The sequence below is a fragment of the Pseudorca crassidens genome, chromosome 19, assembly GCF_039906515.1.
Source record: "Pseudorca crassidens isolate mPseCra1 chromosome 19, mPseCra1.hap1, whole genome shotgun sequence".
Classification (NCBI taxonomy): domain Eukaryota; kingdom Metazoa; phylum Chordata; class Mammalia; order Artiodactyla; family Delphinidae; genus Pseudorca; species Pseudorca crassidens.
Window position 1 is genome coordinate 5,761,055 of NC_090314.1, and position 71,392 is coordinate 5,832,446.

Below are 71,392 nucleotides of genomic sequence, written 5' to 3' on the forward strand. Positions count from 1 at the left end.
CCATCTTCCCCCCTTCAGTTGCAGCTGGAATTTTGTGGCATGCCAGAGACAAATCTTCTGTGCATACGTAAGCCCTTAAATGTATATTCATCCCCCTTCTTCCCTTTAGTTCTTCACAAGGGCAGCCTTCTGAAAATATTTTTAATCAAATGTGAAAACAAAAACAAGGCTCAGAACCACATGGTTTTGTTTCCGTTTTCACTTTTATTACAGGATTTTCTCAAAGGTACACTTCAGTGAGAGAGGCAAGTACAGGGACCCCTCACGTACCCATCACCCAGCTTCAGCGATTATCCACTTTTGCCCACCTTTTTCATTTTTAACCTACTTTCTTTGGTTTCCCTTAGGGTGATAGTATTTGCCATTTTTACTTAAATACTTACTGTGATCATTGTATATATAGATTTGCCTCATTCATTTAAATAGAGACATAGAATTTCCATTATGGGGATGTTCCATATTTTAATCCACGCCCCCTCAATCAGCATTTAGGTTGTTTCCAGACTCTTGACATTATGAACAATGTTCCCAGATGCATTGTTGTGGGCCATTATGCTACTATTTGAGGTACTTGTTCTCCTGCCTGGGCTGTTAGTAGAATTAGTATTTCCCACCAATAGCTGCAAGTTCTGTCTGTGTCTGTTAGAAGCTCATATAATTCATTTCTATGTGTCTTGATATGTTAAAATGTTGTGTGCTTGTCTTTAATTTAGAAAATGTTTATCAAGCACCTACTGTACACCCATGTGGGCTCTGGAGACGTGAGCATGACAGGGACACAAACCCTGAATTCAAGGAGCACATAGTTCAGTGAACTATCACATGGCATTTTTGCCTTTTTCCCCCACTTGAGATGTGTCATATCAGCTAGGATCAGGTTCAACTGTGAGTGGCAGAAAATCCCAATAGTGGCTTAAACCAGATAGTAGTTCATTTCAGTCTCATGTAAAAACCTGGGTGTAGGAAGTCCAGCGTGGGAGTGGCCCTCCACAGTGTCAAGAACTTGAGCTCTTTATCTTGTTCTTTTGTATGTGGCTTCTGTTCCCAAAGTCATCATATGGTATAAAATGGTTGCTCTAGCTCCAGCCATCAGGACTGCATTCCAGGCAGCAGGAAGGAGGAAAAAAAAGGATAAAGGTACAGTCCCTCTCTTTAGGGACCTCTCTGGAATGTCGCACATACCACTTCCACTTACATTTTTCGGGCCAGAACGTAGTGTTATGGCCATCTAGTTGCAAAAGCGGTTGGGAAATGTAGTCTTTATTTGTGGTGGATGTGAACTCAGATACAGATTAGATATAAATATCGCACTGGTTTGTGAACAGGGTGCTTGAGGGCTAACAGTATGCCTGAAGGGAGATCAAGGAAGTCTTCCTAGAGGAGGTGACAATGGAGCTGGCCCAAGATAGGCAATGTTTTCTTTCTATGAGATTTAAGAGAAAAAAGCTGGGACTTAAAGGGGAAAGTCAATTTAAAAAATTGAAACGGTTTCCGAACCTTTTTCATTTTCTCAGAAATTCTGTATAAAGTCCTTAGCAAGAGTTATTGGCCTCACTCAGAGATTATTTGTTGGATGGATGCGTGAACGAGTCAATGGAACGTGTGTGTGATTCCTAGGGTTGTGAAGTAGTTACTCTGGCAGACTTTATTTTCTGAAGACGGTCACAATAATACCCCTACCTCACGTGCTCTTCTGCAACTTGTTCTTGTCACTCCATCAGAAGATGTGGTTTGTTTTGCCCCCCCGCCCCGCTGAGTCTGGCTAAGTGCTGTGACCCCTTTGACCAATAGCATCTGGAAGAAATGGTGCCTTGCTGGTTCCAGTAGCAGCCCTTAACTGGCCTTGAGGTTTCCACTTCTTTCCTCCACGTGAGAGGTGTGGCCACCCCGAGGCCGCCCTGCTGCTGAGGGGCCCAGACCACATGGAGAGGCCTGGAGGATGGGGCACCATGGTGGGGAGAGAGAGAGAGACCAAGGAGCATCAGATGCCAGCGTGTAATAAAGAAGTTGTGTTGGAAATGGATCCTCCAGTCCCGCTGCCCTGGCTGATGCCACGTGGATCAGAGATGGACTGACCAGCCAAGTCCTTCCCGAATTCCAGACCCATAAGAGCTTAAGTGAAATAAGCATGGTTTTGAGCACAGCACTGGATCTCTGTAAATCTACCTTGGGGTACTATCTTATGGGGTCTGCAGGCTGTCCCTGGGCGGGGCTTTGCGGGAAGGTCCTGCATAGAACATTTGGAGGGGTGAGGACAGGTGCACAAACAGCAGTGGGAGTGAGTCTCCATGCAGCCTCTGACAACCGACCCCACCAGAGGAAGAGGGCTCCTTAGGGAAATTGCTTATCTCATGTTGTAGATGAGCCTGGGGCAGCTTGTTGTCAAAATAGCAAGGAAGCTATCAAAGACCTCGAGGGTCATGTCAAAAGGACTCAGGAACCAGCGTGAAAAGGTTCTGACTGGCTGGAGGAGGGATACTTGAACATCCCTAAGAATAAGAGCTGTAATGGATTGAAACAATTCAAATATATTTAAGCCCATGAATTCATTGCAAAACCCCATAACCCTAGTCACTTTTGGGTCATGCAAAGCACCCAGGTTATTATTTTGAAAACTGATAGGGACTTCCCTGGCAGTCCCAGTGGTTAGGACTCGGTGCTTTCATTGCAGGGGGCACGGGTTCGATCCCTGGTCAGGGAACTAAGGTCCCACAAGCCTCGTGGCACGGCCAAAAAAGAAAAGAAAAGAAAACTGATAAGGGGAAACAATCCAGGATTTGTCCTGCTTTTCCCATGAACTGCGTCTCAGTAGCCAACGAGTCGGCGAGAAGTGTCTCCTTATAGAAGATCTCTGGATGAAAAAGGAAGAAGAAATGCTAGAATTAGAATATTACCCGTTGAAACTGCCCGTGAAGTAACTCTTCTAGTCATGGATCATCCACAGCTGCTAACATCACAAAAGGAGACACGGCAGAGTAGACGACACGCCTGCTGATGCTTACAACACCGATTCTGGAAAAGCAAAACTGGACCTGGTCAAGGCTCTCGATCTTACAGCCAGTTCATAGGGGACAGAGGAACACATAGTTCAAGGACACCATGGGGATGTAATCAGCACAGTCCAGACCGTGGGAGTCTCAGTTCCTTCTACACACAAGGAACCAAAGTTTTTATTGTACAAGCCTGTACAATCAAAGAGACTTAAGAGGTGGATGGACCGATTGCAGCCCCCAGGCCTTGTCTGGGTTTGCCGTGACCCCTCAATGGCCTTGTGCTCCTCAGGACATCCTTCCAGCTGGGCTCCAGCTGTCGGTCCCAGGCCTTTCTTTCCCTTCTCTTGGCGTTCCCGAGACAACTGGGTTGGCCCAGGTCCTCTCTTTGTTCCAGGCCAGGCCACAGGTCAGAGGCCAGGCAGTGGACCGCCTGCTGGGATCGTCTGTCCATCTTTGACTTACTCAAGTGGAGGTGCAGGGCCACGGGGGACCCTCGTAGGGAGGGGTGACTTGTGCTGGTGTTTAGCACCTGGAAGGCAACTTGAGGACCCAGAGAGAGGTTTGATCAACTTCTGACCCAAAGCACTGATTTTCTTCTCATTTTTCTTAGAAAGTCTGGGTGCCAAAGAGACATGTCTGAGTCTGTGTAGCCAGTGATTTGGGAAGGGGGAGGGAAAGAGGAAGGCCTGCAGGAGAGGTGGGAGCTAGGGGTCCGGGCAGTGCCCCCCATGGATTTCGAGTGGGACCTCACGATGAGTTGACGCAGATAGTCGCCTGGGCTTCCCCTTCTCGGTGGCGTATGTTCTGGAGTCTGTTCTCATACTTACAGAGCGTGTGTCCACGGAAAACTCACTCACTGTCTCTGTGCCTCAGTGCCTTCACTTGTCAAATTAAAGTAGCGGAACCTACCTGTCAGGCCATGGAGGAGACTTTGAACATCAGATCGGTGAATGTGTGGGAAGTTGAGGACAGTCCCTGGCACGGGGGGTTGTGCACGGGGGACCCGGAGCCAGCTCCTGACCCCCGGGTGCCCTAAGTCATTGTGCCCTCGGTGAAGGGAAGGGCTGGGCTCAGCACCTGCAGAGGCTGGTCGGGTTCACCAGGGACCCTGGAAGCCCTGGGGCGTCTGGGCTGGTTGGCACCGGGAGGCCCAGGGCTCGCCCAGCACCCTGCCTTGGCTGGCTGGTCCCTCGGAGGTGACAGCAGCTGGGGGAGAAGCCCAGAGGCACAGCGTGCTGACTCTCGGGGAATTTGCTGCCCACAGAGGAGAGAAAAACGCACCTCTGCAAAGCCGACAATCAAAGGCCCGGCAGGCCTGTAGGGGGAAAGTAACTCGGGCCGCGGGTTCTCTTTGTGAGATTTGGAGCCTCGCCATGAACGACGCAGACGCGGGTGTGGTTAGCATCATGGCCTCCCCTGTGTGCTGGCAGGTGGCGGGGCTGATGTCACTCTCCGAAGGCTCTTTAACTGGCTCCCAGCTGGGCCCTGGGCCCTGTCACCTGCAGCGCTAGGCCTGTGAAGAGCTCAGAGAGCCACTTCAAGCTGTGGAAGGCTTTATGGGCTGTGTCTTTGGAGGTTCTTGTGAAACCGTGGTCACCTGCCACCCCCAACACTGCACACCTACCGCTGCCCCTGGCCTTTGCACACGAAGGTGTCCACAGTCTCCGTAGACCCGCCGGGAGAGAGGGTGGAGCTTCTCAGAGCTCATCTCCTTCCTTGCCCGTGCAGACCCTGCAGTGTGCCCTCACAGCCAGGCCCTGCAGGCTCCATCTCTTATTAATGCCCTTCATGGTGCCCGCGGAGAGGTGACAGGCAGGCCCCAGTGACTCGGGGTCCTAGCAGGGGGAAGGATGCCCAGGGAGAGGGATGGGATGTGAAGAACTAGAATCTGGAGAGAGGATGGATAGAGGAAGGCTTTTGGAGAAGGACAGCAACCAGGCTTTGGCTCGTGGGCAGGAGGAAACGTGGGTCTGTGCCGCAGAACACTTGGGTGTGCGTTTTCCTGCCACTAAGTGATGATGCTGTGACACAGAGAGACACGTCTGCCTCCTTCCTGGTCCTGGGCTTTCCCCAGCACGTGCCAGAGAACCCTGGAGACAACAGGACGTTGCTGACCATCGTGAGGGAGATGAAGCGCTTGATTGGGTGCAGAGAGGCCAGAGGACACTGGATTCCTGGCTGGGCAGGTTGCAGGCAGGGACAGAGCCGTGGGGGGATGGAGAAGAGTGGATACTGGGAGAGGCATTTGGGAGGGGCTACCTGGGGCGTGATGACTCTGCAGCAGAGAAGTCCAGCCTGGCTCTCAGATGGGTCCCAAGCTGACACCCACAATTACACTGCTCTGTGCCGGGTCCTCCTGGAATCGTGGGGAATTTTCCAGAGTTGGGGTCTCAGGTGAGGTGGGAATTTACACGTTGAACATTCCTTAGAGAAACATGGACATGTCACTGGAGTGGAGGAGACGGGCTGATTCCCATCAGCTTCTGGTGACAGCAATTCTCTGCTGTTCATCCAAAGAGCATCTTATTTCCAAAGAAATAGGCTTATTTCTGCTGAAAGGAGCTTGTTGGAGAGGTGAATTCTTGGGCCTCACCCCAGATCTACTGAATCAGAAACTCTGGGGTGGGACCCGGCAAGCCGAGTCTCAACAGACCTTCCAGGTGACCACACGGAGGCAGGTGACAACTGCTCTCCAGCTGGCTGGGTCTGGCGCAGAGTAAGGTTTTGTATTTGCTCCTCTGGGGGCAGAGACCCAAGTGAGGTCGTGCACACGGTACCTGGGCTAACCCTGGAGCTGGCTGAGCTCCCTGGGGAAGAAGAGAAGAGGACAGAACACTCCAGGGGAGGGAGCACGGCAAGTGCTGATGTCACAACGCCCCATTTACTCTGATTCCAGGCTCCTGGACCACCTGGGGGCAGCAGAGAGAGGATGGCTGGCGGCAGCAAATAGAGGACCGAGGGGGGAGGGGGGGATCCAGGACCGGGGGACGTTTGCGGGGGAGAAATAAGCCCTGGGCAGGAGAACTACCAGGATCCTGAAGGAAGTGTGGGGAACCGCAGGAGCCTCTCAGGTAACAGCCGGGTGTGTGTGTGGGTCCTATCTCACACCTTGGGACGCCAGGTGTCCCAGAGAGGAGAGTCAGGGATGAAGGTGAAAAAAGCACAGACCCAACTGGCCCGAGGCCGAGCCCTCCACAGCAGGAGCCTTCCTGGAGCCTCCGCGTTCCTTGCCGGTTCCCGATTGGTCTGGTCGCGCTCCGCCCGCCACACCCGGACTCTTGTAACCCTCCTGAGGTCCGGAGTCTGATTAACTTTGCAGACGACTCGGGCATGTTTTTAAAAACGGTCAGGTGACTCCACAGTGCAGTCAAGGCGACAAGTCTACTTGAGCAGCAAAGCAAACCCAAACAAACACACAAAACATACCCACGTTTCCTCGCTGGAGGTGTGGGGCGGGGCTCCTATCACGTTCGCTCCGGAGCTCAGGACCCAGGAGATGCTCGGCCGGGACTGGGAAAGCATCTCCTTAACTCTCACGGTTAAGAGCCTGTAGGAACCCATAGGGGAGAAGGTTGTTACAGCCACCCGGACAGTAGGTTTTTTAAAAACTGGTGATGAATATTCCAGTTGCTTATTTAAAAATAATTAAGAACAGGAGGAAAAAGGGTCAGTAAATAAACACAACAATCTGTAAACCTTGAGATCAGTGAGGCCACAGTGTAGACGGGCGAGGGGAAGGGGAGCAAGGACTCCTTTCCACGGGAGAGGGGGGCCTGGGCCCACAACCCAGACCCCCACAGAGGCCACCCTCTCTATGCCGGCAGCTCTGGTTCTGCTCTTGTTGAGCTGCGTGGAGTTGGTGAGAGAGAAGCAGAAAGGTGAGGGGCAAGAACGCAGGGGGCCAGAGCCCGGGGTTCAGTTCAGATTCTGCCCCGTGTCTGGGAGATGGTCACTGACCAGCCTGGGGTCAGGGAGCTGGTCCTGCACGCCTGACCCTCTGGGTCCCAAGGTCACAGTCTTCCTCCAGGCCTCCACTAGCACTTTGCTCCCTCCTTTTCAGCGGACATTATTTCAGGGGTGTCTTCTGAGCGCTCACAGCTGGGACTTGTGCAGGGTATAAAGATGCTTCCTCCCCGGTTGTGGACGGTCAGGCCCCTATGGCCTGGGTCTGCCCCAGGGCAGTGATTCCAGCGGCCTCTCTTTGCGCTTTTGGTGCTTCCATGAGGGGTCTGGAGCTGTCAGGCTGAGCAAGAGATGGCCCCGGGGGTCCCTCCTCCTCTCTCTGGTCAGAGTGCGGGCCCTCGGCTGTCGTATTGGAATGGATTAGTGTGTGTGTGTCTTTGTGTCTGGTGTGTGTGACTGTGAGTATATGTGTCTGTGCCTGTGTGTTTACGTGTTTGTGTTTCTTTGTGTGTCTTTGTGCCTGGGTATATGTATTTGTATCTGTGTGTGTATTTCTGTGTGCCTCTATGCGCTTGTGTGTCTCTGTGTGTGTATGTGTGTCTCTGTGAATGTATATGCGTGTTTGTGTGTGTACGTCTGTATTTCTGTGTGCGTGCCTATGTGTACATGTTTGTGTGCATCTTTGTGTGTGTGTGTGTCTGTGTGTGCATGTGTATGTGTGTGTGCCTGTGTGTGCATCCCTGTATGGGTGTGTGCCCACCCTCCCACTTTCGAGCCCCTCCGAGGCTGTGCGTTCTGTCCTTCCCGCCCGGAGGCTGTCAGTGGGCGCCAGGCCTTGGGGAGTGCTGGGCCTTGGGGAGTGAGGAAGGAGTGGCAGCTGGTACAGGCTGCTCCCTGGGGAGTTTTGGCAGAGAAAAGGAGGAAAATAGAAGTCAGGGAAGCTTGGGGTCAAGAGAAGAATTTTCTAGGGGAGGGGAGACTTGGGGATGTTTGAAAGCAGAAAGGGAGGGACATTTGGAAAATGCTGGTGATGAGAGCAGGGAGTAGGGCCAATGGGCGGGGCGTGCGGAGGGGACGGAACGTGGAAAGTGGACGTCAGCACAGCTGCTCTCCGTCCTGGGCTGGTCACCAAGCACCCAGATTGCTCACACACCCAGCTGCTGTGCTGGTGCTGTTGGGAATGAGCCCTGACCAGCAAAAGGGGCAGGTAGAAGGTGCCAAACACCAAGCCCAGGCCAGGAGCTGCTCTCTGCCTTTAACAGGCTCAGCATCTCATGCGACAAAGATGTATCAGCCTCTCACACCTGAAGGCTTGCCTGGCATGTGGATCTTCACCCCATCCCCATCCCCTCCCCCTCCCCCTCCCCACCTCCACCCCCACCCTCCCCTCCCCCTCCCCCTCCCCTCCCCCTCCCCCTCCCCTCCCCACCTCCACCCCCACTCCTCCCCTCCCCCTCCCCTCCCCACCTCCATCCCCTCCCCTCCCCTCCCCACCTCCATCCCCACCCCTCCCCACCTCCACCCCACCCCCTCCACTCCCCCTCCCCACCTCCATCCCCACCCCTCCCCCTCCCTCTCCCCACCCATCCCCCTCCATCCCCACCCCCATCCCCATCCCCATGCCCATCCACATCCTCACTTCACTAGAGAAAAATGAGGCCAAGAGAGGTTGGTAACTTGCCCAAAGTTACACAGCTGGTAAATGACAGAACCAGGACTGGAGCCCAGCGCCATCTGACTCCAGTGTTCAAGCTCTGGACGCCTCTGTAGCATTGGGTTCCTGGTCTCTGGTCCCCCTCTGACCTCTGGCTCTGTTGCCTGCTTGATCTTCTAATATTGCTTTGCCTGCTCTTGAGTTGGCCCTTCACTGTTGAAACCTCAGCCAGCCTGTGTGCCAGTTCAGATTTTCCCACCAGCTACTGGCCCCTGTTTCTTCCCCAGGACCTCAGGCGACGTCCCCAGTCCCTGTTTTCCTCAGGACACCACATTTCTGGTGACGGGACAGACAGACATGCGGGAAGACAGGAGGGTGCTGGTGACAAGGCATTTCCAGTTGGATCGGGCCAGTGTCATGCCTCGTGGCCCCTGGTAAATGTGTGGTGGGGAGTGGGCTGCAGAGAGAGAAAATGGGGAGCCGAACCCAGAGCTCACAGGGCTTGGCGCTGTGGGGAATGTGCTGGGAAATCAAGGAGAAAGGAAGGACGGGTTGCCAACTGGCGGGGAGCACGTGGTTGAAACCAGACATCAGGAATGTGGAGCAGGTCAGGCCGGCTGCCTGGCAAATACTTGGCCCACTTTGATTTTCAACTTTCATTGTTTATTTCTAGCATAAATGTTTATTCCACCTTTGTAATTCTCAAGGTTTTTAGGAACATGGGAAAGAATGACTTTGTCCTGGTTTTTGACACTTAGTTTTGGCTATGGAGAGACAAGACCCAATTAGCTAATTACAGCCTAAAAGTCACTGGCTGGTGGCCAGGGCTTCTCTGAGGGGGAGGCTGCCTACAGGATGTCTCCAGGCTCTGCGTTCTTCTCCAGCCACCCCGGCTCACCGAGACCCTGACCCTCCCTGACCCTCCCCGACCCCATGGCCCTCTGGTTTTTCCACCACACCTGATCCTTTTTTTCTTCATCCCACACCCTTCTTCCCAAGTCTCCTCTCTGATGCTAAAGAGACTCCCTCCCCCACATCCAGACCCACCCCAGACTGGTGGCCTTACCACCAGTGGCGGGGTTGTGGGTGACACCCAGTTAGTCTCCACAATCCTCCGTTTCCCCTTTCCCTTTCAGCTTTTGCTCCAGTCCTGCCCACCCTCCCTACTCCTTTTTCTAGCCCTGCCATCCTTATATCTTTAAAGCATTTTTTAAAAATTGAGATGTATCAATACATCAAGTGCACTGAGGCATACATTTTATATCTTTGTGATGTTTCAAAAGTGGATGCCTGGCAACGACCGTCCACATCAGGAAGTAGGACAGTGCCACCCCCAGGAGCTCCCCTCCAGCCCCCTCCCATCACTTCCGTCTTCTTTAATCCTTAGAGGTAACTGCTCTCTCGAATTTATGGTAATCAATTATACCCGTGCTTTACGCTGAGGAAGTGTATTCCTAAACACTATTTTGCCGCTTTTTTTTTTTAATTGCAGTATAGTTCATTTACAATGTTGTGTTAATTTCTGCTGTACAGCAAAGTGATTCAGTTATACACATATAGACATTCTTTTTCATATTCTTTTTTTTTTTTTGCATGTACAAAGCTGTTGGTTTATTCAGCAGGGAAGCTGAAGAAAGGCTTCCTTTGGGAATGAACAGCAAAAATGTGTTCATGAACAAGGCACTTTTACACACACACACACAAAGGAACATATTATGGTTACATAAGCATCAACATATTTTAATTTTTAGACCCTGCTACCTCTTCCCACCTTCCCCTAAAAGAAAGAAAGAAAGAAAGAAAGAAAGAAAGAAAGAAAGAAAGAAAGAAAGAAAGAAAGAGGTTTTTGTAACATTTTAAAAACCAACTTCATAGGACATCTACAAAGGAACAGTTACTGATACATTCAGTTACACTAACATTAGATGGTTTCAGTTCAGTAACAATTTTCCATTAACAAATATTTTTTTCTATCCACTACAATTCTCTCCTTTTTCCTCAAGAGGAGACCACTAAGGTTCAGCAGAAACTACTCATTAGGTTATAAACATTCTTCTCTCTCCTTAAAGTTGCTATACATTTATAGAATTTGTGATTCCATTAATGCTTCAGTTTTTTTTTTTTTTTTTTTTTTTGTGGTACGCAGGCCTCTCACTGTTGTGGCCTCTCCCGTTGTGGAGCACAGGCTCCGGACGCGCAGACTCAGCGGCCATGGCTCACGGGCCCAGCCGCTCCGCGGCACGCGGGATCCTCCCGGATCGGGGCACGGACCCGTATCCCCTGCATCGGCAGGCGGACTCGCAACCACTGCGCCACCAGGGAAGCCCCAATGCTTCAAGTTTTTGATGCCACAGTGTATACAGCACTTAATTATGGAGAATAGGAAAAAGCAAAACTAAAATAAGGAAGGATATGTGATATATCTTTAACAATCTGTTTTCTGATTCCCTTTAGAGGCCCAGTTAACCAGGATCACACAAAGGTTTCACTCTTTATTGCAGGTGTGTGAAAAGACTTACTGGTCTCATGCATTTTATGTATGTTGATCTCTATGTTTTGACTCATCCAAATAAACACAGCAAGACTCATTTACAAGGATACATATGCTTTCTATTCAGCCAGAAAAGAAAAATCTACAGCTAGATGTAGAAAAGCAATGATGCTAAAAAACCTCTTCAACTTCAGACTGTATTAGGCTGAGATTTTCTGTAGTAAGTTTCTTTAAAGTTAGAAGTGTTCCTGAAAAGTTTGCAATGGATGTGGAAAGTACATGAAGTACTGCTCCAGGAAGCATCATACAGATGAAATACTTTAATCCACTAGCATAAATGCTCTCTTAGTTTTTTCCCATTGGTCTTTGGAATGGGTTTTATTTGCTCTTGACTAAGGTCTGGATGCCAAGATGCAGGAAAGATATTCCCTACAGAACAGGTGTCTGTTTAATCCCCAGGTATGATCTTATAAGCCAGGTTAGCTAGAGACAGACTGGTGGGAGCCTATAAAATGTTTATGCTATAAATGCAGGTCCCATAATAGGTCTGGGGTAGTGTAGGCTACTACTGCACTCCCTCCCCCCAAAATAGGAACTCCTAAAAGGTGCCTGCCATAGGTAGGTCTACCAATATAAAAACTGGGAGATAGATCCATATTCCCACCATTTTTTAAATCTGGTTATTCAATTTAATTCAACTACCTCCCTAGAAATGAATATCAGAGAAAAGTATGCTCAGAAAGGTATTACTGGGAGTAGCTAACTCATCACTTTCCACAATGGCTGTTCTGAAGGTTGGGTAACAAATAGGGTAGTGGCCTCCTTTTCCTTCCCATTAATAATTAGGTATCTAGTTAAGTCCATTAGATAGGCAGAGTAAATTGTGGGGAGCACTGAGTGTGGAGAATAGTCAACTTATCTCATATAATAAGGTCCCTTTTGACTAATTCTCTACTGAAGTTCACATTTTAGGTCTTCCAAAGGGAATGCTCACAGCGAACATCTTCTGTAGTTGAGTTACAGGACCCTTGGGTATTATATTCAGTACTTGATCGTATTTTGACATATCAGGACAGGGCATAGTTTGGTCGGGAAGACGTTAGTTTCTCGACGGCAGGCTGTGGAACTGCCTTCCTTTCTCAACTGGCAACGCAAGAGATAGGAGAAGGAACGGTGCATCTTTATTGTGATGCAGTTAGGAGTCTGTTAACTGCCTTTTGGAACTCAGCGTAGGAGTAGTGTGGATGGGTTCAGGGCGGGTTGTGTCCTTAACTGTTTTAGTTAACCAGCCACAGCAACAACCAGAAACACACGAGTTAGGAATTTGTTTTAGGGACTCAGGTATGGGAGTGGCTGTACTCAATGTTAGGCTTAACTGTTCGGTGGCAAAGCACGGTACTCCATTGAGAGTGGCACGATCTCTAGAAAGCCGGCTGGGACTCATAAGGGGCTTTTGCAAAGGTGGGACTCCACAAGAGCCTGGAGGAGGCCACTCAGGAATTGGTTCCAGTTTGGGTCTCTCGAGGTATATGGACTGGTGTGCTAGCATCCAAGAGTTTAGCATGATACAACCAGGAATTAGGATTTAAAGGTTCCCAAGTTGTAGGATATTTTAAAAGGCACTTAACCTGCCAGGCAAGACTCTCAAGAGGTGTTAGGTTGGGCACCACAGGGTCCTCTTCTTCAGAGGAATCCCAGTCTTCCCCAGAACTCTCATTTAGGTAGTTAGCGTGTGTTCAGCGTTCTCTTAGCGTTTTCTTTTTCCTCACTTTCTGATTCTGATAAGGGGTACGGAGAGGGATTTCTAGGACCCATTAGAACAGAACAATGGGATAGAAAAAAAGGTACCAGAAAAAGGTACCAGTATAAGCCAGTAAAACACTAACACTGGCAAACAGAAGCAGAAGATGAGAAATCCTTTCAATAGGATTCATTTGTCTGTTTCTCAGTCTGTTACACACACACAGTATGCCTCTGGCTCTCACCACTGTGCAGTTCTTCAAGATTATGCTGTATGTTCTTCACTTACAAAGAAGACAGCTCACTTCTCAGGACCAGTTCAGTGTGTAAAAGTTAGTCACTTATCAGTGGCACAGGTCAGAGTCTCTCCTTCAAATCCTGGCTACCCAAGAAGAGAAGGGGTCCTCATCTAGGCAAGCTGATTTTCTTAGCATGGTCTCAACTGGTTATGAAATTATGAAGAGACACTTTGTGTACTCTTTTTTGTTGGCAGGGATATTATATCTATTTGGTAATGAAAAGAAACTCAGTGGTCGCCTTCCTTGTCTGCTGGTGCAGCAACTTTTGTGCAGGGGGATGGTGGGACGAGTTGTCAAGGATCTGTCTGGTGTGCACAGATCCAATGTTTTCCATAGGTAGTGCAAATGCCCTTGGAAACTGGTGACTTAATTGTTGCACTATCTGGAAAGATAGGCTTAACCTGTGAATGAGAAGACCAAGGAGGATCCTTTCTTCTTCCTTGCCTCACTCCCAGCTGCAAGACCTGACTAAGCCTAGCGCCACCAGCTGTTCCAACAGTCGCTCCTCCGCAAGGCTCGCATTCCCCATAGTCTTTTCCATTGTGGTTTATCACAGGATATTGAATATAGTTCCCTGTGCTATACAGTAGGACCTCGTTGTTTATCCATTCTATATATAATAGTTTGCATCTGCTAATCCCATACTCCCAATCCATCCCTCCCCACCCCGTCCTCCCCCTTGGCAACCACAGGTCTGTTCTCTATGTCTGTGAGTCTGTTTCTGTTCTGTAGATAAGTTCATTTGTGTCATATTTGAGATTCCACATATAAGTGATATCATATGGTATTTGCCTTTCTCTTTCTTACTTACTTCGCTTTGTATGATGACCTGGCTCCATCCATGTTGCTGCAAAGGACATTATTTCATTCTTTTTTTATGGCTGAGTAGTATTCCATTATATATATATATATACCACATAGTGTTTATCCATTCTTCTGTCGATGCACATTTAGGTTGCTTCCGTGTCTTGGCTGTTGTAAATAGTGCTGCAGTAAACATTGGGGTGTATGTATCTTTTTGAATTAGAGTCTTCTCCAGGTTTATGCCCAGGAGTGGGATTGCTGGATCATGTGTATTTTGCCTGCTTTTTGAACTTGATGTAAATGGACTTATACTACATATACTCATGGGTGCCTGGCTTTCAGTATTTTGTTTGTGAGATTCTGGCGTGTGGTTGCACACAGGTGTAGCTTGTTTATTTCCATTGCTACGCAGTGTTCCATTGAATGAATGCACTGCTGTGTATTTTATCCATCTCGCCCTAGATGGATATTTGGTTTATTTCCAGTTTTGGGGTGTATTATAAGTCATGCAGTTATAAATCTTCTTGACTGTGTGTTTTCATGTTACACGGTTCTGAACCTGGGTGTGGAGTTGCCGGGTCAAAGAGTGGGTGTATGTTTGTGTTCAGTAGATGAGGTCCAACTGTTTTCAGATTCATTCCCACTGGCAGTTATGAGCTTCCTCATTGCGCTACGTCTTCTTTCTACTTGTCAGCTGAAAAAGTTTTAGCCATTCATGTGGTGGGGTATAGTGCTATCTCCTGGTGGTTTTAATGTGAATTTACCAGAGGTTGAGTACCTTTTCCTTTGTTTATTTTGCCATTTGGAATATCATCTTTTGTGATATACCTAAAATCTCTTGACCAATTTTCTATTTTTTTGTCTTTTTTTTTTTGGTTAATTATAGGGATTTTTTTTAATTTTAAAATATACTCTGTGTATAAACCCTCTTCTGTCATATGGACTACAAAAGTCTGCTTCCACACCGAGGTTTGACTTTTTATTTTCTTAATGGCATCTTTCAGTGAACAGAAATTCTTAACTTTAAGAAATCTTTTCCTACATTGAGGGCATGAAGATAGTTTCCCATTTTACCTTCTAGAAGTTTTATTGTCTTACTTCTAACATACAGAAGGACAACCCACCTGGAACTGATTTTTGGGTACTGTGAGAGGGTAGGAGTTAAATGTAATGATTTTTCCACATGATTATTCAAGTGATCTAGCAGCAGTTTTGAAAATAATGTTCTTCACTCGCTGCGCTGCAGAGCCATAGAGAAGTGGGTGTTTTCTGAGCTTTCTATTCTATGCCATTTGTCTACTTATCAATTGTGTACCAGTTCTACACTGTCCTAATTATTCTGGCTTTATAAGTTTTGAAACTCAAGCATAATGCATTCTTCAGGTTTGTCCACCTTTGAGATTACCTTCTCTATTCTTAGCTTGCCCTATGTCCATATATTCAGCACATTTTAGAATCAGCTTGTGAGTTTCTGCAGACACTCTTCGATGGGTCGAGATGACATCAAATCTACAACCCAATTTAGGAGAACTGTCATTTTTACAGTGAACATGGCATATCCCTCCATTTATTTAGATTTCTAAACATGTTTTCTCAATAATGTCTACTTTTCTACAGAGAGGACTTGCACATCTTTTGTTGGATTTATCCCTGGATTTGGCATTTCTGAGGCAATTGTAAACAGTATCTTTTTAGTCATTTGTTTCTGGCTGGTATATGGAAATGCAGATGATTTTGGTATGTTGTCCTTGCCTCGAACAAGCTTGCTAAACTCACTAATTCTAATAGTTTATTTGTAGATTCACCTGGGTTTCTACACGTGCAGTCAGTCTTCCCTCTGTGTGTGCAGGGGATTTTTCTAGGACCCCTTGTGGTTATCAAAATCCATGATGCTCCAGTTCCTTACGGTTGGCCCGGTATCTGCGAGTTCGGTGTCCGTGGATAGCGGGTGGGAGGCAACTGTACACTAGTTGAGAGCACTGGCTTTAGAATCAGATTGAATCCGAACCTCTTGACAAAGGTAGGGCTTTGAGAGGGTTGCTTGGTGTTTCTGAGGCTCATTTCTCCCCCTACAGAACAGGGACGCTATGTCATAGGTGTACAGCGACGAGGAATGAATGACATGGAGCATGTCCCTCTGGTGGCAGTGCTGGCACTCACGGGCCTCCCTTTACACTTGTTACCCCGGTCCTTGTCCCCATGCCCACCTTTCCCATGAGCTCCACAGCTCCCCAAATTCTGGCTTTCACCCTGTCCTCTTATGGAGTTGCCCTCAAACTTGCTCCTAGGGTCAACGTCAACAGGCTTATTTGGTCCTTGAGTTTCTTGACGTTTCTGTGGCCTCGACATGTCCATCTCTGTGACGTCTTTTTTCTGACACCAAGTGTGTGAGGTTTTGCACACCAAACAGTTCTTCCATCCTCCACCCCCAGCTGGGTGTCCTACAAATGAATTCAATTCAGATGCTGTCTACCTGGAGAGCATCACATCCCACAGACTGAGGGCTCAGCCCCACAAGACTGCTCCCACTTCAGTTCAAGGGGCTGCCTCTACTTCTGACTAACTGGCTATAAATTTGGGGGTTCCCATCACCTCTTCCTTAGGTTTGCTCACAGAACTCAGGAAATGCTTTACTGATGTTCACCAGTTTATTGTAAAGCAGAGGTCCCCAACCCCTGGGCTGTGGACCGGTACTCGTTGGTGCCTTGTTAGCAACTGGCCCACACATCAGGAGGTGAGCGGTGGGCGAGCGAGCGAAGCTTCATCTGCCACTCCCCACCGCTCCCTACCACTCCCCGTCGCTCCCCACCACTCCCCGTTGCTCCCCACTGCTCCCCACCGCTCACCACCACTCCCCACCGCTCCCCGTCGCTTCCCACAGCTCCCCGTCACTCCCAACCACTCCCCACCGTGCCCCACCGCTCCCCATTGCTCCCCACCGCTCCCCATCACTTACCATCGCTCACATTACTGCCTGAACCTTCCCCCACCCCGCCTCCAGTGGAAAAATGATCTTCCACGAAACCGGTCCCCAGTGCCAAAAAGGTTGGTGACCACTGTTGTAAAGGATACAGGTCAGATACAGCCAAATGGAAGAGATGGGGGTGACACAGGGGTGCCACCCCCAGCACATGGACTGTTCACAAACCTGGACGCTCCCCGAAGCCCATCGTTGAGGGATTTTTACGGTTTTCTTTATGTAGCCACCATCGATGAGCTCACTGGCCATTGGCGATTGAACTCAATCCCCAGCCCCTCTCCCTGCTCTAGGGGCTGGGGGTGGGGTCAAAGTCCTAACCTTCTAAAGACCCCCTTTCTTGCCACCAGCCCCCATCCTGAAGCTATCAAGGGCTCCCCCACTGGCAATCGTATTAGCACACAAAACGCAATGAGCTCCACAGGCTTTAGGAGCTCTGTGCCAGGAACAGGGGACAAGGAGCACATATTGTGTTATTTTACCACAGTCTCCTCAGCAGGTAATTCCTCGTGGCTTCCTGAGGCGGCTCCCCCAGTTCTTCTGCCTGGCCCCCTCTCAGTCTCCTCTTCGCCTCTCATGACTTAAATGCTGATTTTTTTCATGGTTCCCTTCTCATCCCTCTTCTCAACTCACCCTATGAAAATGAGACCTATGACAATCTCTGGCCTCATCTTTTACCAAATCTCTGTGCCTATAACCATGGCTGCCATCTTGGATTCCAGGGTCATCTGGACAGCCGTCCAGTGGGCACGACTACCTGCTTTTTCTATGATGCCCCCAATAAAGATAAGCACCCTTTCCCCAAACCTGCTCTCTTTCTCTTTTGCTTGTCTCCATCACCCAAGTCAGAGACCCGAGCATCTTCCTAGACTAACACTCTCTCCTTCATCCTTATAGTTAGTTGTGGTCACCTTCTGTCCGCTTCTGTTCATTCTCACTGCCACGAACTTGCTTCAGTTTCTCATAATTTTTCCCCCAGTTGCTAAATAGCTTATTTACTGATCTCCCTCTGCCAGTCCTGTTGGCCTCCAGTTCATGATCATAGCAAAGCCATAGGAATCTATTATGATATCCCGAGGTGTTATATGTGTATAACTCTCCACGTATCAGGGACTTAACACAATAGATGTTCATTTCTCACTCCTGTAGAATTCAGTTGGGTGTTTTGTGGTCAACTGCCATGTGGCGGTCCAAGGTTTCCTTCTATCTTGTGGCTCTGCGTCTCCTGGGACCTTGGATTGCTTTGCTTCTTAGCCTATGAATGGGGAAAAAAAGGGAATGAAGGGTTACATTGGTGCTTTCCTGGGCCAGGTCTGCACATAGCCAGAACTCAGACATAAGGCTCTACCTTATGATGGATACAAGGTGGGGGAAATAGAGTTCTTGGCTGGGCAACTGATTCCCAGCGTCAGGCTGACACGAAGGACAGGAAGTACAAACTCTTGGTGCACAACCGTAGGTCTCTGCCTCAGGGATCTTTCTGAGCTGATAATGCTTCTCTCTCCTTAAAGTCATTCAGCAGATGCCGTGGTGCCTGCAAGGTGAAGATCTAACTTTGCAGCATGAATATTTTAGGCAGAGGAAACAGGTAGCACGAAGCCCCAGGGTGGGACTCTTCATGGCTTGGCTTCTACCTGTTTACAAACTCACTTCTCCCTGCGACCCTCTCCATCCACCTATGCGCACCCTATGTGTTGGCCAAAGTTTCTGAAGTTCTCTGAGTAGGTCAGGCTCACCTGCTCTCATTCAGCCTGGCTTCCTGCTACTCATCTTTCAAGAGACTGGTATCTGGTGCTGGCGTCAGTCTTGCCTTCAGCTAATCTTGGTTTTATACTTTACACTTCAGCAATATTGAAATAGATTTTAACTTTTAGAGTCACATCATGCTACTTCCTGCTTTTACTCACGTTTCCTATTTTTCTTCCCTTGTCTCTGTAATGCCTACATGTTATTCAGAACTAAACTCAGGTGCCATTTCCTCCTAGAAGTCCCTCTGATTCTCTCTTCTCCCAGGTGAGCTGGGTGGTCCTTTCTCAGAGCATCAGCCACGTCTCTACCAGAGCGAGTGGCACACAGCTTCTCACAGAGTACTTTCGTGGTCACCTGGGGCCAGGAAATCATCCAAGCTAGTGATTCTTAAAGAGAGAGACGGGGGGAGAGAGACAGGGAGGGAGAGAGAGAGGGAGAGAGAGAGAGAGGGAGAGAGGGAGAGAGGGAGAGAGAGAGAGAGAGGGAGAGAGAGGGAGAGAAAGAGAGAGGGAGATAGAGAGAGATCTGAGAGGCAGAGGCAGTCCTGGTCGGAGTTTGGGCTTCACTTCCAGGACTCTGTGGAATCCTGGGGGAGGCATGTCTAGGTTGGGGGGTGACATGGGTCCTGCTGCATGGCTTGGGGAGACCACTCAGGCTGCTGGGTGTATAAAGTAAATCGTATGGAGACTAGAGTAGGAGCGGGGAGGCCAGTCAGAGGTCATGAGAGCATCCTGTGGGTGCGGAGGCAGCTGGGAGCCGGTGCCGGCTCCCCAGCGCCCAGGTCTTAGCTCCCCCTTGGAGGACAGACGGCTTTGATCAAGTCCCTGAGCTCCTCTCCCCCAGATGCACCTCCGTGAGAGGGGAGAAGAGTAGCATGTAAGTCCTGCATTTGTTGGGAGGACTCAGTGAGTTAATACGTGTGGAGCACGGGCATCCACGCCGTGAGCTGTTATTCTCATCGTCGTCTTCACTAGGAGGGACGGTGGTAGCAGCAGCTGCAGCAGCACCTATCATCATAGTAGAATGGAGAGGAAATGACGCATTCAGGATACTTCTGCAGGCTGAGTTAACATGACTTGATAGATTGAATCTTGAGGATGAAGGAAGGAGAAAAAAAAGGCTCATTTTTTGTGAAAATGGTTTGTGGGTGGTGCCCTTAAATGAAATGGGGAAGACCAATGAAGGAGCAGGTTTTGGGGTGTGTGTGTGTGTGTGTGTGTGTGTGTGTGTGTGTCTGTGTGTGTGTATCAGAGCAGGGTAGCTCTGAGCAGTTTTGAACAGGGTAGTTGTGAGGCACCTATAAAACATCTGGGAAGGGTGGGGTAGGACGTCTGGGCCTGGCTTTCAGAGAAGAGCCCAAGGCTGGAGACACACAGGTGGGAGCCACGCACAATGATGGGGTCACCCTGGGAGAGGGTGCCGATGGGGAAAGGAAGGGGAGCCCAGGACCTCTCGCTTTACAGGTGGAGCAGGGGGGCGGGATCTGACGAGGGTGAAACTGGGACAGAGTGGAAGGATGGGGCTGAGGGAAGAGGGAGTTTCAGGAGAGGCCGCGGGTTCCATTGCTGCCAGCAGACAAGGCAAGCAGCAAATTACAGCGTAGATGATGGAGTTGGGCCGCGTGGAGGTCATTTGCCGGTGGGACGGATGAAATTTTACTTTATCCGTTGGTAATTCAATTTACAGGTCAGCTCAGTTAGAGAATCTGGTTGTATCCTCTCCTTGCTGCCCGGCAAGCATTAGGTGAGGTGAGAGCCCCCGGGGGCAGCAGGGCCTCCAGCCCCTCAGAGTGGCCTCCAGAGGGAGCTGCTACGGCCCAGGGCTGGGGGCTGCTCCAAGTGAGAAGAAATCCCACTGTTTTCTTGCTCCTGCCCCAGCTTCACAATAAAGTTTTACAACCACCCGTAACGGGGGTCAAACTGAGGTGGAAAGAGTGTTTCTAAAACCGGAATCAGAATTTCCACGGACGCCAGAGTTTGGTGCAGCAGTTTTGAATCTAGACACACATTCACACACCATTTCTCCGACTTCCCGGAAGCAACTATTAACCTTTCAGTCTTTCTCTGTTACCCAGCGGGAGGGAGGTGGCAGACGGGCACTTTCTTGTGTGCCAGCATCACCTGGCGGGCTTGTTGAACCACAGGCCCCCGGGCCCCGTGCCAGGGTTTCCAACGCGCTAGGCCAGGGTGGACCAGGGGAAATGCATTTCTAGCAAGCTTCCAGGTGACGCTGCCGCTGGCCCTTGGACCACCCTTGGCGACCTCTGGGCTGGGTCATACGCTCCCTGAGAGCAGGGAAGGCATCGGTGGGAGGCATCAGTAAGTACATTAAATATGCCTTCTGCGGATCCCTCGGGGCTCAAGAGTGGGGTGAGGGCTGTGGTGAGGCGCAGGGACACGCAGGGCGGCCGTCGCCAGCTTTGCTGCTGCCCCTAAGCTCCCTGGCAGCCCCACCAGAGCTTCCTGCGAAAAAGCAGCCGTCTTCGGACTCTGCACCACCTTCTTGAAGCCTTCCCGACTCTCAGGTTTCCTCCTTGACCTTGACTGTCAGAAACGTTAGCAGTTCAGGTGAGGCCTGCATGTTCGCGGGTGGACTTTAGGCAGCATTTTAGGCAGAGGGACGTGGTGACACAGTGCCCTCTTCCTGGGACCCCCATGTAGCCCTGGGGAAAGCCAGTCCCTCGTCTCCCCACTCCAGGGCCAGAGGAAATGGGGTGGGGCCCGGCCTGTGGCTTTTGATAGATGGAGTCCGTCAAGGTTCCATCAGAGCCAGATGGATGCCGGCGTCCACAGCCCGCCCGGCACACGCGACTCCAGGTTGCGGGCATCGCGCCCTCGCCGTGCACACAGAGCCTCCTTTCTTCCTCGAGGAAAAGTGACTCTTTCACGGCCTGTGCAGCTGAAGGAAATGGGAAGTCCCAGAGCATCCTGAGCCCCTCTGGGTTCCACGAGGTCCCCCCTTTGCCTCTTCCAGCCTCCTCCCAAGTTCACAGACGTGCAGGCCTCCGCAGGCAGGCAGGGTCCTGCCGGCAAACGGGGTTCTGGAGCCGAGGCCCAGGTTTGACGGAGGAAAGGGAGAAGCCCCCCGGCGCCAGGCTCCAGGCTGGACCACAGCCCCTCCTGGCCCTCCTGCCGTGGCAGCCCTCACAGAGCTGCGCTGATCCCTCCCCGCTGGCTCTACATTCCTGGGTGATGAGGGAGGGATTCCAGTGTTTACTCTGAACAATGTTTTCCTCTGTCTGAACCGACTGGGTGTTAAATTCTTCCAGATTTCTGGCTTCATGTCGCAACTCCAATGGGACAGAAACAGGTTTACGGCAGTTGGCAAGGGCGTGAAAGCAGGCTCGTCCGGGCACCTTCTGCGTCTAGAATTTCCATGGGCGGATGGAAAGACCGCCAGCCACCCTGTGGGCGCTGCGCCTGCCTGTGAGGGGCTGGTGGCGGCCTCTCCCCAGCTTTGCGCCCTGCCTTTCGCATTTCCCGCCCTAGAGGGCAAAGTGAGCTTTCTCTGCTGAAACGCGGCGGGAAGGGAGAACCAGCTGAGTACTGAAGGCCAGGGCTTGCTGTGTCTTCTCAGCTAAGATAAACCCAGAAGTTGGGCTCATAAGGAATTCATTTGGTGGGATGTTGGGAAACTGGCATGCTGTGTGGGGAAGAGGTCAGCACTGGGGGGGTGGGGGTGGGGGAACCCTTATTTTCATAGAGAAATCTAGTGAGATGAGGCCTAGAGAGCTGGGCTGGAAAGACCCCAACACAGCTGGTTGGGTCTCAGGACCGAGCTGGTAGGTGCCTGTGATAAGCTGTGACTCTTACGGTCGTTTATTACTGAGCAGCACGACCACACAGGGCCGTGGAGACTCTCTTCTCTTTCGTGAAGGTACAGAGACTTTCGGGAAAGCAATGGGATCAATTCAAAGATAAAGGCGCTCTTCCTTCCGAGCACAATAACCTGTTCCTTCATTCTTTTTTTTTTTTTTTTTTTTTTTTTGCGGTACGCGGGCCTCTCACTGTTGTGGCCTCTCCCGTTGCGGAGCACAGGCTCCGGACGCGCAGGCTCAGCAGCCATGGCTCACGGGCCCATCCGCTCTGTGGCATGTGGGATCTTCCCGAACCGGGGCACGAACCCGTGTCCCCTGCATCGGCAGGCAGACTCCCAACTACTGCACCACCAGGGAAGCCCTCCTTCATTCTTTATCGACGATGACTTGCTCTCCGTGGGGTGCTGGGTGAAGCCCCAGCCTCGGGGCAGCTGCCCTTCAGCCTCTTGAACTGGAACAGCCCAAATCCACGTCGGGCAGGGGGCAGGCAGTGGCCTTGAAACCCCCGGCATTCTCACCCTGTGCTCTCAAACCCTGGAATCCTACTCTTGAATCCCTGTTATGGTGTGTGTACGTGTGTGTGTGTCTGTGTATGTGAGTGGGTGGGTACGTGCGTGCACACACATGCGCTCATGCACGCACAAGTAGGAGAGAAAGATGGGTGGCCATCCACCCAGGTCCAGAGCCCAAACGGTATTTATGTAGTGGGGGTGGATAAAATAGTTGCTTGATAGAACTTGACTTTATAATCTGGCTGCTTTCGCAAAGCCATTTTGATGCCAAAGTCGTTTTTCCTTGGTCTTAAAAACAAACCACTAAAAGCTCTGCTTCCTGAACCTCTCAAGAATGTGCGGGAAAAGCACCCTGGAACCATCCCTGAGCCCCCACTTCCCACCCTGCCCCGTCCCTCACTCTGACCCTGATCCCTCCGACCACGGCAGTGTGTCCACGGTGTTGAGATGGCCTTGTTGAAGTTGGCTTTGTTGGAGGATGGCTTCATTTCCATGGTGTTTGATAGCCATGAATCCTTTACGTGCACGTGTTCCCTTGCAGCAGGAATTGCACTGTCCCCCCCGAGACGGGGGCAGAGTGGAAGGGGGAACCAGGCAGAGGAATTGCTCCCACGGCTGGCAGATCCCACATCTCTGTTCAGTCTCAGGACTAGGATCCTTCCTGGAAAGTCTGATAAGGGCCTTGTACTGGTTATCTCTTGCTGTGTAACAAATTACCCCCAAACTTAGTTCCTTAAAACAGACGTGTTATCTCACAGTGTCTGTGGGTCGAGGATCTGAGTGAGACTTAACTGTGCCTGTATCTCCAGGTCTCTCCATGGGGGTGGGCGCAGTCGTGGTTTTGGCCAGGGCTGTGGTCCCATCCAAAGGGCTAACTTGGGAGGGTCCCCACCCAAGCTCACTCGTGTGGTTATTGGCGAGATTCAGTTCCTCACAGGTTGTTGAACTAAGGGCCTCAGTTCTTTGCTGGCTGTTGGCTGGAAACGCCCCTCACTTCCTTGCCTCTGGCTTCTCTGTAGGGCAGCTCATAATAGGGCAGCTGGCTTCCCTCAGATGAACAGAGACAGAGAAACAGAGACAGAGACACAGAGAGAGAGACAGAGAGAGAGAGAGAGACAGAGAGCAAGCTGAAGCTGGAAGCCAAGGTTTCTGTGTAACCTCATCTGCGATGTGATGTCCCATCACTTGACCACATTCTATTTGTTAGAAGTGAGTCGCTAGATGCAGGGGGAGGGGGTCTCAGAGGATGTGAGTTCCAGCAGGGGGGATCCTTGGGGGCCATCTGGGAGGCTGCCTACCGGAGGCCTGTGGGCCCAGTTGCGGTTGAGTCTGTTCAGCCCATGGGCTCTGCCACCCCACACTTATTCTGATAAGCCCGTGGCTGTGAGGGGCAGAGGGAAACGAGTTCCATGGTTACCCTTGCTCCTCCTGGGGGTAAGACACAGCATTCTAAAGACTTCTCAGGGGCCAGTGATTCTGAGCTTCTAAACTGGCTACACGTACACTCCACTCTCCCCTCCCATCCCACCTCCACCCCAAGGAAAGCGAACGAGCCTCAGGCAGAAGCCACACCAGCCACCCCCGCTGTGGTCTCTTCCACTCTCTGGATAAAGCTCTGCGACACGGCTACTCTCTCTGGAACTTATCTAGTTCTTGCCTTGGGTGTGAATGTTACAGCGTATTCTTGTTACCAACGTGAGCCCCGGTCACGCACCCGAGAGGGAAGTTCATACCATTAGTTCAGGATTCCTGGTCTCCTCTATAAAAGCAGATGGTTAGAGAGAGCTTACCAGTCATGAAATCCTTCCACCTGAATTAATTGGATCTGAGTAACATCCCCTGAGGCAGGGTGTTTCTCACAGAGAAACGGAAGTCCGGAAGAATCAAGTGACCCCCTCAAGATTGGACAGAAGTGAAGTTGGTGTTTGTTGCTCTCTTTCTGGCTTGCTTTGCTTAGTATGATAATCTCTAGGTCCATTCAATGTTCCGTGAATGGACAACCATAATGGAAAAGAATATGAAAAAGAATGTATATGTATAACTGGGTCACTTTTCTGTTCAGAAGAAATTAACACCACGCTGTAAATCAACTATACGCCAGTAAAATTAAAACAAACACTCCGCGTCCCCTTTAAGCTGCTCACATACCCAGTTCTCTAGATTCTTCCCAGCAGGAATCTGGCGAGACTCCTTGGCCCCGGTTTGCTCATTAAGTCATTCTAGGCCGGAACTGCGGTGGCCCGAGAAGAGAAATGGGGCTCCGCTGGGACCAGGGGTGTCGAAGCTGAGGGTCACCCAGCGGACACGCCCAGGGATGTCACAGACTTAACATGGGGCGTGTGTGCATGTGCGTGTGTGCACGTGTGTGTGTGTGTGGGTCATAGACCCCTCCCCGCCCCCGGGGCTCAGGGCCGTGCACCTGTCTGTGCATCTGAACACACGTGGCTGCAGGTGGACCCTGATGCCTCAGAGCTGCCGGCCTCAGGGGTCACCTGCAGAGGGTGTCCTTTCCGTCAGCAGATGGTATAAGCGGAGCTGTTGGGAGTGGGGCGGATATGGGGGATGAGTGAGACTTTGGGACAGCAGTGTGGCAGCAGCTGTGTTGGGGGCCCCCCACCCTGAGCCCATTCTGCCCCCTCCCCCTGCTTCAGCCTCTTTGCGGATGTCACAGTCCTGCGTGTTAACGAGGGTGAGAACAGTCCAACCAGTCACCCTCACATGCACCCGGGCCCCGTGAGCTGTGCTTTACATGACACACCTCATGACAGCGTCCTCGTGGCAGTTCCTGTCATTGACCCTATTTTACGGATGAGATCGTTGAGACCTAGGAAGTTTAGGTATTCCGTTTCGGGTCACACAGCTGAGCAGTAGCTGCCTGTCCTGCACCCTTGCTCTCAATTCTATGCTTTACTCCAAACAATGATTTCATAGGCAGCCTTGTTCCGTTAGGAACTTCGGCTAATTCTTATATGTCGCCTTCCGGAGATATTGAAATACACACACAATAAGATCACAGAAACATGAAAGCAGCAAGGAGAGAGCTGGTTTTCCTGCAAGGCTGCACGAGGGTGGGTCGGCAGGGCCAGGCCTTCACTGGGAGAGAGCGTCCGTCCACCCGGCACACGCCGTGGAGGGCCCGTTCCCGGATTGTAAAAGTATTCCATGCATCCCTCCACTGTGCCAAAGACACACATTAAAGCCCTTGTTTAACTGGATTTCTGACTCAACAAAAACTCCTTTTGTCAGTACCTCAGAATTTCCTGGCACGTTACCCACACATATTTTCTATGTGGATGGCAGTTACGGGTCGCTGTGCACTATTTGTGTATATTTGTGCCTAGAAAGATTCATTTGAAACTAGTAGCACAATGTTTCTCCCTGATTTCAAAAGACCTCTTTCTTGATCTCTGGGGAACTGATCATTGCTATTTTTCTCTTTTAACCATAGGCAACAGTTTCCTGTGTATTCAACTGTCCATTTTCCCTCAAACCATCCATGGTAGTTACATGATAGTCTATTTTGCCAGTTTGCCTTCCTCAAACTGTTTTTCCAGAAACCTTGTGAAATGAGCCACGTGAAATGAGCCACGCCAGGGACTTTCAGAAGCTTCCATGCGGGAGAAGTGGAAACCAGAGGCGATCAAAACGAGGTGAGAAAGCCCAGGGAGAGAGACCCCTATACCAAGTCACGCACAATGGGATAAATGGCTCTGGTAGATGAGGCACAGATAGGACACTTGGGAGGACAGAGGAGGGGCAGGCGGAAGCCCACCTAGGGGGCTGGTCGGCCTCCCGAAAGAAGTGTCATTGGAACAGTCCCGGAAGGAGCGACAAAGGGACTAGAGGGGGGGGCCACACGTCTAAATGTATAATCATCCTGAGGGAAGAAAAGGCCATTTCATCCACTAAGAGCAGATGGCCGACTCCCCCGTTGCCGCGTCTGGCGGTGGTGACCTCTGGTAGGTGCACAGGGGATGGAGCACGTGTTGGACCAGGTGGGAGAGGAAATGGAGGCTCTGAGGAAAATCGGAGTAGGGCTTGAGTTGGCATTTGGTCTGTTCAGGCCCCGTGGACTTTCCGTGTTACACAGGGTTTCAGTGAAGCCTGAATCCTGGACTTGCTGGCCCCAAGCTACTGCCTTGTTGCTGTTTTCTGGGCACTTCCCATGCAGTGTCTCATTCAGGCTGCACAATAATCCTACAAGGGAGAGGGGTGTCATTCCCACTTCGCCTATGGAAGAACCTAAAGGTCCGAGAGAGGGGGGAAGTGGTTTGCCCAGTGAAAGGCAGTAAGTGACAGCGCTGGGACGTAAACCGAGGCCTCTCCATGCACCATGTCCGTTCCTCATATTTCTTAGGTCACGTTCCGTGTTTTGCCATCTGACCTCTCATCGTGGCTGTTATCATGTCAGCCAGCTCATGCTTTCCTCTGGGTCCTGTACAAGGGGAGCTGCCTGGTATCTGGATTCCTAATAATCCTTAGAGATTCTGGGGAAATTGCTGTGGCGACTGCAGTGACATCCTTTAATCTAACGATCCAAGTGCCTGGGGACAGAGCAAATTGCCTTCTAGTTGGTTCAGAGAAAATAAACAAATGAGTAAATCATGAGATGTGTCGGTCAGGGATAGTGCTACACAGAGGATTAGAACGGGAGGCAGAGTAGTGACTGCGGGCTGTTTCAGGCTGTCCTGAAGTCGTCCCTGAAGAATTCACACTTAGCTGCGTCCTGACTCCTAGGAAGGAAGAACCGTGCGAAAATCAGGGAAAGTGCGTCCCAGGCAGGGCGAGCAGCTACAGAAGGACCCCCCCCCCCCGACGTGGGAAGCTTGGTGTGTTTGAGGCGAGAAGGAGGCCCATGTGGTCGGGGGCAGTGAAGGCTGTCAGGTTGGGCGGGGCTAGACCAAGGGGAGCTCTGTAGGTCAGGGGAAGGGATTTGCCTTGTGTCCTAAATGGGATGGGAAGCCACTGGAGTGTTGGCAGCGGGATAATCTAATCTGATTTATGTTTACAAGTGATCGCTCTGGGTCCCCTGGGGAGAAGGGCTCGCAGAGAACAAGAGTAGAAGAGAAGCAGGGAGACCAGTCAGCCAGGAGGCAGCTGTTGATGCTTGGCTAAGGATGGAGAGGTCGGGAAGTCAGGCAATGGGAGGGGGTGATGGTGGGGGCAGTGGGTAGGGGGCAGGATGATGGATCGCATGTATTCAGTGAAGCAGCAAGAGGAGTCAGGCAGCCCTGATTTTTTTTTTTTTTTTTTGGCCGCACCCTGCGGCACATGGGATCTTAGTTCCCTGACCAGGGATCGAACCCGCGCCCCCTGCGTTGGAAGCGCGGAATCTTACCACCGGACCCCAGGGGAGTCCCAACCCCAATTTTTGAACTGGGCAATTCAGTGAATGGTGGTTGGTGCCTCTCTCTGAGATGGAAAAGACCAGAGAGGAACGTTTTAGGGAGTAAGGCCAAGAGTTCCTTTTTTTTTTTTTTTTGCGGTACGCGGGCCTCTCACTGCCGCGGCCTCTCCCGTTGAGGAGCACAGGCTCCGGACGCGCAGGCTCAGTGGCCATGGCTCACGGGCCCAGCCGCTCCGCGGCACGTGGGATCTTCCCGGACCGGGGCACGAACCCACATCCCCTGCATCGGCAGGCGGGCTCTCAACCACTGCGCCACCAGGGAAGCCCAAGAGTTCCTTTTGAGCTGTGAAAACGTTGATATCCTATTAGACACACCAATGAAGATGTAAAGACGGCAGCTAAAGTCTAGGTGTGGACTTTGGGGAGGGGGTCAGGCTGGAGTGAAGACTCAGCAGATAGATGAGATGCCAAGCCACAGAACCGATGGACGTCACCTTGGCACCTGAATTTGGGGTGAAAGAAGGAAGGAGGAGTTGAGTTTCTTCTTTGAGCATCGGGAAGGATGCTGATGCCATTGACAGAAACAGCGTGTGGAGACAGACGAGGCGTCTGTGGACCTGTGGGGTGGTAACCGCTACTGACTTTGGTCTTGAACAAGTTTGAATTTGATGGAAATACAAGTGCTTAGAGGAGGTTGTTTAATAAGCAGTTAGAAACAAGGGACTAGTCTCAGGGAAGAGATGGGTCCCAGGAGCATGTTTTGGTTCATTGTCAAGGTCCCCGTGGAATTGAGGATACAGAGTGATAAGGCTCAGGTGGAAAGATTAATTTTGACCAAATTCAAAAGAAAATGAATCATCATTCAGGATGCCAACATCTTAAATTTATAATGGGACCTGTACCTATGAGTTACTGGGTTATTGATTTTTAGAAGATTGCTGAGAGCACAAGAGCAAAAGGGAACCCCTTTAATCAACTCAGATAGCCAATGGGCCCCCCTTGTGTTCGGTCACTTCTCAGAGAACCAGCCCTGCCCTTCCCAAGTCCCTGCTCCCCCGCACAGCGTGGAGGAAACGTGCAAACTGTGGAAGGATCTGTCCCACATGTCCTTGCTTTCTTAGTAGAAAATATGGGACACAATTCGACAACTTTGTGATGGCTCAGGGACCTCACTGAGGACCTCTGTGCTTTTTACTGGCTGTGGTCGTGCTGGGACAGCCTCGTCACGGCAGGGGGCTGGGGCGGGGAGTTGAGGCTGGTGGCCCTTCACTAAGTGCCCTGCGCTCCTTATGCTTTTATAGGAACTTGGTTTCCTTTTCGAAGTTCTTTCATTCCCTTCCCGGGCGCACGGTGTCTGGACCATCGGCTGGAGTGTTTCATCCCTCCTGGTTGGGAGAGGGTTGTGGTGTGGCCTTCGCTTGGCTCCTATGCCTGGAGCCCTAGAGACCCACCCCTTGAAAGTTTAGAGAGTATTTTTCATTGATCGCATTGCTGTTTCCCTGCTAGCACATCCAGTCTTAACAAAGCATCACACAGCACAGGAACTCAATATTTTGTAATAACATATATGTGTGTGTGTGTGTGTATGTATATGTGTATATATATATGTGTGTACATACATACACACATATACATGAATATATACACACATGCACACAATACATATATACATGTATGTATGCATACACGTGTATGCATATCCACACATACACATATGTATATACATGTACATATATACACATACATATATATCCTGTTATATATATACAACTGTTGTATTCAGTGGTATGTATATATACATATATATAAACCGGAATCACTTTGTTGTATACCTGAAACTAGCACAACATTGTGAATCAACTATACTTCAATTAAAGGAAAACCCTAAATATCTGTGCAAAGATAAAAAAACCCCAAAATAAAGCCTCACAGAGCATAGCGTGCTTCTCGGGCGATTTCCCTGTGCACAGCTGGTCTTGGCCTCAGGGAGCTGATTCTCTCTAACTTCCTCCCTGACCTTCTATGACAGTGGCATCTGGGGCTTTAGCTGTGGTCCTCCTGCCTGAAGTCGGCTTCACTTTGCCAGTCGCGCACAGACTCTGTTTTAGCTTCTGGCCTCAGCAGTGTGGAATGTGCTGCGGTAAACGATGGGCCTTGGAGCTGGTAGGAACCCTAGAGACCGTGGTGGCAAATATCCTGCTGCTCAGGGAGGATAGGGGATCAGGGAGGATACTACCCACCTCCCAGGACTGAGAGGGGAGGGGCTTTGGTGGTACCGAGAACTTTGGGGGACCAGAAACCTTCAGTGGCCAACATTTTCTGAGCACCTTCCAATGCACAGGTTTATAGAAGCAGAAGGGCACCAAGGAGCTCTTCATCTTTCAGAGTCACTGCTCATCACTCATAGTGGCTAAAGTTAAAAACACGAACGGAGGAATGATTAATAATATGATTAATAATGGTTCATTCATTTGATGGATGGCTAAGCAGAGGAATCTCTAAGACCACAAAGGTAGATAGTTTAATGTTAGAGCAAAAATGATGGATTCAAAGACGAAAGTACGTTTTGTGCCCATACCATGTTAGAACTAGGTGAGAGCACATAGGTCAGAGTCGTGTGATGGTAATGGGATTGTGAGATTAAAACATAGCATTTCCAAACTTTCTCTAACACTGATTTATAATTCCCGTTATGGGAAGACATACAAATAGGGACTTCCTTAGCGGGCCAGTGATTAGGACTTCACGCTTCCACTGCAGGGGCCTGGGTTTGATCCCTGGTTGGGGAGCTAAGATCCCGAAAACCTCTAGACCAAAAAAAAAAAAAGAAAAGAAAAGAAAAAGAAATACAGCAAAATGCAGCTGACCATCATTGACACGACATAGGCCTTGAGTTGCTTTTCTGGGAAAGGGGATGATTTGCTCTATTTCCTGCTCACAATCTGCTCGTGACCATGGGGCTGGTGACGTGGGAAGGAGTGTGGGACTCCAGTTACTGAACAGGGTCGTCTCTGCCCAGCTGTGATTTCAGCCTCCTTCACTCCACCTTCCAACTTTAACAGTGCCGCGTATCCATCTACGCGGCTTTTCCTCCTCTGCTTCATCCCCAAACGTCGCATCTTCCTTTTGTTTCATCTCCATCTTGTAAGCTGTTTTAGGACTGAAATGATTGCTGAGTATGAATGAAGAGATTCAGGACAAGGTACAGCCAAAGTCAAACCCTTAATTTTCACAAGGGTGGTTTATCTAGATTGTGGTTCAGCTGCGGACAACTCACCCCAGACAGCTGGGAGTTTGATTTCATTGCAATTTGCGTTTACGGGTGACCCAAGAGTTGGGTGCGAAGTGTGGTGCCTGGATTGTCTCTCATCCTGGCATGAACCGGGATAAAGCCTGACACTGAGGCCAAGCTGTCAATGTGTTGATGGGATAATTGAACCCTGCAGAAGGCAGCCACTTTGGTACTTGGCTTCTAGGCAGTCTCAAATGAAAGTCACTTCTCTTTTTTTTAAAACAAGATAAAGGATTTTAATATGTTTACAGCAAAGTTTAAGAAAATAATCAGGTGGAACGAGGCCTTATGAAAAATTCCCCAATTAAGAAAAATAAGTACAGGTAAACAGGCAGAAAAATCAAATTAATACAAGGATAAAAAAATAAAATTTTGCTCCTAATTATTACCTACAATATTGTTTTGTAAAAGAAAGCATTGTTTCTACGATTTGCTTGAAATTTCTTTTATTTTTTTTTCTTAAAGATATTTTAAATGTAGGTAATATATGCCATGTTAAAAATTCACCCTTTTCATTAAGGGATAAAATGAAATTTGAATTCCCTCCTTCGCTCTCTGGTCCCCTGGTCCCTGCCCTGAAGGTAACCAATGTTAGCAGTTAGCAAGTCACCTTCTTCAAAGCAAACACTGGCCTGGGTTGCTAGTGCTTTGAGCATCGTAAAAGGGGGTGGCCGGGCCCGCTGATTGTGGCCAGCCCTGGGAGATGCCTGTGTGTTTCCCTCATTGTTCCAGAGAAGCAGAACTTCCTCTTTCTGACTGATTACACATTGTGAAGCCACACATTTTCATGGTCCCTTTACTCCTGAGCCAGCTGTCAGGCAGAGACAGGGTCTCCGAGCACAAACTGCTTGAAGCCTTTCATGTCTGGTTTCCTGAGTACGAAAAGGCAGGGCTGGTTCTTGCTGCCTGGTTTTTCATCTCTTTCCTAGCGGTCTAGCCTATCAGTGTACCCGGCTGCCCCAAAACGGCCACGGAAGGAAAAGGCTGAAAAGCTCTCCTCTGATCAGGCCTGTTGGGCTTGTTTGGGAAATTACATTAAAAAATTTGAAACTTGATCTCTAGACACTTATGGCCATGGGTGCTTTTAGCCTGACGGGTCTTTGTATTACATCTTAAAGTGGGAATTTTAATATTTATAACTGAACATTCCTCAGGTAAATATAAAATTCAGATGCGTAGTTTTACCCAGTGCCCAATGCTTCTTCCTGTAACGCGTTTGTCAAGTGTTTATTCAGCCAACTCAGCATCGCGGTTCCTATGCAGAATCCATGCCGCTTGGAAACAGCCTGTGTGATCCTCACACAGAGAGGAATGTGGGCTCCGAGCAGAGACGCGGTGCACTCGGAATCTGAGACCCTCGAGGCCTGCCGTCCACCACCCCGGGTCCTTCAAGACTCAGCACAATCATCTCCTCTCCTTGAACCTGTTTCTTGCCATCCCTCCCCACCCAGGCTGAGTTAGGAAGCTTGTGGTCTGTCTCCTCACTGGGCAGGGAGCCCCTTGAACCAAGGCTCGGTCTCATTCTGCTTTGGGCCTGGTACGTGCAGGCACCGGACACCCATCTGCAGAGTGGCCGAGGGGACTTGTTCTGGTCTCTACAGGGATTTCTCCGCTTTTGTTTCTGATGACTCAGGTGGCATGGATTAGTCTTGTTTGATCTGTTATCAGCATGGGAAACGAACGTGCCTTGTGGACCCTTGACACTGAGAAGGGTAGACCCCCCAAGGCAAGAGGTGAGCATGGCGCGTCCACAGCGGGTTCTGGGTGAGCGCGGGATCCGCGCCTCTTAGAAGTGCGGTGTTTGGAGCTCGGCATACATTTGCGGAGTGCCTGCGTGCCTGAGTGAACTGATGTTGCGTGGCCGTGGGTACTTGAACTCTGTTTCCACTTTTGTGTCCCTCAAAGTCCGTGCATAATCACTAGAGAATATGGAGGGTACAGAAGGGTTCTCAAGAAGCGGCGTGTTCCCTCCCTCCCGCCGCAATGGTGAATCGGTGATGCCAGGTCTGTGTTAGAAGACCGTCCCATCTCATGAGACTCCCATCTCTCCCCCCACCCCTGGTCTGCTTGGAGATCGTTGCCCCCCCCAGAAAGAGGCGTGGTCTGTATCAGCTACCAAAGCTGCCCGTCATGTGCAACTTGGCTTTTTAACAGAACTCAGTGATGGGCTTGTCCCTCCTCTCCCTGGAGTGTGTGTGTTTGCAGAAGAGAAGGTGGCCAGCACGTTGTCCCGTAGTGAGGGGTGAGGGGACACCAACTTGCCTCTCCCCATCCCACTCCCCTCTGCGTGAACAGCTCTGGAATTCTCAGGGCTCCCTAGCATCAAATCAGGATCTCGTGGAGGCCCCCCTAGAGCCCACCAGTTCCATGGTCTCGGGGGGACGGGACAGGGTATAGAGGTGGAGAGAGCCGTGATGGGGGTGGTGCTCACGGGAGGTCTGTGGGGGGCACTGGGCTTCCCCAGGTCTGAAGTGCGGGGAGGGGGTCAAAGCGTACACTCGGCCTGTAAGATGGGAGCACTGCTCGGATGAAGATCAGTGCAGACACCCCACGTGGCGCCAAGTTGATTCATGCCCAGCTCTTAGAGATAAGCCTCCAGGCACTTCTGGCCTAAGTGGAAGCTTCCTCTTCACCCCAAATAAATGAGTAGTAGCCAGAGGGCAGATAAGGAAAGAGCGGGCAGGGGAGGAAACGGGAAGTTGAGGAGGGTAACACACAGAAGTGAAAAGAAACTCTGCATCAGCTTCCTGTCGGGGAAAATGTGGTTCTCCCTCGGGGAACAGACAAGCTCCCCGGATCGTTTAGGGAGAAAAGTGAGAGGAGTCGCAAGCAACACAAGATGCCTGCAGGTTAGAGCAGAGCAGAGAGGACAGAGGGAAGTGGGTCTGGTCTCCGGGGAGTGCTGGGCCCTCGCATTGGCTTGGCGCTTCTGGGGATGGGCACTTTCGTGAGGCCAACCTTCTGAGGCTGGTTCTGGAGGAAGTGAGTCATTGAAGACCCAGCTATACCCTGAGCAAGTTTGTCCCTCTGTCCACTTATGGCAGAACCTCCTCTGATGCTCAAGGTTCCAAAACAAGGGCTGGCGAGGACATTGTTTCAGAGTTCTCCCAGCCGTTTCCCTGGTTTACTAGTTCCCTGAGATGCCCTTCCCAGTGAGTGAATGAATGAATGATTCCCTGGTCATATGAGGTTAGGGGATGCTGCATCCCAGTTTCCCTCTGGAGAGTTACAGGACAAGTCAGCCTATCACAGGCTCTGAAATGCCTGCACTAAAGGAATTTAACACGTCATCTTTCAGGCCAGCTGGACTGCGGACAGGCTTGCTGTATTTCTATTGCAAAACCACACAGACTATGTGTATGGGGGCCCCCTGGATTAAAAAATATATGCAGCCCTTAGAGGGTGGTCTTTGCCATGGACTTTTCCCCTCCTTTAAGTAACACTCTTAACATCTTGAGAGATGCCTGCATTCTCTGGGGGCACAGCTCAGGAGACACTGGAGCCAGATACTGTCTTGCCCATCAGGGGTGTGCAAACAGCACTACTTTCACAGCATTTGTGGGGCAAACAGTCTGAGTGGGGTGGACTCGTGCCCACTCATCCAATCAGTCCTGCCTGGAACCCACAAAATCCTTTTGCAGGATGGTTTTCCGAGATAAGGATGCAGCTTGTGGCCACAGATAGAGCGTGAATTAGTTCTGCACCGAAGCACCACCCTCAGCCCCAGTGTTCTTAGCTCAGCACTTTCTTCGGTCTTAGTGGTTCCCGTATTGGCAGGTGGTGGTGGGAATGCTCCAGCGTCCTTTAAAATGGTTAAAGGCCACTGATATGCAGTCCTGAACATACATAACAAAGAATCCTTGCATATACGTCTGAATTGAACGTGTAAATTCTTAAATCTGTGTCTTAGAACTTAAAAAAGACTGAAGTGACCTCCTGGACCTGTTTCCTATCTCTGAAGTAGTTAAAACCCTATAAACCTTCAGTGTTTTGGGGGGGTTTATATTCTACGATAGCGGTTCCCAAACCTTGCTGCATGTTAGAATCCAGCTTTTAATTCCGCTGCCTGTGTTGTATCCTATTCCAATTAGATCACAATGTGGTGGGGTGGGGGCAGGGAAGAGCCAGGTATTGGAATTTTTTAAAGATCCCCAGTAGTCCCAACATGCAGCGAAACTGGGGGCACTGACGTAGAAGCACTTTATTTTTATTATAACATTTTATTATAACGACCACGCCTCTGTGAGAGAAGCAGGACAGGAGCTCGTCCTCACCTCGTAAGTGAGATGACAAAGGTCGTACGGGGCGAAGAGACACGATCCAGGTCACAGATCAGGTTCCAGACAAGTGTCATTCCTTACTTGGGCCAAACCCGGCCAATCAGACTAGATTCTGGGGATGTTGGGATATGAGACCGGGGGGTGGGTGGGAGGAACTGGGCTTGAAAACCCAGAGGATTGAACATGGGCCTTCGTGCCTGAAGGAGAAACAAGAAAACCCCTTCAGTGTCATGCCTCCTGCCCTAGCAATGCTGCCTCTGTCTGGGGACCACTGGTCTGCGTTTCATTTCTAGGGACACAGAATGGACCCTTCGTGCCAGAGTTGGAGGAAATTATCAGAGCCCACAGCTTGTCTTCAGACTTAATGTCGACTATTTCTCTCCTTTGATTTTCTATTTTTTTTATAAAGTTATTTATTTTACGTATTTACTATTGGCTGCGTTGGGTCTTTGTCACTGCGTGCAGGCTTTCTGTAGTTGCGGCGAGCGGGGGCTACTCTTCGTTGCGGTGTGCGGGCTTCTCACTGTGGTAGCTTCTCTTGTTGTGGAGCACAGGATCTAGGCGCACAGGCTTCAGTAGTTGCGACGTGTGGGCTCAGTAGTTGTGGCTTGCGGGCTCTAGAGCGCAGGCTCAGTAGTTGTAGTGCACGGGCTTAGTGGCTCCGCGGCATGTGGGATCTTCCTGGACCAGGGCTTGAATCCATGTCCCCTGCATTGGCAGGCAGGTTCTTAACCACTGCGCCCCCAGGGAAGTCCCTTTCCTTTGATTTTTAAACAAGTCCTCCCTGTGAGTTTTGAGGCTGTCTCGGACATTCCCACCCTTGATTGTACAGTATCCTAGTCTCTGCATCAGCAGGCGTGAGAACACCTACCAGTCTGTGGAATTGTCCTATCAGCCATGGAGGCTGTTATGGGAGCAGCGGGATGGGGCAAGGGGCTCTGAGGGGGATGCTGTTGAAACGAACGATTCACTAGTAACTGGGCTTCTCTGAAGCTTCAGGGCTCATAAACTAGAGGCTTAGAAGCAAGGATGAATGATCCCACATCCCCCAAATATCACCGGTTCAGAGCATTTTTCCACCGTCTGACATGATTGATTAATCCTATTGTATGTATGGGGAGAAGTACTCACATTTCTTACTTAAAAAAAAAAAATACACTTATTTTTATTGTATAATTCAATGTGTTTTTTGTTTGTTAGTTTGTTTTTGTTTTGTTTTGTTTTTGCCGCACCGCATGACTTGTGGGATCTCAGTTCTCTGACCAGGGATTGAAGCCGGGCCACGGCAGTGAAAGCGCCGAGTCCTAACCACTAGGCCGCCAGGGGACTCCTGGTACTCACGTTTCTAATAGCCCTACAAACGTGGAGGATAAGCCAGGAATTCCTTTGGTTAGAGGTGGGCAAGCAAGGACAGTGACCCCTTGGATGACATACTCTGTGTTGCTGGGGACTTGGAATGGATGGCCTGACATTCTAGGTCTTAGAAGGAGACATAAGGTGCTTCAACTTCCATTTTATCATCATTATTATTACATGAAACTCTCTCTAGCTTAGAGGACTATTTGAGCATTATTTCTTCCCTAGCTTCAGAAAAATGATATTGTGAATTCTCCTAAAAACGTATTGTCATGAAAGATTGCCACTAACACTTAGCAGTAAGGAATCCATGAGGCCTGGATCTGACTAGGTTTGACAAAAACTCGCTTTTTTTTTTTTTTAAGAGTTTGAATGAATCTTTAGGATGCTATGCTTCGTGAGGTATATTATAATAAAACACTGACATTGGGAGTGTTACTTATAAATGCAGTGGCGTTGAAGGTGACCCCCGTCAAGAGCTCGCTCCCTTGCCTTCCACAGTGGTTCCTCGATGAGGAGGGAAAAGGGGTGGAAAGTCTGGCAGTCGCTCACCTGAGGGCCGCGTTTCCCACCTGCACAAGCCGGTCCTCGTGTATGTTGCAGCCAAAAGAAAGATTTAGAGCTTATTCAGCCTCAACCAGGACCACTCACAGGAGGTGCTCAAACCAGCAGCGGCGCCTGGGAGTGACTTAGAAATCCAAGTTCTCCAGTCCCCAGAGCAGCTCTGCGGAGTCTGCATCCTTGGGGCGGGACCCCGCCGCCGTGTTTTCCCAGGCTCTCCCGGGGTTTAGTGCTCACAGAGGTGGAGTGGCGTGGCCCTGGACCGATGGTTCTCAAAGTGGGGTCACAGCTCCCCACCTCACCCGTGACCTTGTTAGAAGCCACCCGATCTCTTAGTCCTTGGACGTTGGCAGGAGGCAGTGGACACATTCCCTGGGACTTTCCAGTGTTCGCGGATGAACCTGTAAAGTAATCCATTCTCCGATAAGCACAGAGCCTTAACTGCTGGACTGCCAGGAAAGTCCATGTCTCCTAACTTTGGATTTCATTTTATTCCCACTGAATACGGGGGATGGAAGGGCTATCATGCATGATGGGGGGGAAATCCAACATATGGTTCCGATACCCTCCGACCCTTAAAGAATGGAATCATTGGCCGCGAGTGCCTCTAAATTGCCCGTATTTCTCGTTGCCGGTAGAACTGACAGAAAACATCGGGCTTCCTGTGAATCTGCTTGAGAAACATGACCTGTGGCCCGCCTATGTCACGTACACATCCCCGCTGGTGAAAAGACTGATTGAGAAAAGCAAAGCCAGAGACGTGGAACGCTTGCAAACGGCCGAGGAGAGCCGGCCGACATGCAGGCAGAGAAAGCCTCCCAGCGTCATCCAGCTGGAAAGGAGAAAGTCCTTCACGTCCTTAGGCAACATGATGTTCAAGGACGTGGGGTCAGAGACCATGGTCTCGGCGTGGGGCTCTTTCTCCATGTCGGAAACGGGTCCCCCCGTGGTTCCAGAGCGCACCCACTTCCACGCGGATGCTAGGGCAAGTCCCACCGCCGACTACAACAAGATCATCTTCTCCCGGAAGCCGAGGATGAGGGTGCTTCCGTACCGCTCACTGCTGGCCGGCGAGGAGAAACACCCCGACGTTTAACAGGGAGTCCCCGCAGCCGCCCCCAAGCTTGTACAGCAGTTAAGGGCCATTTGCCACATATTTCGTGACGGCCTTTGCGTTGGGACTTGCCCCTGCTCGGGCAGAGGTCGGCTGAGATCAACCAGATGGAATGTGGGCCACGGAGGGGGTGAGGGCACCCCGTCTGGCAGTGCAGTCATGTGCGGGTGGGAAGCCCCCGGGCTCTAGATCCTGCCAGAGATGCTTAGGACCCAGCTGGGGGTGAATCAGTCCTGGTCCAGGCAGGAGACAGCAATCACACCAGAGATCCTTTGATAGAAAGAATTTCTAGCCAGGTAGCTGCAAAGGCAGGAAGGGGGCACAGAGATGTGGATGGAGGGGGCGCCCGCAGGAAGCAGGCTGGGGGGACAAAGAGAAGGCGTTAAGAGTTAGACACTCGGAGAAGGGGCAGGTGGGCTGCATCTCAGCTCCCAGACGCTGGTGTCCTGAGCTCGCAGGAGACCCCTTTGGGGGTGGCAGCCCTGCCTCTGAGGAGGGGGAGCTGTTTGGCTGACAGACGCCCCGAAGTTGGCTCTGAGAGTGTTCGGAAAACCAAAATGGGACTCAAATATTTGTTTCTGGAAGGAGTTGACACCATCCGAGTGAACGAGAATTGCTGGGGGAAACAGAAAGGGACAGGAAGCCGACAGAGGTAAACAGGAAACAAATCAGGAGCGAGTTCCTTCTTCTTCCTTCAGCCTCCGGACTCCCTCTGGCTCTTCTGATGGGCAGAGCCTCACCGGGAGGGGAGCAGAAATGTGATTTGCAGGATCCCAAGTCCTGCATCTCAAAGCAGAGTGCAAAAGGATGGGCTTGGAGCCAAGGGAAGATGAGCTCACTACCTGCCCGGTGGGGTTCTGGGCGATCCCACCTTGCTGCCCGCCTTGGCACCTGGTATTGGGATGTTTGCTCCTTGGAGGGTTTACAAAGTGGCAGTGGAGACCCGGGCGTCCCCTGCTGAGAAATGGAGGATTTTTCTCCCCTGTAGTTCTTTAAGTCTTGTGGAGCTCAGTTGGCTGGGGGAGAGGTTCCTGGCTGGACCCCAGCTATGCTTTGTCAGATGCAGCTGGCATTGGTCCACCCATGCTCTGAGCTGATCCCACTTGGCCTCAAAGCAAACGATGCTGTACTCAGTCTGGACGCAGAAGACTCTGTCTTTAGACACAAAGAGACTTGAGTTATGACAGGCAGACCACACGGTCTCAGGCTTGGGGCTTGCCTGCTGAGCATGGCCTCATTGGTAGCATCTCTCTTCTTTGCCCTCACCTGAGTTTCTCTGCTTATATTTGTGAAGCAGTTAATACTCACCCTGTTTCCCTCACGGAGACATAGAAGATGCAATGTGCTAGTTGCTGGAAGAGGCTGAATTTTTGCAAAAAGAATAGGTGATTCCCAGTGAATCTGAATGACTGTATTTGGGTCCACGGAACAATTATAGACATGGAGGCTGGTGATAAATTCCCAACGAGAATTCTTCTCTCTTCTCTCCTTTTATGGGGGTTTATAGCCAGAGTATGTTTGGGAAGCTATGGATTATAGATCCTCATTGTGTTAGTGTTCGCATAGTTTTTTGGGTGTTTTGTTGTTTCTGTTTTTTTAAATCTCTAGGTGTTTGGCAGTTGTTACACGCATATACTCTCTAAGTTAAAATGGTTGTTTTATAGATAGTATTGTTTAGATTAGTTTAATTCTCAGCCTGTTACAACCACACAAGCAGGAACCAAGGACATAAGCACTCTATGCTGTGATGAAAATGGCTTGTGTCTGTGACTGTGGTCCAGACGCATTGTCTCCTGAGGCCGTTTTTGAGAGAGAAACAGTCTAATTCCTTGGAAAGGAGGGAGTCCCTTCAAGGCCAAGCTGGGTTCGCAGGTCCCTGGGGGGGTGACTGTGTAAACAAGGCTGCAGTGCTGGTGGGTGCGGGCCGGGTGCTTGGCGGTGGCCTGGGAGCCCTCCACTTGGCAAGGGAGGCGGGGGGCGGGGCGGGGGGAAGGCCTCAACCCAGGGGCCTGGGGGAGCCATGCACTTGATAGACAGCAAATCCTCCTCTTCCTTTCGTGGGCCGGAGGACCTTGCTGTAGGAGGCGCGACTGCCCCACAGTCCCCTTAATCTTTTCTTAGGACATGGATAAAAGCTGGGTACCCCGAGGTAGGGATTTTGACCCCTGGGATTTGGTGGGCGTCCTGGGAGGTGGAGGAGAAGTCACACGTAGCCCAGGGACCCCAAGCAGGGACTGGCTCCGTGTCCCTGGAGACGGAGACCCGCAGCAGAGTCCCAGCCCCGTAGCCTCGCTCCGCGTGTCGGCAGAGGTGGTAAAAAAGATCGTAGAAGTGCTTTGTGAGATGTGGGCTGGCCAGGGTGCCCATCAGGACCGAGCGTCTCTTTTCAGCTTTAGCTGAGTCATTCGTTCCTAGAAGCTTCTTGGAAGCCCCTCCTTTCTGGAATGACGGGCAGGGGCGGCAGGTTATCGAGGCCACAGGGGCCTGGGGTTTACTGTGAGCTGATGTCGTCAGAGCCCGGACTGAAGCTCAGACCTGGGTTTGTGTTTGTCAAATAATCAGGAAACCCTCCCTCTTCCTCCTTCACTAACCCCTCCCCACCCGCATCTCTTCCCAGGGACCCAGCGCCTCAGCCAGCTACCTGGGCACTTGAAAATCACACTGCAGTGCCCTAAACCAGCGGGGCGGGGCTGGGCCGTGTGCATGAGGGATCCTCTGGGGCAGTAGGGGTGGGGGTGAGGGCGGGCAGGGCCGGCAGGGGATGCAGGAACACCCCAGCTTTAGGTGGAGCCCTCTGGCACCCCATATTCTGTGCCTTGGTCCTGACCATGATCCGATGTCCATATGGGACAGGGCGGGATAAACAGTGTCATGAAAATGACCTTGGGCTTAATGCCAAGACCCCCATCTCTTCTCCCAGGCTCTCTATTCCAGGGCAAATAAAAATTCCCACTCGACCTGAGGCCTTTCTAGGAAGCTGCTACTGCTGGGGGCCGGGCAGAGCTCGTGGTACCAATCCACTTCCTCTTCAGGTCTAAGTGTTCAGCCACCCAGGACCCTCCAATGCTTTTGGTAGACAAGGCAGGTGAGAAGCACAACGCTTCCAGCAAGTCAACATGGTTTCTGCGGACCGCCAGTCAGGAGGGGTTTGTGGAGAGAGGAGTTGGTTCCAGAGAAAGTGGCGGCTGGAAGGAAGCTCGCCCCGAGGGCCACACGTGCGCCAGCACCTGTGCACACACTTCTGTGTGTTGCAGCGCGTCTACATCCATTCACTGTCCAGAGGCTTCTGTATGCTTTCCTAGCTGACCCTGAAGGAAGTGAGCCCCTCTGGGACTGGAACCCAGGCCCTCAAGCCCAAGTCCAGGCTGCCTCCCCTGTACCCGGGTCCCCTCCCCCTTCTCCCCCTCTTTCCCCTCCTCCTCTGTTTCATCACCGGCAGTCCTGCTGGCGCGTCCTCAAGAGGGCAGGTGTGTCCTGCCTGTGGCTGCTGACCCATCTGTCAGGCAGTGGCTTCACTAGAAGCCCGTCGTGTGTGACCCGTGAACCAGAGCTAACTCACCGTCTGCCGCTGGACCAGCAGAGCTAGGAAGGAGGGTCTGGAAGGGCCGTGAGATCTGGACAAGGTCAGCCCTGCTCACGGTCATCTTCCCAGAGCTCGGCCCACAGCCTGGCACACGGTTGGGGCTCAATTACTTACAACACCAGGTCCTGACACCCGAAACAGAATGCATGGCGAAGCGGTGGTTTCTTTTGTAATATCCAGAGGCTGGAGAAACCACTTGGCCGGGTTGTGTAGAAAGTTTGAGGCAAGCGGCAGGCACCTTTGCTGTAAGGTTCCTTCTGGTCCTGACAGTGTGATTCGAACAAAGGACCCAGCTGGCACCTTGGACGTGCCCTTCCTTGTAGGACATGGGAGGGATAGAGTAGCAGGACACACAGTCTCCTAAAATTTAACATCTAGTTATTCTGTCCTTTTAAACAACCAATCCATGCCTGTCTGATGGAATTCCAAGTTAATTATACATATTTCCTCCGGGCTTTATCAGAAGGGACAAAATTTCATAGACCTAACAGTTTCTCGGGTGCCGATCGAGGGCACCCGACAGATATGCACTGGGTGCTGGCTTGTGCCAGGTACCCTGCTGGGGGCCCAGCCGTGAGCAGGGCAGACACTCAGGCTTCCGTCTGGTGGTGCAGACACCGGACAATCACTTCATGCCATCGCGGTTGCGAGGGGTGTTACAGAGAAGCACAGGATTCTGTGAGGGCGTTCTTGCCTTGAGCTCCTCATGTACCCTCCCCAGGCTCATGAGGAAGGGATTAGAGAAGGAAGCAGGATTCGGATCGGGACAGCTGCTCATGAAAAGGGGTGAGGTCATGGCGCAAGTTTGGCCAAACTGAAGCGTAGTGGCCTGCTGAAGGTTTTGAACTTTGCAAAGCTGCCTTCAGTGTATGCTGGCCTGGCTCTCTTGTTTGTTTCTGTAGCACCATGGAGCTGTCCCCTGGCTGGGCCGAGGTTCAGGGCATGGCCTGTCCCTCCCGGCCCCACGAAGCAACACAGAGGCGGCGCCCACATCTGCACGCTGCTCACCCCAGGCCACTCACTTCCTGCCTTTTTGGCTGGAGGGCTGGCGAGGCAGCTTCAAGGCAGGCCTCTAGCCCCTGTGTTTCCCTGACCAGACCCCGGGCGGGGACCAGGCCCAAGCCCTCAGCATCTGGCCTCTGGCCCACTGAGCCTCACCTCAACTTCCCCAGGTCTCGGAGCAAAGAGACCAGTTCTGGCCTTCCGTGCTTTCTACCAGCATTTCCGGGTTTGTGGAGGTCCCTCTGTAGACCGGGGCAAGGGGTGCGCTTCAACCCCGGGGAAGGCAGGGTCCCTGCTCTACGCCCTTCCTCTTTCTGCCCTCGTCTGCAGAGCCTCTCCCTCCTTTTCTTCCCCCCTCCTTCCTTTCCATTTGAATTTCATTGTTATTTATTTTTTTTGCCATTGCAAAATTAAATGACGCTTGTTTTAAGTGGCTCCGGCTCCCTGCGGTAGAAGGGAGCCGAGATGGCCCAGGCTCCACAAACTTTAGGAGAAGCAGGTCCCTTTAATGCCGGGATCGTGGGTCTCAGCCTCCCTCCTGAGGCCCACGGGGAGCGCCCAGACGCTCTCTGGGAAGCTCTGAGGAATGCTTGCGTAGCTCACGAAACCGCCCCTCAGGGCCCCTGTCACCCTGGCCATTGTCTCACTCCAGAGCAGTTGCCCCAGGGTCCCAGGTCACTGCTGTCCCACTTCTCCCCAGCCCAGCCATCGGGTCCCCCTGTGGTTTCTCAAAGCACGGCTCTCCCAGGGTGTCGCATCAGCAAGTCTACCCTGAAGGCCTGGGCGTGGCAGAAGCACAACAGAGTAAATTACAGTTCTATTGGAAGTGTCTCTTTTGGGAGGCCCGCAGCCTAAATCTGAATGCTGTTCCCTGGTGAGGGCCAGCTCCACCTCCAATATGGATCTCAACTCATGCCTGTTAACTCAGAATCCAGGGCCAGTTCCCCCTTAATCCTGGAGACACTGGAGCCACCTCCACCTTCCTTTCCCGGGTCAATAACCTCCCTCTTGGTCACAGAATTGCCACTGGGATACCAAGTGGCCCATTTCTAAGAGGTGGTTTAGTTCTCCTGGCCTGGAGAAGACAATCACAATATTCAAGAGAGCACAGTGCAGTTGGGGCTTCAGAACAGTTAGCAGAGGGCTTTGTCTGGTCCTCTCGGGATCCTGCTGGCAGAATGTGGGGAAGTTATGCCTTCTGATGTCCAAGGGTGGGAAGCTCCTGGCAGGATACACACAACAGCACCACCACCATCTCCATCAGCAGTTCCATCACCACCACCATCACCACCACCACCACCACCACCATCACCACCATCACCACCACCACCACCACCACCACCACCACCACCACCATCACCACCACCACCACCATCACCATCACCACCACCACCACCACCACCACCACCACCACCACCACCACATCACTACCATCACCACCACCACCACCACCACCACCACCACCACCACCACCACCACCATCACCACCACCATCACCACCACCACCATCACCACCATCACCACCACCACCACCATCACCATCACCACCATCACCACCACCATCACCACCACCACCACATCACTACCATCATCACTACCACCACCACCACCACCACCACCACCACCATCACCACCACCACCACCACCACCACCACCATCACCACCACCACCACCATCACCACCACCACCACCACCACCACCACCACCATCACCACCACCACCACCACCACCATCACCACCACCACCACCACCATCACCACCATCATCACTACCACCACCACCACCACCATCACCACCACCACCACCATCACCACCACCATCACCACCACCACCTCCACCCTCACCTCCATCTATAGCTATTACTAGTATCATCACCATCACCATGACCATCACCACCACCACCACTACCATCAACATCATTACCACCACTACCATCACCACTGTGACCACCACTACCACCTCCACCACCATCACCACCACCAGTACCAGCACAAACATCATGACCACCATCACCAATACCACCACCTCCACCTTCACCTCCATCTACAGCTATTACTAGTATCATCACCACCACTGTGACCATCACCACCACTTTCACCTTCACCTCCCCCATCTGCAACTCCATCCCCACTACCATCACCAGCATATCACCTCTGAACAAATTTATGAAAGTGCAGCCCTTATTTGTTTATTGAAAAATTATTAAACCAGCAAAGACACAGTCTCAATAAAAGGCCTATTTTATAAGTTAGAGGAAGACAAATACTTTACGATATCACTTACAAGTAGGATCTAAGAAAGCTGAACTCAGAGAAACAGAGAATAGAGTGGTGGTTACAGGAGCTGGGGGTGGGGGGAGTGGGGAGATATTGGTCAAAGGGTACCAACTTCCCGTTATAAGATGAATGGGATCTAATGTACAGCATGCTGATTATAGCTAATAATACCGTATTATATATTTGAAGGAGGTCTGAAGAGCACATTCTGAGAAGCCCCAGTGTCGGGGGCGGGTGTGGGCTGAGGGACCCAAGTGGAGGCTGGGGAGGCAGGGTGTGAGAGTGGGTCACCTCAAGACACAAAAACGAAAGACAGACTTTTTCCTAAGAATGACCGACAGCCACTGCGGGGTTTTAGGCAGGGAAATAGCAAGATCTGTTGGTGGAGACTAAACCCTGTTTGGATTCCTCTCTCCCTGGCCCGGCACTGTGAACATTATAGCTCACCCTTAAATATGGGGGGTGAGGAAAAGCGGGATGTACGGCCCGTCTCTGAGGAGCTCACAAGTGATGTTAGAAGTATATACAGGCATCGCCTCCTCAAGTGGCAGGGGTCCCCTTCCAAGTCATCCACTGACTCCATGTTGCCAGCCTGAGAAACTGTGCCTTGTTCCAGCAAAGCTGGGCCTGCTCGGAGCCTTCTGAGCTCCATTGTTTGGTCATGATAGTTTCTGAGTCAGTTCATGGGCTGTACCAAAACCCAGATGCTTTAGAAACACAAAATGAGGGAGGATGTGGAAGGGTGGCTCCTTTAATCTCACCCAGTCGTTCTGAAGACAAGGGAACAGAGGGTCAGAGAGGTCCAGTGATTTGGCCGAGGATTTGAATGCAGTCCCTCCAAATCTTCCCGATCCGCTGCTGACGCCTGTCATGGGCCGGGGAAGGGGCCAGGAGGCCCGAGGGCGGGGCCTGTCCTGGTAGCCCAGAGCAGGCAGCTGGAATTCCTTCAGGAGGGTTCCTGCAAGAGCTGAGCTTGGAGCAGGACAGTGACACAAACAGGGTGGATGAGAGGATGGGGCATCCCAGGTACATCCAAACACGGACCGCCATCTACAATTCCTTTTCCTAAAAAAAAAAAGGCAAGCTAAAGATTCTGTTGAAACTTTCTTTCCCAGCAGAGCACCACAGGCAGGTGGTGTTTGCATCCACACCCTGGTTCCGGGACGATCCCTGTCTCTCGTGCTCCAGGAGACTTGGGTTTTTCGAAACGTCTCCAAGCCCACCCCGTTCCCTTCGATCGATTCCATCTTCACGTGTAATGAATTAAAGAGCAGCATTCTTTACGAAAGGCAGGGTGAGAAGTGCTGGAGGGACAAACAATTGCCAGTCCTTTAAAGAGGCAAAATGAGCTCTGTGGCAACTGGTCCACATCCCCTCCCCCGCCCACACCCCAGCCACCAGTCACTCTCCACCTGGAGTTTTCTCTTGATGCCCTGCCGCAGACGGACAGGGCGTTGAGGTCCCCGGAGCTGCCCTCGGTATGGCCAACAGGAGGTGGAGGACAAATAGCCCAGCTTCCTTACCCCTACGTTGGGTGGATAAGTGAGCCAGTCCCACGCTGTCTCTGAGTTCCCAGCGGGACAGAGCCTCGGGTACCCGAGTAGCCATCCCCTCAAGGATGCCCTGACCCTCGGCCTCCTTTCCTCCTCTGCCCTACTTTTCCACTCCTCTGCTGTGTCTCCCAGGTTCATGTCCCCAGTAGACTCCTTGTTCTTGAATCCTCATCTTAGAGTCTGCTTTTGGGGAACGCAACCCAAGACATCATGCAGGCAATCCCTGGATTATGCAGCCACCCAGGAATAAAGGAGTCCCTTTCTGGGGGAAGTTCCTTATTTTGTGTTTCACTCAGGGCAAAAAGGCTCTTTAAAAGACGGAAAAAACAGCGCGCCTGTACATGGTCAAGAAGCCAAAAAGACGTCCGTGGAATATGATGAAAAACAGTTCTCTGTCCCCACCTCCCTGCCTGCCTCCGCCTGTCCCTCTCCCAAGAGGTGACCACCCCTAACCAGTAGATGTGTGTCCCTTTGGAAATGTTATCTTCTGAAAACCTGAAGTCATATCACGTCATATCCCCTCTTAGTAAGAAACCAGAGCCCTTCAAACAGCCAGCCAGCTCTTCTAGTCTCCTCTCTGGACCTCTTCTCCACGTTCTCCTTCGCCCTGGCAGCTCCAGCCTCCTGGACCCCATCACGCCAGCCATCAGGCTCCCTTCTCAGGCTTCTGTACCTGCCACCCTCCTGCCTGGAAGGCTCCTTCCCATCCACGTGCATAGCTCTCTCCCTCACGTCCTGAGAGTCTTGGCTCAAGTACCCCCTTCTCGGCGGAGCTTTTCTCTGAGAAGCTTATCTGCTGCAGCCCATTCCCTGCACTCCTCACACGTATCTTTGGTTTTCTCCGTATCACTTTCCACCTGCTGGACCACTCCACCATCTACTTATTGCTTGTCGCAGTAGGATATCAGCTCAGGAAAGCAGAGGGTCTGTCTCTTTTGTTCACCGCTGTATCCCCAGCGCTTGGAACAGTTCCTGGTACAAGGTAGCTGCTTGGGAAAGCTTTGTTGAATGAATGTACACACACGTCATACGATACACACTGTCCTACCCGGTGCTTTTCCCATGTAGCCATCTTGGAGGTTGTTTCTCTTGGAACACATAGGATCACTGCATCCTTTTAAGCAGCTGCAGGGTGTAAGGTCCTGTGAGTGTCGGTCATGAACTCAGCTATTCAGCCGGCCTTCCCTTGATGGACGTTTGGGTGGTTTCTGGTCTTTAGCCAGAAACAGAGCTGATGTGTCCCACGTCTCTGCTCACACGGGGACACATCAGCACACGAGGAGTTCCTGGGGTGTGGTAGCCACTTTTTATTCTCATCTGGACAGAAACTATCAAATTGCTTTCGGAAAAGGCCACATCTATTCACATCCCCCCACAGTGGTGAGAAGGCCTGTTTCCCCCCATCCTAATCAACACGTGTGTTAGCAAACTTTTTGATCTTTGCCAACCTAATCAGTAAAAATTTTACAGATTTTCATCTCTTTCTTCTTTCTTCTTTGCATTTGTTTATATGCCATTTCCTTTTTTCCTCTCTCTCTCTCTCTCTCTCTGTGAACCACTTGTTTATATCTTTTCCTAATTAAAAAAAATTGGTTTGTTGGTCTTTAACCTGTGGTTCGCAAGTCCTGTTTTTATCTTAAGCCCTTCAGTCCTTTGTTCATAACCCATCTTTCAAATATTTTCCCACCTTTTCACTTGTATTTTGATGTCATTTTAGTATTTTTGGTATGGATAAAATTTAAATACTTTTACAGTCAACCTCATCAATACTTTTATTTATGGCTTCTGAATGTTGCCTTAATTAGAAAAGCTTTTTCCTCTCCCAAGAGTACATGAAAAAATTACCTCATGTTCCTTTTTGGTACTTTTACAGCTTTTCTGTTTCTTAAATATATATTTTTACCTTTAATTGATTTTAGTATAAAGACATGAAGGAGGATGCAGTTGAACTTGTCCCCTCTGGGTTGGCCAGTTTTTCCAACAACACTTATTGGATAATCCACCTTTCCCTCAGTGATTGGAATTTCCCTTTCTTATACCTTAAAGCGTGCCGTGTTCCAGTCTCTCTGAGGACTTTCTATTTCAGCTCACTGATCTGTCTGTGTGACAGAATCAAACTGTTTTCATTACTGCAGCTTTAAAAATCTCTTTTACTGTCTGATAAGAGTGTAAAAGCCCCGAGGGCCTTTCTGAAGTTTTTTTCTGGTGGCCCCTGAGCCTTTTGGCGAGAATGAAAGTGATTTTCAGGTAGTAAAATTGCCCCCTTTTCTCTTAGGTGATCAGACTGGTGAGTGGAAGGCAGGCTCCTTGATCCTTTTAACTGACAAGCCCCGTTTCCTGCTAAAAGGTCGACAGCAAAATAAAAGCTACCTGTATTCCTTCCCTTCCTGGAGGTGATAACCTGCCTGCCACCTGAGGTGCTGAAGGTGTGCTGGGACTGGGGTACCTCCCTCGGATGTGATGGGAAGCGTCCGAACTTGAACTTGCCCATCAGTCTGAAGGCACTCCCTTTCCACTTAGAAAAGTGATACCAAAATAGAAGGAAAACGCAAAGCAGAAAGAAATTCCTCCCTTGTCACCCTTGGAATATGACTGGTGCCGACGATTCGGTCAAACGTTCCAGGAGACCGAAAGCATGGAGCACGGGACCAAGGCCGTGAGGCTGACGCAGGGCCAGAGCTGGGCAGAGCGGCCTTCCTCCGCCCGGGCTGCTCGAGTCGCCGGTCCCCGGTTCAGTGGGAGCTTTTGGTATGAAGTCAATGTTTGCAGTGGGTGACGCGTGGGAAGCAAAACCAGATACGTAGACATTTTTTCCTTCCCGGCTTCTTTCTCTTAGAATATTCCTGGTTCCCCAGGAACAGGCCTCCATTGTACACGCCCGCCCTGGACAGCTTGGCCGGGGGGCCGTCGGCCGCCCCAGGAGAGAGTGTGCGGGGCCCCGGGGAGCAGCTGTAAGAGTACCCAGACCTCCCCGCAAGCATCTGTCCTGCACAATCGCCCAAACCTCAGGAGGTGCCCAGAGCTTGGCACTCGCAGGCCCGGAGGAGGGATCCCACCTGGTTCTCCCACCCAGGCCGATGGGCCCCATGCACAGCTGGGCTCACCCCTTTCTCGAGGACCACGTGGACGTGTGTCTGAGACGGAGAGGGCGGGAGGGGATGATGGGGCTGGGGGGAGGAGGTGAAGGAGCTGTGAGTACAGGTCAGGTGAGGGGGGTCCCCTGCCTCCAGGCCAGTGCCCCACACAACCGCCCCCAAACTTCAGTGAGGGCCCGGCTCAACTGACAGGTGTGAGAGACTTATTATAGGCCTTGGCTCACGGCGTGATGGAGGCCACGAAAGGCCACGGTCGGCTCTCCGCAAGCTGAAGAATCAGGACAGCCTGTGGTCTAAATGAGTCTGAGCTAAAGGCCTGGGAGTTCGGGAACCGATGGTGTAAGGGCTAGTCCGAGTCCAAAAGCCCAAGAAACAGGAGCATTAGTGCCAGAGGGCAGGGGAAGATGCGTGTCTCAGCTCAAGCAGAGAGAGAGAGAGAGAGAGAGAGAGAGAGAATTTGCCCTTTCTCTACCTTTTTGTTCTACTCAGGCCCTCAGCCCATTGCATGAGGCCCACCTGCACAGGGGAGGGTGATCTTTACTCAGTCTATGGATTCAAATGCTAATCTCCTCCAGAAACACCCTCACTGACCCCCAGAAATAATGTTTTACTAGCTATCTGGGCATCCCTTAGCCCAGCCCAACTGATGTATAAAACTATCACAGTTCATCCCCAGGGAGGTCTGGTAAAATGGGAGTTGGGGTCAAAAGATAAACGTGTGGCATCGTCTTCTCAATAGATCAGCAGCCTGTGCGGCGCTCTTCGCTCTTACCACACACGTGCTCACCGAGTCAGGCTCCTGCTCGCTACCGACAGACATCGGCGGCACACGGCTGTCGAAAAGAGTAACTGAGGGACTTCCCTGGCGGTCCAGTGGTTAGGACTCCGTGCTTTCACTGCCGAGGGCCTGGCTTCGATCCGTGGTTGGGGAACTAAGATCCCACAAGCCACGTGGCACAGCCAAAAAAAAAAAAAAAAAAAGTAACTGAGATGATGTACGTAGTAATAAGGACAGTTACAGTTGTGTTTGTTTACTATGAGCGTCCTGCGTGCCAGGCGTGCTCTAAGTCATTTGTGTGACTTCAATCCTCACAAAACCTGAGAGGAAGGGATTTGTAATTGTTCCTATTTCTGTATATAAATCACAGTGAAGTGCTTGGATCCAGGGAGCCTAAAGAAATGCGTAGCTCCTAGAAACATCTCAGTAAACGTGGTGGCTGGAGCAGCTGCTCCTGCAGGCTCCTAAGAGCCAACTGTGCATGTCTCTTTCCAATGCCAAGTACGGCTGGCACGTTGCCAACTCCACCACATGACTTTGGCAGCTTGAAATCGACCACGGTGGGAGTATTTACACCACAGAAATCAGCAGACACTACAAATCAGGACTTCTTTTCCTTTTTTTTCCCGAAGAGTCCACTTCATCACCATGCCTACTAAGATTATACACCTATTGACCTAGAAATCATCTCAGACTGGGCCCCTACTAAAATCAATACACCCTCCCAGAGGGCACCCTCCCAGATGTCTTAAATGGAGGAAACATCTTCACTATACTGCAATAAAGTTTAATCAGAGAAGAGTTTTACTCCTGTGGGCTTCAACCACGGGAGCAGGAGAACACCTGAGAGGGGTCTGTGCTCAGGGGCAAATGGTTTGGGGAACCTCCAGGTACAGGTGGGAAAGCCAGGGGTAATCTGTCACCGCCAGGTAAGGGGGTGTCACGGTGCCCGCCACGGTATTTTTCTGAATAAGGTCTTGGAAGCAAAGATGCTGCCTGGTAGCCCACACCCCTGCAGGAACTGGGGAAACTCACTTGGAAAACCTGTTCTTTTCTGTAACGTAAGGGGATTTGATCTAGAAAGAGTTCCAGAAACCATCTAGCCCGTCACTGCCACATGCAAACGCTCTGTTCACAGAAAGCTCTGAAGACTGCAAATCATCGCCCAAGCGCAATCACTGTGATTTTCATGATGACACGTCTCCTTATTTTAGCATAAACCCAAGGGTGCGTTGTAAGGACTAAAGCCGACTTGATGTTTGGATGCGATGGCTCACGAGAAGAAAGAGACAGATCGTGTGCACATCTTATCAAGCAATCAGACCATCACCAAGGACCCTGGGGTGACTGGCCCTGTGCTGCTGCCCCCCCTCCTGCCGGTTTGCAGTGATTGTTATCGTTTCCCTGCCCCCCACGCCCCCCCCCCATAGATTATGAGGTTATTTGAGGACAGGGCTCAAACCGTATTCATTTCTTCATTGAACAAACATTGAAACTTATGATGTGCTTCAAAGGGGATTAGAGGGGGATGAGACAAAATTCTTCTGTTAGGGGCTCACTGGGAGGAGGCCGACAGAGAGAAAATCGGTGGGAAGTAGCAGGAGAGAGGATGCGGTGGGGTCCTGGCTGGGCAGGTGTGGTACGAAAGTGCCATGGAAGTTGAGAAAAGGCGGGGTTAGTGGGGGGTGGCTCTGGGGAGGATTGGAAGATGCACTGGGTTGGGGGGGACTTGGGACTGACGGTGGCAGTGATGTGACTTTACAGGAGAGACAGAGCCCCTGTGCTCACGGGAACTCTGATGCACTTGGAATAGTGAAGGGGACCCCCCGGGCCACAGCAGAAACGAAAGATGTGAGATTAGAGCTCTCCAAAGCTAAGACTGGGATTGACACATATACACTACTATATATAAACTAGATACCTAATAGGGCCGCGCTGTATAGCACAGGGAGCTCTGCTCAATACTCTGTAATCACCTATATGGGAAAAGAATCTAAAAAAGAGTGGATCTATGTAGATGTGTAACTGATTCACTTTGCTGTACACCCAAAACTAACCCGACGTTGTAAATCAACTATACTCCAATAAAATTTTTAAAAAAAAAGGACTCTCCAAAGCCAGGCGAGCAGCACATCCAAGTAGAGCCCAAGGCACTACGGGCTGAGCTGAGCTGACGGCCAGGCCAGGCGGGGCTTAGGTCACCGCAGGGCCTGTGGCCGAGCAGGGGGCCAGATGCAGGGGCACCGTGTGCTGGCCCCGACCCTCTGGCTGGGCCGGCTGCCTTGAGAGGCACATGCCGTACCCTGAGGAGCCGGGTGCCTCCAGAAGGAGCGCTGGCAGCTGGCCGCTCGGTTGCACCACTTTGGGATGTAACCCGAGGCCCCGGCATCCCAGAGCCTGGGGCCCTGGGCAAGCCGAGCAAGCCAGACACACAGCGAACATCATTCCTCAGCCTCACATGCCCCAAACAGGATGCAGGCTCTACAGACGAGGCGCCTCTGAGCGGGTGCCCAGGTAGTCCCAGCCCCTGCCAGGTGGGAGTGAGCACCCTGTCCTGAGGGCAATCAAAAAAACGCCGACCCGTGAGGGTGTGCTGGAGGGGCTTCCCGCATCAGACCAGCGCAGAGGTTCGTGGAGATGGTGCTTGCTTCAAACGCTGAAATTCTATCCTTCTGTGCAAGGGCATTCGCCACAGCTGGAGGTATTTATAGACCCAGAGTCCATCAAGAAAGTCCCGCAATGGGAGTGCAGGCGAGGTTGCCAGGAGCTCAGAGAGCCTCGCTGCGTCTCCAAACGGGCCCTGCCCCACCTCGGGGCCCCGGGACCAGAGTACAGCACCTTACACAGGACATTTCATCATCTGTGCGTGGGGCCCCTCCCCCGACCACACAACAAGGACCCTCGTTCCCTACCCTCGGGACCCCCAGCTCGGAGCACAGGGCTTCTCGGACAGGAGGCCCCACTAAGGACTGGGAACAGAATTAAAGTGAGCCCAGCACAGGCAGCCACCCATGTCTCTCCTTCCAGCCGCTCTGCTTGCTGCAACCCAGGCCCACACGTGAGAACTTTAACTCAGGAAGATGGCCCCAGAACCTGCTTCTCAGGCAGCGCACCTCTGAGGCAGGACCGTGCAGCTTGTGCGAAGGGGCGCAGCCCTGCGAGCTCAGCCCTTCCTTTCCCAGAAGGGACTTCCACGGAGGCAGTCAGATCTATAGAACATCTCGGCATCCATGGCCTCTTTGGGGAAGAACAGCTGGTCCTCTCAGCTGGCTTAACTTTGAAGCATTGATGTGGTGCATACAGGACCGGCCAAGAGCATCCCAGCCAAAGACTGTCTCCATCCAAATATTTCTTGTTTTTGACGGCTGGAGCATCTTCCTTAGGGACAGATCTCCTCTCGAGTTAGAGTTTATTTCCTGTTGTGTTGAAGATGCCCTTTCTCATTCGGAATGAATTACAGACACAGGTGTCGACTCCACGTAGCAAATGTGATTCAGAAAAGAGAGATCATACGTAAGTTGAATATGTATATATATATTAAAATTTTTAAAAAAATTTTATTGAAGTATAGTTGATTTACAGTGTTGTGTTAATTTCTTCTATACAGAAAAGTGACTCAGTTATACATACATGTACATTCTTTTCCATTATGCTTTGTCACGGGATATTGAATATAGTTCCCTGTGCTCTACAGTAGGACCTTGTCATTGAATATTTATATTTTGAATGATTTTATATGCATGGAGAACTCGTTAGCTAAATCAGTGGCATATATATACATATGTATATATAATAGATATTTTAATGTATAAAATAATACAGTGTGATATTATAAATAATATATATTGATGTTATATATAAAATAATATAATCACAGAGGTCTCTTTTTGTAATCACAGAGACCTTTGAAGTCACGCTGGGGTGAAGTCAAGCAGGTGAAAGCTGGGTGGCCAGCCTGGAGGCGGGGAGGAGGCGGGGGCAGAGGGCGTGGGAGGGGCTCTGGAGGCTGGTCGGGCTCTTCCCCATTTCCTTGCAGGAGGCTTAGCACACCCTGGGAGCTCAGCAGGCAAACCAGTAGTTTTAAGAAGCCCTACAATTACGAATCCTCTAGCACATGATTAAAAACCTTTCCCAAACGTAAATTGCTCTCGTCAGGAACCACAGTCCCTGGTGTGCGTGCCAGGGATTGGGGTTTTAGTGCAAATCTTTGGCTCCCCTTGCAGAAACACATCATGTCTGTCTAAGCAGCGCCCCCTGCCTCGCCTCGCCCCGCCATCCAGCCCCGCCTCCCATCTTGTCTCAGGCCCCTTTCCTCCCTGTGCCCTTTGGCCAGCTGTCCATCCTAACCCCAGCCTTCACCCAAGTGATGCTGGGCGGCCCAATGTGCCCTTCGCTCCCCAGTCCCTCCAGCCGCAGACCCCAGCTGGCATCTAGGGCAGAGGACCGAGGCGTTGAGGAACAGACCTGTCCTCAAGAGGGCCCAGGAACCCCCGCAGCAATGAGGCCAAGTGTGTCCCAGGGCGGTGGCCAGGGCTGTCCGTCCAGCCACCTGAAGGCCCCCCCAGGGACGAAGCTGTAATCGGCGGGCATCGTAACGTGGGAGCAGCTTCAGCCTCCCCTGGGCGGGATCTGAGCCCACCCGAGAGGTTCTCCCCTCTCCTCAGTCCCCACCCCCGCATCGACCAGGGAACCGGCAGCACAGGAGGAAACTCAGGACCCGGCTGCGGACCGGGAAGGGGGAGGTCACCACGCCGGGGTTCCGAGGACGGTGAGGATGGGACAGCTTGGGGATATGTAGCTGCAGGGTGAGCACGGCCGTGGAGCTGTCAGCAGGTGTCAGAGCCCACCCCCAAATCTGTATGTCCAAGTCCTAAGCCCTGGTCCCTCAGGATGTGACCTTGTTTGGAAATCAGGTCTTTACAGAAGTAGTCAAGTTACAATAAGGTCATTAGGGTGGGCCCTGATCCAGTAAGACTGGTGCCCTTGTAACAGGGGAAACTGGGGCGCAGAGGCAGACACAGAGGCTGAAGGTGCCCATTACAAGCCAGGAGGCGCCGGGGGAGCAGACCCTTCCCTCCCAGCGCTCGGAAGGAAGCAACTCTGACGCCACCTTGATCTTGGATTCCAGCCCCCAGAATGGTGAGACAGCAAGTTTCTGCTGTCGAAGCCGCTGGGTCCGCGGCACTTTGTGACAACAGCCCTCGGAAACCAGTTCAGTGGGTGCGTGGCTCGTGCTGCGGTGGTGGGACCCTGGGGCGTGGGGACCTGACTCCAGCCGTCCGGGCTGCTGGGCAGAGATGGGCTGCTTCCCAATGCTTCTCGGGGCTCTGCCTCATCTTCTCAGCCGCCTGGATTCCCACTCTAGCAGGTGACTCCCAATCCGACAACTGACACATCCCAAAGAGACACACCCTTGAGCCCCAGACCTTGATGAGTAAAGTGACTCTTTACTGCAGGTTTCCTTGATGGGGAGCCAGTGTGGGTTGTGTCCACGTTTCCTGCAATTGGTGCTGTTGAGCCTTCTCTCCACTTCCCACAAATCTCTTCTCTTTCCTCCCAGTTTTTTTTTTAATTAATTAATTTATTTATGTTTGGCTATGTTGGGTCTTCGTTGCTGCCCGCGGGCTTTCTCTAGTTGCGGTGAGCGGGGGCTACTCTTCGTTGCGGTACGCGGGCTTCTCATGGCGGTGGCTTCTCTTGTTGCGGAGCACGGGCTCTAGGCGTGTGGACTTCAGTAGTTGTGGCACGTGGGCTCAGTAGTCGTGGCTCACGGGCTCTAGAGCGCAGGCTCAGTAGTTGTGGCGCATGGGCTTAGTTGCTCCGTGGCGTGTGGGATCTTCCCGGACCAGGGCTCGAACCTGTGTCCTTTGCGTTGTCAGGCGGATTCTTAACCACTGCAGCACCAGGGAAGCCCTCCTCCCAGTTTCTTCTCTAAAAAACCCCAGATGCACTGCTTCTACCTTATTCCCCCTCCCTTCTCTGCTGAAGCTCTTTCAACTTCCTTCCCCTATGGGGTATTGCCCCACTTTTTTGTTAGGCTTTTTCTTACGTAGATCAATTTAACTTCTCTTAGCTTTTTCCTAATCTATTCTCCAGCCTCAGCCTTTGACCCATCAGAACAACCAAGGCAGGGCCAGGAACCAGCCCGAACAGACAAGAGGAGATGCCGCCCTCATGGTCCAGGAGGAGGTTAATATGAATATTAACCTTAATATTTAAGTGATGAATAGTGCAGATCATCGGATGATTGCTGAGGTACTTCGTGTGAAGCTTGTGCTACCTCTCCCAGGGCACCTGTCAAGGTGTATTTTGAGTGTGGAGCCCATCCTTCCGATCAGAGACTAGGATACACAGCTAAGCTTGATACAGCTGATCTAAACAATACACATAAATTTATGTTAATTACTGGATATGGTATAGGTAACAGGATCCGTATTGTTAAGGCCAGCGCGAGGGCTAAGCCTGGTGCAGTAATAAATACAGATGCTGACGACGTTAGTGGTTGTAAAGGCTCCTTGATAAATAATTATGTATATAATAAACGTATATATAGGCATAAATATTTATAGATATAATTTAAATCCCACCCAGGGGATAAATAGGAAAATCACAAAATTTACATTTCTCGTTGTCCAGGCTTAAACCGTTGGTGCAGAGGTGCCCATAATCTCAGCCAGAACTCTGAATTCCCCAAACCACACACGTAAACCAATTTAAATGGCTGCCAAATCTACTACCAACGCCAATGTTTCCTTTAAAACATATTTATTCTTTGATTTCACGTGTCATACATATTTACTCTAGGAAAAATATACAGAGAAGCTAAAAGAAAAGAAAATTCTACTACCCGGCGACCACTCTGAGCACTTTTGTGCGTATCCTCTCAGATGTGTTTTACTGAAACATACACGTGAATATCTACCTCTCTGTACGTACATATCCACAGAGGTGTACTACTGAAGTATTTATGAAGGCGGCTACTCTGTCAACCCCTCCTCCGTCGTCTCTCCCTGTCGAGACGCCGTTGACACCATCACTCTCAGTGGCTGCTTTGGTCACCGCGGAGGCGTCTCAGACAAGTCATCCTCTGGGTGAGGAGGGCGGTGTGGGAGGGTAGGACAGGAGGGGGAATCGGGGGCGGGAGCATTGCCACAGCCCCGCACACAGGTGCTCAGGAAAGGGCTGTTGACGGATTAAAACATCACAGAAAGATTTTTCAGAGAGAACCCTGTGAACTCAGGCTTGTAGGGTCATCTCAGTTTCAAGGCTAAAAGTGCTACATGCAACTGCCTGTTTCCAGATCTCGCTAATGAGAGCCTCTACAAACCCCAGGGGCCCCTTGAGGGGTGTTGGGGTGAAAGCGTCAGGCTTGTTTTATGGACACAGGATATTCAGTAAATCTGGACAGACTTGAGGAACCACCCACATTTGAGGGAACTTTTTAAACCAAACTTTCTGGGATTTTTGCATCACCACACAAAAATTTCCCATGATGTGGACAACCGAGAGAGAAAACAATACTGTTTTTCATAAAAAGTTGAATCTCTTGGCTCAGGGAGCAGGGGCCAGGGAACCATCATAAGTGGAGCAGAATCATGCAGATGTGCCCACCTGCCTTTGCCAAGGTCAGGTGCAAGACCACCCAAAGAGCTGCCTGGCACAGTGTCCGTGTGAGGACCAGCCGTGGTGGAGGCCAGGAGCAGGACGGCAGAGGCACTGTGTATCTTGATCAATGCCCCGGTGGCTGAAAATGAATGCTGAGACATCTGGCGTCTTTAATAAACATTTCAGGCCGTCCAGGGGCTCCTGGCCAGCCTGGGTGGATTTCAGAGGAAAGAAATAATTATCTTCTGGGATGCCCCCATTCCCAAAGATGGACCCTTGGTATCGTGTGCTCTTTGATGATTGGATAAGAAAGACACTCCCAGTTGGGCAGCTCCTTCCTCCCCTGTTACCCCGAAGTCATCTCTGGGTTGCCACTAACCTCCCAGAGATGGGGTGGGGTGCAGAGACCCCCTCCCCTGCCCTGCCCCTCTCAGCGGGTTTGTTCACACCCTCCCTGTCCTAAGAAGCCCAGGCCTGCTTCAACTGCACAACTTGGGGTGGGGGGCTCATAAGGTCAACCCCTCCTTAGTTTGTACAGGAAAATCCTGGTACCTTTAGCGAGCTGGTATTAAGAACTACATCCCCAAACGCCGATCCCGCCTCCCACGTTAAAGTAGATCCCATTTGCCAATTCAGGGTTCAGCCCTCGCCTTCCCAGCTGCTTCAAACTCCAGACGTGCACGTTTCCACCTAGATTTTCAGTTCCCTGACCTCCACGGTTATGAACATTGTTGATCAAGGCCACCTCTGTAATAACAGGCTTAGTTCCACCTTTAGGTGGCATAAGAGATCCGGCTGGGGATGGGACGTGCTTGAGGTGAGGCCTGGCACTAGCTGGGCCTCACCTGTCCCAATGCCCACACATTTGCCAAGCACACGCCCTGCTTGGCTTCTCTCAAAGGGTGATCGCCCAGAAGCGGGCTGTCTGGTCCCCGCTAACATGCCCGATAGCTTATTGGTTCTCCCTCTTTGAACAGAGTGACTTGTGAGAGAAAATCATTCATCTTTAAGTCGAAAGGCCCTGGTTTGTAAAAATTTTAAACATTGTGGTAAAATACACATAACGTAAAATTTACCATCTTAACCATGTATCAGTGCACAGCTCAGGGGCATTAAGTATATTCACACTGTTGTGCAACAATTCCCACCATCATCTCCAGAACTTTCTCACCTTCCCCATTTGAAACTCTGTCCCCATGAAACACTAACTCCTCAGGCCCCCCTCCCCCAGCCCCTGGCAGCCACCATTCTACCTTCTGTCTCTACGGATCTGACTACTCTAGGGACCTCACATAAGTGGAATCATACAGTATTTGCCCTTTTGTGTTGGGCTTATTTCACTCAGCATAATATTTTCAAGTTTCGTCTGTGTGGTAACAGGTGTCATCATCTCCTTCCTTTCTAAGGCTGAATGATATTCCATTGCATGTGTATCTACCACATTTTGTTTGTTTGTCATCTGTGGATGGACACTTCAGTTGCTTCTGGGACTTCCCTGGCGGTCCAATGGTTAGGACTCGGTGCTGTCACTGCCGTGGCCCGGGTTCAATCCCTGGTCCGGGAACTGAGATCCCACAAGCCGCGTGGCACGGCCAAAAAAAGAAAAAAACTGCTTCCACCTCTGGCTATTGTGAATGATGCTGCTATGAACATGGGTGTGCAAATATGGCTTAGGTTTTTAAAAAAATTGAACATTTTTACTTGGAGATCATTGTAGATTCACATGCAGTGGTCAGAAATAATACAGGTGTGTATGTGTGTATGTACTTAATTCTGTGTAATTTTATCACTTGCGGAGGTTCATACATCCACCACCAACATCAAGGTACAGGTCTGTTCCATCATCGCAGGGGTCCCTGTGTTGACGAGGCCCTGATGTGCAGCGCTAGACTTTATGTTCCATTTCTAAAGGGTAAGAAGCAATCACATAACTCAGCCCTCACCTGGAGATGCCCTGGCTGACATCACAGGGCAGTGATGAGAGGCCAGGGTCTAGGTGACGGTTCCTCATCTGAAGTGTACGCCTCAGCTTCCAGGGTGGAGAAAGGGCCAGTGATGGGGGGGGGGTGGCCCCTGGTGCCCGAACACTCTCATTTCACACCCCTTGTCCTGGAATTAAATCCCAGGAAGTGATCTTGCAAATAAAATGCTGCCACTAGAACAGTGCTGTCCAGTAGGAATAAAACGCAGGCCACCTATGTAATTTAAAAATTTAAAGTGATCACATCCAAAATAAAAAGACACACAGGAAATTAATTATAACAATACAGTGCCTTTAATCCAGTATATGCAAAATAAGCTCATTTCAACGTGGAAGCAACATACATATTTTCAGCGAGGTCTCCTACACCCTTCCTGCACACGAAGTCCTTGACCTCTGGTGTGTATTCTGCACTAACAGCATCTCAACTTGGATTAGCCACATTGCAAGGGCTCAGTGGCCATTTCAGTGTGAGTCTGAAGCAAACCCTGTAGGCAAACCCTGTGATGGCCTGTTGTCTGAGGAGCTGGCTCATTCCACCCATCGGAGCGCCCACCTTGCTCGGCGCTCAGGTGAGCCACGCCTTGGGCCAGCTGGTGGCGGGCGATACGCCAGCCTCGCTCTTAGGGTTCTGTGACCTGGGAACCTGTCGTTGGTCGGCAGCCCGCCTGTTAAGTGGTCCCCACAGAGCTCGTCCGGAGGGCCAGGGAAGACGCGCTTGGCCCGGGGATGCACGAGGACACCTTCGGACAAGGTGGACGCAGAGCCAGTGGCGGCAGCAGCTTTTAAAGGGCCTGATGTGGAATTCCAGGCTGTTGGAAGGGAGTGGAACTCTGGAAGCTGGTCTCGTTGCCTGGACCCAGGGGGATGGGAATTCCGCGCTAGTCGTCTGGGCTGACTCTTGGGCCTCCAGCACTAGGGCTAGCCGGTCCATCTCCCCAGGCCCTTCTGTCCCCGCATTCCTCCCAGGACTTGGCTGTGCCACCCACGGGCAGCCACCTCAGGAGATGGCTGGGATGCCAGTAGCCCACGGGCCTTCTGTGTCAGCTGAAAGCGCCCTGGAAATGGGTGGCTGGATAAAAAGTCCTCTGTGTGCTGTAGGCGGGGACAATGTCTACCACGGCCTACACTTTCATTATGGGGACATTTCTCGCTCTGCTTCAGGCTCCTGAGAGAAGTGCAGATTTTCTGCAAAATGTGTGGCTTAGTGGGCTTGCGCGCTGACTGCTTTCCTTGGAGAGGCTGCTACTCAGAGCCAGACCCCCGCTCCCTGCCCTCCTTCCTGGCAAGTCCTAGCAGGTGCAGAGCGTGGTTTGAGCTGGTGGAAGGAGAGGTGTGTAGAGATCGCGGTCTGGATACTTTGCATATCCTGGGTAAAATATATTATTATGGTTTATTTCACTTTTTATTTATTTATTTTTTGGCCACGCGGCATGCAGGATCTTAGTTCCCCGACCAGGAATCGAACCTGAGCCCCCTGCAGTGGAAGCGTGGAGTCCTAACCACTGGACCGCCAGGGAAGTCCCCATTTCACTTTTTATTTTTTATTTTATTTTTTATTATTTTTTGCAGTACGTGGGCCTCTCACTGCTGTGGCCTCTCCCGTTGCGGAGCACAGGCTCCGGACGCACAGGCTCAGCAGCCATGGCTCACAGGCCCAGCCGCTCCGCGGCATGTGGGGTCTTCCCAGACCGGGGCACGAACCTGTGTCCCCTGCATCGACAGGTGGACTCCCAACCACTGCGCCACCAGGGAAGCCCGTCAGTTTGCTTTTACCTGAATGTTTTGTGTGTGTCATCAAACAGAGGGCCACAGTCACCTGTTCTGCCTCCAGCTAGAAAGGGATCTCAGAAGGCCTGGGGATCCAGTGGGCTTTGAGGGAGGTCCCGGGGCTAGGGAGAGTGGTCCAGGCAGAGGGGGCAGCATGCACGCAGGTCTCAGAAGTAAAGGGGATGCGGTGGGTTTGCAGGCTGCTGTGATGCCTGGGATGTGCTTGTGTGTAAGCACAGGGCAGTGAGGGGCTGCAGAGTGACAGCTGACGTCCCCAGGTGTAGCTGGGGCTTAGCTTGGGGATGTTATGGAGTTTGACCCTAGGAGCTGGGTTTTTTTTGGCTTCTCATTGATCAGAAGGTCCAATTAGAGGCTAAGGTGAGGAGGTGGGCCATGAATGGGCAGAGGGCGGTGCTGAGAAAGCGCTAATGAACTCAGGGTAGACCTGGCCCCTTGCTCAGGTTCGTGGAGTAGAGTTTCTGCGAAGGGGTGTCTTTAGTCTTGACTGTTGCCTTTTTTAAGTACGAAAGATGCAGCACATCTTGCTGAACTGCCCCAGTCCTCCCTGTCTTGGTAAATGTCACCACACAGAGGCCTGAGCTAGAAACGTGACCCCTGCCTAGGTTCCTGAACCTCATTCTCTGGAGTGAATCCATCTCCAAATCCCAGTGACCCCACTTGCTGAGGACCTAACAAATCCTGCACGACCTCTCACAAGCCACCAGGCTCTCGCCAGGACCTGCTGGGACCTGGGTTTCCTGCCACGCCCTAGACCCCTCCCCTGCGATTCGTTTTGCCCTCAGTGTTCAGAGACATCTTTCCGAAATGTGAATCCCTCCCCTGCTTGGAACCTTCTGGCAGCTCTCCGCTGTTCTTCAGGGTTAGTGCAAACTCTTACGTGATCTCCAGGCCCGTGTGAACCCGGGACCGCGTGCAGGTGGTTTGAGTGATGTGCTCAGCTCAGGCCCCTGCCTGCCTTCTTTGTTTCCCTAAACCTCACTCACCACCCACACGGGATGCCAGCCTTGACCCCTAGTCTGGGATCACACACGGCTCTGGACACCCTGGCACGACACCCACCATGCCAAGGGTACCATTGACCTGGTTACGGCTTCCATCAATTTTAAACTCCTTTAGGACAGGATTTCCTGGTACCCCAGGGCTAACACGGGGTTTGCACAGAGAAGGCACTCCATACACACATCAATGGAAGGAGACTCCAACAACACAGGTGGGAAGGAAGGAGCAACCCACCAACCTGGGTCAGTTCTTCCTTGCCTCTCTCCTGGGTGCCCAGCTGGTTAGCATGTGAGCGTGTGGGATGGAGTGACCCAGAACAGGGCTGGGGCTTGGCAATGCCTCTGATCACGCATAGCTCCGGTACCAAGGAATGAACGGTCAGGGTGGCTCCAGGGCCGTGAGGCTCTTTTCATTGTATGTCTGCTCAACTCTCACCTGGGAAATGAGAACATGCGGGCCAAGGGCTGCGTTTGCCTTAATGACGCTGCGTCTACACCTCCCAGCAGGGGCCTGCAGACCCAGTGGGAAACCCGGGACATGACAGAGGATGTGGCTTGACGGACCCCATAGCTTGGCAAATGGTGAAGGGGCACTGTGCCCTCCCCAGGGAGGATTCAGTGATTCCCAGGACTCAGTCACCCATGACCAGCTCCACCCACCAAAGGCAGCAGAGGCTACTCAGGTCATCAGTCAAAAACCATGTCTGTGTCTGTCCAGAGAAGTACCTTCCACAGAGGCAGCCACAGCCACCAGCGTCTAGAATGTAGCTGGGAGGCCAGATACATTCAGGGCAGAAAGAACTCAGCAGCGAAGTGCAAACAGCCACTTGGGACTTCTAGTTAAAAAAGGCAGAACATGCCATCGATCACAGAAGAGGGGTTGGGAAGAAAGGCAGACGAACATAAGCATAAAGAAAATGAGAGAGGAGTTGATTGTAGCCACATTTTGGAAGATAGAAGCATATGGACACACAGTCAGTAATTTAGCGGATACGGGAAGCTCGTTGCTAACCCTGGGTGAGAGAGGCGAAGCCCAGTGTCCACCCCGGAACCCTCCAAAGCCGCAGGAACGGCAGCCCCACATGCCTTTAGAAGTGGACGTCAAAAGAGTGCATTCCTTGGAAAGCTGTTTAAGAAGAAGTACGATACTCCTTCCCCTGCCCCCATCCCTTTCCGCCTCTGCTCTGCACAGCAGGTGACTGACGGCCTGGCCCACAGCCTGATAGAAAACCAGACATTCTTCATTTTGAAGATGTTTCTGGACCCGAAGACACGGAACACAATGACCCAAAGACATGGAACACAATGACCCAAAACTCAAATGGCCATTTTGGAATACTTCCTGCAGGCAGTGAGCTGGGTCTCGCAGGAGCTGGTAGCCCTGAATTGATGGGGAGAAAGGAGCTTTTATGATGGGAGGGATGAGTCTTGGCAAAGCACAGAGGCCAGGAGGGGCCAGTTGTGGAGGAGATGGGCTTGACCAGAGCGAAGGGGGATGGTACGGGGTGCACAGGAATGGAAAGGGTGAAGCGGGCCCCCAGGGCTGTGATGATACCAAATCGGGGCCTCCTATTTGGGAAGAAAGATCCTTGCCGGCTTCGTAAGCAAGACATGGGATGATGGACCCGGGATTTCAGGAAGGCTTTTCTGCAGCTGAAGGTCTAGGTTGGGGTCTGGGGAAGCTGGTGGCAGAGAACCCAAAACGCCTTTGACTGTAACCGAGGTGTAGAGGGTACAGGCTAAGACAGGGGTGGGATGAAAGTGAGAAAAACCCTGCGAACCCAAAAGGCAAAGGCTTGTCTATTCCCGTGACTCTGCTCACTGGCTGTCCTAGGACACTGCCGCTCTTCACAAATGCAAAGATTTTTGGCAGGTAAGAACGCTAGATTTATGAAAGCAAAGTCCCAGCTCTTTGAATTATTTGAAGGAATCTCAGCCAAAAAAAAAAAAAAAAGCAAACTTGTCTTTAGACAGAAAACAATATTCTCCTAGATTTTTTCAATCTGTTAGCAGCCTTTGTCCACCCACAGAGCGCTGGATGTACTGTCCACCCAGGGGAACCATCCAGAAAGGCAGTGAAGTCATGCTCACTGGTCATCAGGCCTGAAGCCTCTCCCAGGTGCCCTTTTCCACCCTTCCTTCCTTCTCGGCCCACCTCTCTCCTCCCTACCGCTGACCCTGTGCATCTCTGCTCCAGTAAAGTAAGCGTGATGCGCCTCGCAGGTAGTAAGTGCCCAGTCAAGCCAGCTGTAATGTTTGATCATTACAACAAAACCTCATTGACCCTCCTGACACCTCTGATGGACCAACCTGTGCCCCCGAGCCCCGCTGGCCTCTCTGTACTGTTGCCCACTGACCCCTGCTCAGCCTACCTGAACACATTCCAAAGGCTCTTCCTTGTTCCACAGGAGAGTTCGTCAAATATCTGAAAAGTCATGCAGTAGCAGAAACCCCACAGGCTCTGTAGTCAGATCTGAGTTCCAGTCTAAAATCTATTAATGGGCTCCAGGGCAAATCAGTTCTGTTCTATGAGCCTCAATTTTCCCTTCTGTAAAGTGGGGTTCCTACCCTCAAGTTGTTATAAGCTAAGAAATAATGCACAGAAAGCATCCAACATCATTCACGAAACATGAGAGTCTCTGGACATCATTTTTGTTTAAAGACAGAAAAGACCTCTCTGCGGGCACATCCCCAGGGCCCCTTCCTTTCCGTCACCTGACAAAATGTCTATTTATCTACAACTGGTCCCTTCCATTATCACTAGCTTTACCTCCAGTTGAGACTCCATGGTTATCCATCTGTATTTCAAAAATAGTTCTGCACTTAAGCCCAACTAAATGACTCCTAGAGTCAGTAAATTGGAGGCGATAATCATCTACCCATCAAATGTTGATAACACTGTGTTTTTGCACAGAATTAGAGGCTCTGGGTATGGTTTATGTAACTGTCTGTGATTACTTATGTAACAGCTTATGATTATGTAACAGCTTATGAGCCTGAGATGGAATTCAGACGTGTCTGCAGGAGAGGGATGGGGTGGACCCTGGAGTGTGTATATTCACAAGAGGCTGAGGGCATCCTGGGAGGCTGCCTGTCCCGTGGCAGGAGGAACCAAGTATGATAAGGATCTTTCTAGTCATTACAAGGGAGGGGTGAGTCTGTATGGGTGTCACTCAAAGCCATCCCCAGTACAGTACAGTATATACAGTGCAGTATATGGACATATTTCTGGGTTCAAGGAAAAGAGAGGATCTGAAAGTTAAAAAAAAAAAAAAGGTGTGCTTTTAAAAATGCTGATAGAAAGAAGGAAATAGTAAAGCTCAGAGTGGAAATAAATGAAACAGAGGCTAAAAAAAAAATAGAAAAGATCAATGAAACTAAGAGCTGGTTCTTTGAAAAGATAAGCAAAATCAACAAACTTTTAGCTACACTCAACAAGAAAAAAAGAGGGGGCTCACATAAATAAAGCAGAAGTGAAAGAGGAGACGTTACAGCTGATACCACAGACATCCTAAGAGACTACTACAATTATATGCTAACAAATTAAACAAACTAGAAGAAATGGACAAATTCCTAGAAACATACACTCTTCTAAGACCGAATTGTGGAGAAATAGAAAATAGACTGATGACTAGTAAGGAGATTGAAACAGTAATAAAAAAAAATCTCCCAACAAACAACACCCCAGGACAGAGAGCTTCACTGGCAAATTCCACCAAACATTCAAAGAAGATTAATACATTTCCTTCTCAAACTCTTCCAAAAAGTAGAAGAGGAGGGAAAACATCCAAACATTTTACAAAGCTAGTGTTATCCTGATACCAAAACCAGACAAAAACACTACAAAAGAAGAAAATGAAAGGCCAATATCCTTGATGAACGTAGATGCAAAAATTATCAACAAAATATTAGCAAACAGAATCCAGCAATACATTAAGAGGGTCATGCACCACGATGAAGTGGGATATATTCCAGAGATGGAAGGAGGGTTGGATATCTGCGCATCAGTCAATGTGATGTACCACATTCACAAAAAGCAGGATAAAAACAACACGATCATCTCAATAGAAGCAGAAAAAGCACTTGACAAAATCCAACATCGTTTATGGTAAAAACTCTCAACAAAGTGAGTATAGAGGGAACATACCTCAACATAATGAAGACCGTATACGATAAACCCACAGCTAACATTATACTCAACAGTGAAAAGCTGAACGTTTTTCCTCTGAGATCAGGAGCAAGACAAGGATGCCCACTTTCACTACTTTTATTCAACATAAGTCTTAGCCACAGCAATTAGGCAAAAAAACAAAAGAAAAAGAAAAGGCATCAAAAGTAGAAAGGAAGAAATAAAACTGTCACTATTTGCAGATGACATGGTATTATATATATAAAAAACCCTAAAGACTCTGCCAAAAATCTGTTAGAACTAATAAACAGTCAAGTTGCAGGATATAAAATAAATATATAGAAATCAGTGGTGTTTCTATACACTACTAATGGATTATCAGGAAAAGAAAGAACCCATATGACCCAACTATTCCCCTCCTGCGTGTTTATTCAAAGAACAGGAAAACACTAATTGGAAAAGATGTCTGCACCCCCATGTTCACTGCAGCATTATTTGTAATAGCCAAGACACGGAAACAGCCTAAGTGTTTATTTGTTGGCTGAATGGATTAAGAAGATGTGAGATACACACACACACACACACACACACACACAATGGAATACTAGTCAACCATAAACATAATGAAATCCTGCCATTTGCAACAACATGGATGGACCTTGAGGGTCTTATGTTAAGTGAAATAAGTCAGATGGAGAAAGACAAATACTGTATGATTTCATTCATATAGGGAATCAAAACAAACAAACAAAATAAAACAAACTCAGAGGAGAAGGGGAGTGGGGGGTGGGGAAAATAGGTGAAGGGGTCAACTGTTTGGTGACGGATGGTGACTAGACTTGTGGTGATCACTTTGCAGTGTATGCAGATGTTGAGTTATGATTCTGTACACCCGAAACATCATCATCATCATCGTGGAAACTGCTCACAGACACTGGCTCAGAATTTGGAGGTTGGCCAAGGGCCAGAGCACTGTAGATTCCTGTGATAAACATTGCCCCCTATGTACCCATTGCTAGTGAGGACAGGAGAAGTTCAAGTGAGTTCAGCGCAGGATACTGCCCTATGGGTGACCAAAGTACAGCGGGGGATATAATAAAAGAACACAGATGGCCATAAGAGAGTAGGAAGAGACATGCATGTGCTGGGAGGGAAGGTCAGATAAACTAGGAGTTCAGGAAATGGAAAGATGGCTTGTGGAGGAGGTGAGGGTGTGAGAAAAGACTGGGTAGAACAAGTAGTCCTGAACAAGGGCGCAGCAGATGTTCATAGCTGTCGTCCAATATTAATTTTCCCCACCTTCTACAACAACACAAACTCCCAATTTTTAAAAATTTATTTAATTGAAGGAAGTATGGTTGACTTACAATGTTGTGTCAATTTCTGCTGTACAGCAAAGTGGTTCAGTTATACATATATATATATACATTCTTTTTCATATTCTTTTCCATGATGGTTTATCACAGGATATTGAATATAGTTCCCTGTGCTATACAGTAGGACCTTGTTGTTTATCCATTCTATATAATAGTTTGCATCTGCTAATCCCAAACTCCCAATCCATCCCTCCCCCACCCTCTCCCCCTTGGCAACCACAAGCCTAGAACTCCCAGTCTTTAATTGGGAATATGGTCATCCACAATAAAGGCATTTCCTAGCCTCCCTTGCAGCTAGCTAGATGTGACCAGGTGACTAAGTTCAAAAAGATGTATAGAATGAAAATATATTCTTCCTATTCTTTGCTGCCTAGGAGGGACTCAATTCTCTTTTCTCCCCCAGGCAGTACAAATATTCCCTCTAGTCACTGGGGAATGTTAGAAGAGAGTGAAGAGATCAGGCAGGTCGGAGCACAGACCTGGCCCAGGTAACTCTCTTGGTCGCCCAGCCCCCAATCCCCAGTCCCCAAGGCCAGTGGTTGCCCACCTGGCACCTGTCTTGTTCTCATGGACTGACTACCGTGTGTTGGGCATCTTCCAATGAAGAAGTGTCCAGCCCCAGTCTCCCTGCTTCAGAGATGCTCGGGTGATTGAGACAGCCCATGGTCTGCCATGTACTCTTCTCTAAAAGCGGGAGCTACTGGAAATGAGAGAGTAGGATGAGATGGGCAACACAGGCATGGGAGTTGGGGAAGGTGGAGGTTAATATGGGTCAGCATAAAGTGGGGAGGGATGGTTGGGCAGTGTAAAATGAAGGGCCAGCATCTCCCCTGGCTCAGCCTCTCTGCTGAGGGAGATGCTTCCTCCACCCATAGCCTCTTCTCCCAGGTAAGATAATATCCAAGAAAAGTAGAAGTGATGGGGTGATTTCTATCTCAAATGTATCTACCACGTACTTGCACAAAGTCAAAACCATCACCCCCAAATTCAGTGGGCACTGAGCCCTGCTGTTTCCAAGACCTTAACATCTCTCAGAGCCCTATCCACCATCCCCCACTTGGAGTATCACGATGGCTGCCTGCTCTGGGCTTCACCCCTGTGTGTTCTCCATACTCCTGCCAGGGAGGTCGTTCTAAAGTTGGACATCATCATGGAGATGACTCTACAGCACATATCCCTTCCATATCTCTCCAGCGTCTGCAGGTGATGGTCCAAACTGGGATACGATGTTTTGAGCCCTGCTTGGTCTAACCCATGCCCATCCTTCCAGCCTCACCTCTGACCACCTGCCATGGCACGATCTGCCTCACTCCTCACATGCACCCATGCCGTCTAGAATATTTCTCACTCAACTCACATTTGCACAAAATACTTGCCCCCTCTGCTCTTCTGCTGACCTCCTGATGGTCCTTCAAGGATCTCCCAGCCACCATGGTCTCCATGAAGCTTCTTCCAACTGTCTTGGAAAAACTGAGGTGGTCCTTCCTCAAGGCAACCACTGTGTCCGGCACCTCCGTTACAGCAATTGCCAAGTTGTGTTTTGTGGTTTACACCTGGTGGCCAAACGCAACTTGTAATCAAAGCTATCTTCATATTCCACGAACCTTGCACAGTGTTTAGCATTTATGAATGCCCAACAAATATTTTTAAAGGTAATTCATTTACAGAAAAAAAGGAGAGTAGTAAATAAGGAGTTAAAAATGTTGGACATACCGCAGATAGAAGGGTAGATGGAGGGGGGCGGTTTTCAATAACTGGGTAGGAATCTGAGACAGAGAAAAATATACTAAAACAGTGTTTGGATATTTTAAATAAATGTTGGCTTGGATATACAAGGAGTAATGGTCAAATTGTTTTTTTCTCCATTCCTGAAGGTTTGGGGTCTGAGAGGTCAGAAATGTGTAACATTGTACTTTGCCTAAACAAAGCGTCCGTTTTGTCATCAGCGAGAGAGGGGGAAGATGCCGGGGGAGCTAACAATGGCTTTTTTTACACCCATATTTCTGGTCTCCAGTGAGTTGAGTTTGCCAGGGAGGGAAGCCCTGGGGCCAGACATCATGAGTCACCTAGAGGAGCAGGGGTTACCCCAGGGGCAAAGATTATAGAGCTCCCCACCTTCAGACAGCTTTTGAATTTTATCTTGGAAATTCATTCCTTCAGATATTTAAAAATATTCCCCAGGTACCTGCTGCATGCTCGACGGGGAGGTACCAGGCGTCTGGAGACTACTAAAAGACGGTCCGTGCTCTTACCAAGTACAGTCTGGTGGAGAGATGTGAACATCGGGTGATAATCCCAGTAGAATTCAATAAGCCACCAAAGTGCTGTGGACACAG

At 50.6% G+C, this 71,392-nt stretch overlaps 1 protein-coding gene and 1 pseudogene across 1 annotated transcript; one reads left to right on the forward strand and one right to left on the reverse strand.

Moving 5' to 3' along the window:
* Nucleotides 1–12,222: 12,222 nt before the first annotated feature.
* LOC137212555 (DDB1- and CUL4-associated factor 16-like) lies at nt 12,223–12,856 on the reverse strand (annotated as a pseudogene).
* Nucleotides 12,857–38,307: 25,451 nt separating this feature from the next.
* On the forward strand, nt 38,308–40,800 carry CDRT4 (CMT1A duplicated region transcript 4). Its single transcript, XM_067716047.1, has one exon. The coding sequence runs from the start codon at nt 38,308–38,310 to the stop codon at nt 38,869–38,871; it is 564 nt and encodes a 187-aa protein (XP_067572148.1). The 3' UTR covers nt 38,872–40,800.
* The last annotated feature ends 30,592 nt before the right edge of the window (nt 40,801–71,392 follow it).

What these genes read in the sequence shown, in the direction of transcription:
- CDRT4 (XM_067716047.1), top strand. Translation starts at nt 38,308, where the DNA reads ATGGGGGGGAAATCCAACATATGGTTCCGATACCCTCCGACCCTTAAA.